Raw genomic sequence first — 72,089 nt, 5'->3', positions numbered from 1 at the left:
TCTCCAGTAGATGGAGGAGTTCTTTAGCAGATGAAAGAGGAAGGAATGCTTGGGAAAAAAAAAAAAAAAAAAAAACAGACATCCACTACAAAGTGAAATCCCTGTGAATTTATATTGAAATACCTTTGAAGAAAAATGCTAATGGACTTTTTAAAAGAGGGTTTTAAAACTCACTATCCCAATATTGTCCTTTATAGAAAAAAATAATTCTGGTCCAGGGTCCAATCCACACTGCATTTAGTTTTCAGGTCTCCTTAGTCTCTTTTAACCTAGAACAGTTCAGTAGAATGATGTTGATTTTTATAAATTTTTGAGAAGTTGTCAACCAGTTTTCTTCACTATAAAGTTACTACATACCTCTTTTAAATTAGTCATTTTGTGAGGAGATATTTTGAGACTGTGGAAATATTCTATTTTTTATCAAACTTTCACCCACTGTTTTAACATCTATTAATGATTATGCCTGAGTCAGTTATTACCATGATGTTTGCCTAATGGTGATTTTTCTAGCTTTATTATTATTTCTGCATTTATCAATTTACCTTCTACTACGATAAGGAACACCGTTTCCTTGTCCCCAACTTGTTTATACATTTGTTCATTTCTACTAGTATTATCAGCATTGACTCGTGGATTCTTATTTTACTCAACTGGTTATAAACCATTACTATCTTGTATTTTGATGTTCAAATTTCATGAAACACACTTTGTGCAGCAAAATTCTAACCAGCTTCATTTTAGCAAATTCTGTACTACATTTGTAATGAATGTTTTTGTTTTTCATGTTTACTAGAGCTCTCTGAGGGGGGGGACTTTGTTTTATTCATCTCTGTATTTCCAATGTCTAACAGAATACTTGGATTGCAGTAGTGATCAAACACTTTTTGGGTGGATAAAGGGCTGCAATAGCTCTGATGTGATTTAATTTTATTTTAAATGTTTATTAAAGTAAGTACAATAATCAGAAGAGTGCAAAAAGTAAGTGTACAGCTTGATTAATTATTACAAAGTGAAGATCTGTGTAAACACTACCTTGTCAAGAAAAAGACCATTGTCAACATTCCAGAAACTCACCTCATGCCCTACCCAATCAGTAACCCATCCTTTCTCTTCAAACATAACCACTGTCTTAACTTCTACACTATGAATTATTTTTACTTGGTTTTGTATTTTATGTAGTAAACCACCCAGAACTTTTTGGTGTGACTTTTTTTGCCCAGTATTATGCATGTGAGATTCATCCCTACTTTTGAGTGTTAGGAGTGTCTCCATTTACTTTTTTCTTGTATAGTGTTGAACCATATGAATACCTACAATTTAGGGACATTTGAATGCCTCTGGTTTTTCACTAGCATATAACATTGATCTGAACATTCTAATATATATCTCTTAGTGCCTATGAGCATACATTGGTGCTGGATATATGTCATGTGTGGAAAGCCTGGATCATATTGCGTGTGTGTGTTTGTGTGTGTGTGTGTGTGTGTGTGTGTGTATTCAGCATTAAGTAGAAAATGCCAGACAGTGATTGTGCAATTTGTCAACAAGTTATAAGAGTGCCCGTTGCTCTGTGTTCTCATCATGTTTAGAATTGACAGTACCTATTTTGTTAATGTAGTTGGTAGTATATATAGATATATAGTTGTAACCCATTGTAATTTTATTCTCCATTTACTTGATGACAAATAAGGTAGAATATCTCTTCATATGTTTATTGGCCTTTTATGAAATACCTTTAGTAAAATGCTTATTCAAGTCTTTTCCACCTCTTTAATTGGTTTTTATTTTTCTTATTTATTTATAGGGATTATTCATATAGTTTTTACATAATTTGGATATGAGTTCTTTATTATTATATGTATAGCAAATGTCTTCTAGATAGTTGTTTCTTTCTACATTCTCTTTATGCTACCCAATATCATACTTTTTAAATTATTGTATCAATAGCTTTATCAGTCATGCTATGTAGTAGAACAACTCCACGTCTTGTGATTTGGGTGGAGTTTTGTTTTTTGTTTTTTTTTTTTTTTTTTTTGCGGTACGCGAGCCTCTCACTGCTGTGGCCTCTCCCATTGCGGAACACAGGCTCCGGACGCACAGGCTCAGTGGCCATGGCTCATGGGCCCAGCCGCTCCGCAGCATGTGGGATCTTCCCAGACCGGGGCACGAACCCGTTTCCCCTGCATCAGCAGGCGGACTCTCAACCACTGCGCCACCAGGGAAGCCCTGGCTTGGAGTTTTAACCAATAGCATTTTTAGAACATCAAATCTAGTGTTTTTATTTAGTTTATTTTTTAATTCAGTATTTTATTTTATTTATTTTTGTTTTTTGTTTCATCATTTTCAGTAAATATAATCCTAGGTCTTTGACTTTTTTTCCTGCTATTGCAAATGGTATATTTTTATCTGTGGCTTTAGCTTTTCTTTGTACATTATCAATTTGCAAACAGTAACAGTTTTATTTCTTCCTTTCCATTATTTATACCTTTTATTTATGTTCTTGTTTATTTTACTCTCTAGAACATCCAGTCCATTGCTAAATAAATGTGGTGATAATGGACACCCTCATCTTGTTACTTAACTCAGAAAACATTCAGTATTTCATCATGAATAATATTTTTAGGATACCATTTATTAGGTTAAGTAGTTTCTGTATATTCCTAGTCTAGAAAGGTTTCTTTGTTTTTTTAAATCAGAACGGGTGTTGAATTTTATCTAAATTTTTTACTGTGTCTATTGAAATGATGCATGTTTCTCTCCTTTACTCTGTTAAAACATTACACTGACTGATTTTGAAATGTTAAAAAGAATTCCTGAAATCAGTCCAAACTCATCATTATGTTTTTCATTACATATATGGCTGAACTCAGTTTGATAATAATGTGTTGAGAATGTTTGTGCCCATGGTTCCTTAGCAATATCGTGCATAATTCTCTTCTAATAACATTCTCATCAGTATTTAACATTAATGTTATGATGACTTCATAATATAAATTGAGAGTGTTATTTTTCTTTTCTTATTCTCTGAAAGAGTGTGTAAGATGGCTATTATTTCTCCTTTACTTGTTTGGAAGTATTAATCAGTAAAACCATCTGTTCCTGAAGATTTCCTTGTAGGAGGATTTTAATTATGGATTCTACTTCATTAATAATGATAGATATGTTCAAATTTTTTATAATATATCTTGTGTCAGACTGGTGTGATAATTATATTTTTCTAAAATTTGTTTATGTCATGTAAATTTTTAAATGTATGGTTCCAGTTATTCTAACAGCTTCATAATTTTAAAAATACCTTTATTATCTCTAATGGCATCCCTTTTTATTGCCCTAATCAGTCTTGATAGTGGGAAATTACTTTTAATAGTTATTTTAAATAAGAGTTTTGGTTTGTTGAACTTTCCTATTGTATATTTATTTTCTATTTCAAAAATTTCTGCCTTTATCTTTATTATTTTCTTTATTTTACTTTCCTTGGACTTAATTTGCTGTTTCTTTTAAAACATCTTAAGAATGAAGATTAGTCCTTGCTTGTCAGTCTTTTTTATTTTCTAAAATATGTCTTCACAACTATACCTTTCCCTCTTTGTGATTTTAGCTGTATCCCTCAAGATTTCCTATTTAGAGTTTTCATTATCATTTAATTCAAAATATTTTCTTATTTGCATTATTAGTTATTTTTTGACCCGTGGGTTATTTAGAGTATACTAATCAATTTCCATAAACATGCAGGTTTTATAGATATATTTTTCTTATTAATTTCTAACTTAAAGCACTGTGGTCTGAAAAAATTATTCTGGATAATTCCAGTCCTTTGAAATTTTTATAGACTTGTTTTGATTCAAAGAATATTTGATTTTTAAAAATATTTTCTGTGTTTAACAAATGTGTAATTTTCAGCTGATACACAGAGTGTAGTGTTTGTGTATGTGTATACACAAAGTGTATGTGTGTGTGTTGTGTTTCATATACACAAAGAGTGTATGTGTGTATAAAATGTTTATTAGAGCAACTAGTGAATCATGTTTTCAACTATTCTATATTCTTATTGATTATTTTTATTTTCTCTGTTTATTCTTTTGTACACAAGATGATATAGTATTAAATTATATCTGATGATTATGACTTTATTTATGTTGCTTTCTACATTTTGAGGCTACATTGTTAAGAAACGATACAGTTTTATAATTTCTGCCTCATCCTGCTGAAGTGTATCCTTTTTCTCTAGTAATGCTTTCTTGACTAAAGGGTCATGCTTTCTGATATTAATATAGCTTTTTTTAATGTTTGCATATGAAAAGCTTTTTGTCTTTTCTTTTCAGGATTTATCTATTTTTATATTGTATATGTGTCTCCTGTCAGCAACATAAAGTTTAAATTGAGTTCAGAGTGACAAACTTATTTGCTTAATTGGAGTTTGTATTAGTGTGCTAGGGCTTCTGAGACAAAATACCTGATAAGTACCAAAACTGGTGGCTTCAACAGCAGAAATTAGTTGTCTTCCAGTTTTGGAGGCTACAAGTCTGAGATCAAGGTGGTGACAGGGTTGCTTCTTTCTGAGGGTTGTGAGATAATCTATTCTAAGCCTCTCAATTAGCTTCTGGTGGTTTCTGGCAATCTTTGTTGTACCTTAGCTTGCAGAAGCATCCCTGGTCTCTCTCTTCATCTTCATTTGGTGTTATCTCTGTGAGTCTGCTTCCAAATTTCCCCTTTTTATACAGGCACAAGTTATATTGGATTGAGCCCATCCTACTCCAGTATGACCTCATTTTAACTGATTATATCTACAATGATCCTATTTCCAAGTAAGGTCACATTCTGAGGTGTGGGGGTTAGGACTTCAACATATGAATTCTGGGGGAACCCAATTCAACCCCTAACAGAGTGTTTATTCTATTTAAATTTGATGTAAATACTGATAGATTTTGGTTTAAATATACCATATTACTATTTTTTCTCTTTCTTTGGTATATTCATTACTTCTTTTTTTTTTCCTTTCTGCTCTAGTCTTTTTTTTGGTTGATTATTTTCCCCTTGAGATAATCAAAAGCTTTTTATATGATTCCTTTTTTTTCCCCTCTATTAGCTTCTCTGTTGTATCTTATTTTATTTCCTTCTACAGCATGTAGTCTTCATTTATTATAGGAAAACTAAATAAGTTATTTTGCCACTTTTCAAGCAGTAAACCATACAACATTTGGAATTTTTTCTGTTTCAACTTTTCCATTAATGATTAAAAAAAAATTTTTTGTGTGCCAAAAAATTTTAGAACAGCATTATTGATTCACGTGAATGCCCTACAATTTAGCCACTTAAAGTGCTCCCTAACAACATACATAAGACACTTGGTTCATATAGTAACACAATCTAATATTATTTATCTAATAATAAGACCTAGGTAATATTCTAGAATCATTAATTGGGATTGTTCATAGATCTTTTAAGAGACAACTTGGATAGTTGTCTATGTTAGTGTTCTTAGAGATTAAGATAACAATATGTTAAAATAAGGTACATTCACAGTTTATCACTTAAATGCAACCTCTTAATGATTTCATAATTTTAAATTATGTGATATGCTCCATAAGGGAGATTTTCTGTTTCATACTGATCTTTCCATATATTGTAATTAATAATATCACGATAGAAATAGCAATAAAATGGAAAACTTTCCCCCCTTTTCTTTTATTATAATAAGAAACCCTGCATGAGGTTATCAGGGCGGGTTGAAGAAAAGAGGCAGCTAAGCAATAATAGTTGGTACCATGGGAGTCTAATAAACCTGCTTATGCAGTTTATTTATATCTCCTGGAAATCCCTGGGCTAAATAAGTTCATGTATACCATAAACTGGGGTGAAAAGTATTTCCCACCAGAGAGCCAAGAGTAGAGCATTACAATAACCTGGACTTTGTCCTCAGCCATATTTTCCCTGAGCCTGCAAAAGATGAGGAACTCCTTCAAAGGTGCTATCTTTCTGGTCTGCTAGAGCATAAGAAAGCCTACTAATTCAATCTGTAATTGTCAGACTTTCCAGGAAGATGTAAAGAGAAAAAATGGAGGATGAATCTACCTCCTTACACTATACACAAAAATCACAGACCTAAATGTAAGACCTAAAACTATCCAACGTTTAGATGAAAACATAGAGTTAAAAGTCTATGTGACCTTCCATTAGGAAGATATTTGGAATTGTAGCTATACTTTTTAATAGCCCTGTGACTCTTGATGATTTACCTGAAATTTTGTCTCTTAGTTTTACAGTGATTATAATAATACCAACATTATGAAATTTCCATATTTTAACCTACTCACATCTTATTTTTTACTCCTTTCCATTTCTTTCTCCAGAGTTCCAACTAAGTTTTTATCAGGATAAGGGGTCAAGTCTTGTAATATTAACCCATGCAGGCATGGGTGCTTACTATATACATCATCCCAGAAAAGTCTCAGATAATAACAAACCTGATATTAGCATTTATTAGATGTTTTATCCCTGTTTGTTCAATGATGTATTGACTGAATTCTCTCATATAGACCCTTTATTTTTGTTAGCTCTCCCCTTCCCTTCCCCACTTCCTCCCTTTCTCTCTCCATCCACCCCCACCCCCAGAGGCTTCTTGGAAGTGCTGTCTTACAGTACTCAGGTGTATTACTTTGGTGCCTTCTTTGTCTCTGATACATAACCTTTTTATACCTCTCATGCCATAATTGCTCAGAGAACTTTTTTGGGAACTAAGTCTTCCAGAGATCTAGACAGAAAGTGTAGGACAGCTCTTCTCAACTTGTGAAAACTAGAAGTGTTTTACTACAATTTTCTCTTTAAATTCACCTTGGAGGTACTGTTTCTATGTACACATTTGTCATTGTGCTCTTTCTTTAAGCCAGAATATTTTCATCATCCTCCAGTATGAGAAAAAAAGAAAGACAGAAAGCAAAAACTAAAAAGCAATGACAAATTAGGTATGATAGGGTGAATTAAAAAAATTTTTATCAAGACATAGAGCTTTGAAAACTCAAGGTAAAAATTAACTTTTCCTTATTTCTCTTTACATTTTCTCTATTTTCTGTCTACCCGTTTATCAGTAGATGACAAGGTTCTAAATAAGTGGACAGGGGAAGGAATGGGCAAGGGAATATATAAAGGGATTAAAGTATTGCAGGACAAAAATAAAAATATTCGTTGGCTCGTATTTTATATCATCATGCTCCCTCAAGCTTAGCACAGTTCTTGGCATAAAGAAAGCAATCAGCAAATGGTAGCAAGAGCAATAATAGTTCTAATTTTAGTAGTAATAATAGTAGTTGTAGTCATTCACTTATATAACAAAACCAGAATAAGTTCTTAGCCCTTCTGGCTTCTCCCTGGTTTCTCCAAAGAGCACATAAAATAAGTTCCTGTTCTCCAGGTGCTCACCATCTGGGGCATGAATGGAGTACACCATGCTAGAATGTATCTTTAGAGTACATCCTCCACTCCTATGCCATTCCTATTGCCAAGTGGTACCTACTTGGCCTAAAAGAGAAAATGTACTTAAATAAAGACTATTTTTAATCATAAGACATTTTGGCTACTTTTTAATATTTAACCATTTTAACACATTTTTGGTGGAATAGATTATACTAAAAAGTGCATAAAACATACATGTGCAGTACAATGAGTAATTAATTATAAGATAAATGCCCATGTGGTCTGTTCTTCTGTCAGTCTGCTCCTATTTTAGACCAGATCCCCTCCATCTCCTCACAAATAAACGTAATCCAGACTTTTATGTTAATCGCTTACTTGCTTTTCTTTATGGTTCTATCCCCTTTTGAGTATGTCCCTGGTTTTTCAAATTTATGTAGAGTCTATTGTGTTTATTCATGTGTATCTTTCTTCTTTTGTCAACATTATGCTCATGAACAATATGTAGTTCCCGGCAGCAGTAGTCATTTGTTTTCATTGTTTTATAATATCCCCTTGTTTAAATACTTCAATGTATATTTCCATTTCGCTATGGATGGACAACAGGGTTTTTTCCAGTTTGGGGTTATTACACATACCACTAATGAACACATTTTTCTGCATGCCTCCTGAACACATGTGCAGCCCCCTGATCTATTAGGAAGTCTCTATATTCATGATCAGAAAAATCTCTCAGGATGGAACATTTTTTGAGACGTAAACTTATCTCTGTGGGACCTTACATTTCTTAAAATTCAATCTGGTATACTTCACTGCCTTGTTAATTTTATGGAGATTTTTTAAAGCTTTTCATGAGTATTTCATTCAGCTTTTTAAATTATACTCAGTAAAAGGGACCATATAATTTAGCCCAACATTATTAGAATCAGAATTCTATCAAGCATTATTTACAGTTTTAGTTTAGTTTTTTTAATAATTGTGATCATACTGCATATCCAATTTGTATCCCACTCTTTATTATTACTTTTTACATCTTTATTGGAATATAATTGCTTTATAGTGGTGTGTTAGTTTCTGCTTTCTAACAAAGTGAATCAGCTATACGTATCCCCATATCTCCTCCCCCTCGTGTCTCCCTCCCACCCTCCCTATCCCACCCCTCTAGGTGGTCACAAAGCACCGAGCTAATCTCCCTGTGCTATGCGGCTGCTTCCCACTAGCTATCTATGTTACATTTGGTAGTATATATAAGTAAATGCCACTCTCTCACTTCATCTCAGCTTACCCTTCCCCCTCCCTGTGCCCTCAAGTCCATTCTCTACGCCTGTGTCTTTATTCCTGTCCTGCCCTTAGGTTCTTCAGAACCATTTTTTTTTTTTAGATTCCATATATATATGTGTCAGCATATGATATTTGTTTTTCTCTTTCTTTTTTTTAAATTTTATTTTTATTTTATTTTTTTTGCTTTATAACAAATTGAATCAGTTATACATATACATATTCCCATATCCCCTCCCTTTTGCATCTCCCTCCCACCCTCCCTATCCCACCCCTCCAGGCGGTCACAAAGCACCGAGCTGATCTCCCTGTGCTATGCGGCTGCTTCCCACTAGCTTCACTCTGTATGACAGTCTCTAGGTCCATCCAACTCACTACAAATAACTCAATTTCTTTCCTTTTTATGGCTGAGTAATATTCCACTGTATATATGTGCCACCTATTCTTTATCAGTTCATCTGTCGATGGACACTTAAGTTGCTTCCATGTCCTGGCTTTTGTAAATAGAGCTGCAATGAACATTGTGGTCCATGACTCTTTTTGAATTATGGTTTCCTCAGGGTATATGCCCAATAGTGGGATTACTGGGTTGTACGGTAGTTCTATTTTTAGTTTTTTAAAGAACCTCCATTCTGTTCTCCATAGTGGCTCTATCAATTTACAGTCTTGATTACTGTAGCTCTGTAGTATATTTGAAGTCAGGGAGCCTGATTCCTCCAGCTCCATTTTTCGTTCTCAAGATTGCTTTGGCTATTCAGGGTGATTTCTGTTTCCATACAAATTGTGAATTTTTTTTTCTAGTTCTGTGAAAAATGCCAGTGGTAGTTTGATAGGGATTGCATTGAATCTGTAGATTGCTTTCGGTAGTAGAGTCATTTTCACAATGTTGATTCTTCCAATCCAAGAACATGGTATATCTCTCCATCTATTTGTATCATCTTTAATTTCTGTCATCAGTGTCTTATAATTTTCTACATGCAGGTCTTTTGTCTCCTTGGGTAGGACTTTTGTCTCCTTAGGTAGTTTATTCCTAGATATTTTATTCTTTTTGTTGCAATGGTAAATGGGAGTGTTTTCTTAATTTCACTTTCAGATTTTTCATCATTAGTGTATAAGAATGCCAGAGATTTCTGTGCATTAATTTTGTATCCTGCTACTTTACCAAATTCATTGATTAGCTCTAGTAGTTTTCTGGTAGCATCTTTAGGATTCTCTATGTGTAGTATCATGTCATCTGCAAACAGTGACAGCTGTACTTCTTCTTTTCCGATCTGGAGTCCTTTTATTTATTTTTCTTCTCTGATTTCTGTGGCTAAAACTTCCAAAACTATGTTGAATAATAGTGCTGAGAGTGAGCAACCTTGTCTTGTTCCTGATCTTAGTGGAAATGGTTTCAGTTTTTCACCATTGAGGACAATGTTGGCTGTGGGTTTGTCATATATGGCCTTTATTACCTTGAAAGTTCCCTCTATGCCTACTTTCTGCAGGGTTTTTATCATAAATCGGTGTTGAATTTTGTCAAAAGCTTTCTCTGCATCTATTGAGATGATCATATGGTTTTTCTCCTTCAATTTGTTAATATGGTGTATCAGGTTGATTGCTTTGCATATATTGAAGAATTCTTGCATTCCTGGAATAAACCCCACTTGATCATGGTGTATGATCCTTTTAATGTGCTGTTGGATTCTGTTTGCTGGTATTTTGTTGAGGATTTTTGCATCTATGTTCATCAGTGATATTGGCCTGTAGTTTTCTTTCTTTGTGACATCTTTGTCTGGTTTTAGTATCAAGGTGATAGTAGCCTCATAGAATGAGCTTTGGAGTGTTCCTCCCTCTGCTATATTTTGGAAGAGTTTGAGGAGGAATGGTGTTAGCTCTTCTCTAAATGTTTGATAGAATTCGCCTGTGAGCCATTTGGTCCTGGGCTTTTGTTTCTTGGAATATTTTAAATCACAGTTTCAATTTCACTGCTTGTGATTGGTGTGTTTATATTTTCTATTTCTCCTGGTTCAGTCTCAGAAGGTTGTGCTTTTCTAAGAATTTGTCAATTTCTTCCAGGTTGTCCATTTTATTGGCATATAGTGCTTAGAGTAATCTCTCATGATCCTTTGTATTTCTGCAGTCTCAGTTCTTACTTCTTTATCATTTCTAAATCTATTGATTTAAGTCTTCAACCTTTTTTTCTTGATGGCTCTGGCTAATGGTTTATCAATTTTGTTTATATTATCAAAGAAACAGCTTTTAGTTTCATTGTTCTCTGCTATTGTTTCCTTCATTTCTTTTTCATTTATTTCTGATCTGATCTTTATGATTTCTTTTGTTCTGCTGACTTTGGGGTTTTTTTGTTCTTTCTCTACTTGCTTTAGGTGTAAGGTTAGCTTCTTTATTTTAGATGTTACTTGTTTCTTGAGGTTCAATTTTATTGCTATAAACTTCCCTCTTAGAACTGCTTTTGATGCATCCCATAGATTTTGTGTCATCGTGTTTTCATTGTCATTTGTTTCTAGGTATTTTTTTATTTCCCCTTTGAGTTCTTCAATGACCTCTTGGTTATTTAGCAGTATATTGTTTAGCCTCCATGTGTTTGTATTTTTACACTTTTTTTCTGGTAATTTATATCTAGTCTCATAGCATTGTGGTTGGAAAAGATACTTGATACAGTTTCAGTTTCCTTAAATTAACCAAGGCTTGATTTGTGACCCAAGATATGATCTATCCTGGAGAATGTTCCATGAGCACTTGAGAAGAGAGTGTATTCTGTTGTTTTTGGATGGAATGTCCTATAATTATCAATTAAGTCCATCTTGTTTAATGTATCATTTAAAGCTTGTGTTTCCTTATTTATGTTCATTTTGGATGATCTGTCCATGGGTGAAAGTGGTGTGTTAAAGTCCCCTACTATGATTGTGTTACTGTTTATTTCCCCTTTTATGGCTGTTAGCATTTGCCTTATATATTGAGTTGCTCCTTTGTTGGGTGCATAAATATTTACAATTGTTATATCTTCTTCTTGGATTGATCTGTGATCATTATGTAGTGTCCATCTTTGTCTATTTTTATAGTCTTTATTTTAAAGTCTATTTTTTCTGATATGAGAATTACTACTCCAGGTTTCTTTTGATTTCCGTTTGCATGGAATATCTTTTTCCATCCCCTCACTTTCCATCTGTAGGTGTCCCTAAGTCTGAAGTGGGTCTCTTGTGGACAGTATATATATGGTCTTGGGTTTTGTATCCATTCAGCCTGTCTGTGTCTTGGTGGGAGCGTTTAATCCATTTACATTTGAGGTAATTATCGATATGTATGTTCCTATTCCCATTTTCTTAGTTGTTTTGGGTTTGTTATTGTAGGTCTTTTCCTTCTCTTGTGTTTCCTGCCTAGAGAAGTTCCTTTAGCATTTGTTGTAAAGCTGGTTTGGTGGTGCTGAATTCTCTTAGCTTTTGCTTGTCTGTACAGGTTTCAATTTCTCCATCAAATCTGAATGAGATCCTTGCTGGGTAGAGTAATCTTGGTTGTAGGTTTTTCCCTTTCATCACTTTAAATATTTCTTGCCACTCCCTTCTGGCTTGCAGACTTTCTGCTGAAATATCAGCTGTTCACCTTGTGGGGATTCCCTTGTTTGTTATTTGTTGCTTTTCCCTTGCTGCTTTTAGTATTTTTTCTTTGTATTTAATTTTTGATAGTTTGATTAATATCTGTCTTAGTATGTTTCTCCTTGGGTTTATCCTGTATGGGACTCTGTGCTTCCTGGACTTGATTAACTATTTCCTTTCCCATATTAGGGAAGTTTTCAACTATAAGCTCTTTCAAATATTTTTTCAGACATTTTCTTTTTCTCTTCTTCTTCTGGGACCCCTATAATTCAAATATTGGTGCATTTAATGTTGTCCCAGAGGTCTCTAAGACTGTCCTCAATTCTTTTCATTCTTTTTTCTTTATTCTGCTCTGCAGTAGTTATTTCCACTATTTTATCTTCCACATCACTTATCCGTTATTCTGCCTCAGTTATTCTTCTATTGATTCCCTCTAGAGAATTTTTAATTTCATTTATTGTGTGGTTCATCATTGTTTTTTTGCTCTTTAGTTCTTCTACGTCCTTGTTAAATGTTTCTTGTATTTTCTCCATTCTATTTCCACGATTTTGGATCATCTTTACTATCATTATTCTGAATTCTTTTTCAGGTTGACTCCTTATTTTCTCTTCAATTGTTTGGTCTGATGGGTTTTTACCTTGCTCCTTCCTCTGCTGCATGTTTCTCTGTCTTCTCATTTTGCTTAACTTACTGTGTTTGGGGTCTTCTTTCACAGGCTACAGGTTTCTAGTTCCCATTGTTTTTGGTGTCTTACCCCAGTGGCTAAGGTTGGTTCAGGGGGTTGTGTAGGCTTCGTGGTGGAGGAGACAGGTGCCTGTGTCTAGTGGATGAAGCTGCATCTTGTCTTTATGATGGGCAGGATCATATCCAGTGGTGTGTTTTGGGGTGTCTGTGACCTTATTATGATTTTAGGCAGCCTCTCTGCTAATGGCTGGTGTTGTGTTCCTCTCTTGCTAGTAGTTTGGCATAGGTTGTCCAGCACTGTAGCTTGCTCATTGTTGAGTGGAGCTGGGTCTTAATGTTGAGATGGAGATCTCTGGGAGAGCTTTTGCTGTTTGATATTATGTGGAGCTGGGAGGTCTCTGGTGGACCAATGTCCTGAACTCAGCTCTCCCACCTCAGAGGCACAGGCCTGACACCCATCCATAGCACCAAGACCCTGTCAGCCACACAGCTCAGAAGAAAAGGAAGGAAAGAAAGGAAGGAAAGGAAGGAAAGAAAGAAAGAGAAAGAACGAAGGAAAGAAAGAAAGAAGGAAAGAAAGGAAGAAAGGAAGGAGGGAGGGAGGAAGGAAAGAAAGAACGAGAGAGAGAAAGAAAGGAAAATAAATAAACTTATTAAAATAAATAAATGTAATTATTAAAAATAAAAAAATTAAAGAGTAATAAAAAAAGATGAAAGAAAGAAAGAAAGAACAGCCAAACCAAAAAACAAATCCACCAATGATAATAAGCTCTAAAAAGTATGTGAAAAAAAAAACTGACAAATAGATCCCTAGGACAAATAGTAAAAGCAAAGCTATACAAAGTCACACAAAGAAGCATACACCTACACACTCACAAAAAGAGAAAAAGAAAAAAACTATCTCTCTCTCTCTCTCTCTCTCTATATATATATATATTTAAAAAAGGAAGAGAACAACCAAATCAATAAATCTACCAATGATAATAAACTCAATACTAAACTAAGAAAAACATAAAACCAGAAACCAGTCAGTCACATACTTAGCAAACCCCAAGTCTACAGTTGCTCCCAAAGTCCACCACCTCAATTTTGGGATGATTCCTTGTCTATTCAGGTATTCCACAGATGCAGGGTCCATCAAGTTGATTGTGGAGGTTTAGTCCACTGTTCCTGAGGCTGCTGGGAGAGATTCCCTTTCTCTTCTTTGTTCACACAGCTTCTGGAGTTTGGCTTTGGATTGGCCTGGACTCTGCTTGTAGGTTGCCTGAGGGCGTCTGTTCCTGCCCAGACAAGATGGCATTAAAGGAGTAGCTGATTAGGGGCTCTGGCTCACTCAGGCCAGGGGGAGGGAGGGGTACGGATGCCGGGCGAGGCTTCAGTGGCAGAGGCTGCGGCAGCAGAGGCCCACGTGACGTTGTACCAGCCTGAGGCGCACCGTGTGTTCTCCCGGGAAAGTTGTCCCTGGATCACGGGACCCTGGCAGCGGCGGGCTGCACAGGTTCCCGGGAGGGGAGGTGTGGATAGTGAACATGTGCTTGCACCAGGCGTCTTGGTGGCTGCAGCAGCTGCCTTAGTGTCTCATGCCCATCTCTGGAGCTCCTTTAGGCAGTGCTCTGAATCCCCTCTCTTCGCGCACCCCGAAACAATGGTCTCTTGCCTCTTAGACTTTTCCGCGGACTCCCTCCCGGCTAGCCGTGGTGCACTAGCCCCCTTCAGGCTGTGTTCACGCCGCCAGTCCTCTCCCTGCGCTCCGACCGAAGCCCGAACCTCAGCTCCAAGCCCCGCCCGCCCCTGCGGGTGAGCAGACAAGCCTCTCGGGCTGGTGAGTGCCGGTCAGCACCGATCCTCTGTGCAGGAATCTCTCCACTTTGCCCTCTGCACCCCTGTTGCTGTGCTCTCCTCCGTGGCCCCGAAGCGCCCCCCCCCGCCACCCGCAGTCTCCGCCAGCGAAGGGGCTTCCTAGTGTGTGGAAACCTTTCCTCCTTCACAGCTCCCTCCCACTGGTGCAGGTCCCGTCCCTATTCTTTTGTCTCTGTTTTTTAATTTTTTCTTTTGCCCTACCCAGGTACCTGGGGTGTTTCTTGCCTTTTGGGAGGTCTGAGGCCTTCTGCCAGTGTTCAGTAGGTGTTCTGTAGGAGTTGTTCCACATTTAGATGTATTTCTGATGTATCTGTGGGGAGGAAGGTGATCTCCATGACTTACTCCTCCGCCATCTTGAAGGTCTCCTCCCACTCTTTAATCTAAATACTTTGTATTAATTTTCTGTTGCTGTGATGTTATCTTAAAAATTTGGTGGTTTAAAACAGTACACATTTATTATCTCAGAGATTCCATAGGTTAATCTGGGCACATCTTGGCTGGATCCTCTGTTTAAGGTCTCATAAGGCTACAGGAAAATTGTTGGCTGTGTTGAGTTTTCATCTGGAGGCTTAACTAGGGAAGAACCACTTCCAGGTGTCCTCAGGTTGTTGGTAAAATGCATTTCCTCACTGCTGTAGAATCCTGACAGTTTGCTTCTTCAAAGCCAGCAATGGATAGACAGTCTCTTCGACTTGAGGCATCTAACTTCAAAGAAAGCTTGGACCTTCTTTTAAAGGACTCACATGATAGGTCCTGGCCCCAGAATAATCCTTCTTTTTATTAACTTTAAGTCAAATAATTAATATATGGAAAGTCCCTTTACCTTTGCCTCATTCTGTTGGTTGGAAGCAAGTTGCAAGTTTTAACTGCACTCAGTGGGAGGATTAAACAGGAGTGCATACGCCTAGGAGAGGTAATAATGAGAACATCTTAGAATTCTACCTACCACATATTGTAACACATATTTTCCTGTTATTTTTAACTATCTACTGTAAAGATGTTTCATGACTGTATTACATTCAAACATGAAGTATATTATAATTCACTTGAACACTAGATTATTGGAATATATTTATGTTTTGCATGCATAGTTTTTAAGGGTTCAAAATCTCTAATCATATCTGAACAATATTTGGGCCTCAGTTTTCTCAGCTATAAATCAGTGGTCCTTAGAAACTGGAAAAAATGAAGGGTAGGCACATTATTAAATAACTACTTGGCGTCTAGCTCAGGCAAACGCTAAAGGCAAATATTAGACACTAGATTCATCTCATTTAAAAAAATGCTATGTCAAAATCTTTGGCAGGTGACACATGAAAATAATCATGAAACAGTAAAATAATAAAATAACAGTGGATAAATGCTCCCAAATATACACGATAGCATGCTGTCAAGAAATTTAAAATAATGCATTTCCATTGTCTGCAAACCAGCCATATCACTCATAATCTTCAGAGATGGCATGCTCACAGATTTAAACACCAGTATCTTGTTCATTTCAAAATATATCCAGCCTGGATTTAAACAGCACAAATCCCTTCAAAAATAGATGATCTTAAACCAAACTCATTATCTCTCATCACATCCCAACCATTTTTCTTTCCTGTGTTCTATATTTTAGTTAATGTCACCCTATCCACTCTTACTCAAGCCAAGATTGAGGAAGTAAGCCAATACTAGCACTTACTACAAACATTTAGTCAATGACCAAGACAGAAATCTATTTTTACATTACATTCTCATATTCAGAGAGTATCTGTAGTTGACCCAATGCCTAATTTTTATAAAATTTTCTTTGGTTAGCTTGAAATAATTAATGAACTTTCATAACTAACTTACTATCAAGCAGTGCCTCAGGGATTGAATAAACAGTATCTACCCACTGATATATGGCAGATGTGTGCTAAATGTGTTTAGTCACTTTGATCATCATAAAATATTTGTTTTTAGTAATTCTGTGGGGTTTGTTATAGCCCAGAGCAATACCTGTCAAAAATCTCTCAATTTAATAGACAATTTTTACCATTATATGACTCATTGCTAACACATATGAATTAATATTAAAAGAATCCAAGTTAGTTTTAACATTTTGTTATTTTACAGGAAATATGTACTTACTACATACAATGTTTTAAAATATTTGAAATATCTATAGATATATAGACTTGAATGCATGTTTCTCTCTAGGCATTTTTAGAATATTTATACCTGGTGCTTTAATGTTTTTAAAATTATACTGTAACCAGTTGAGATTAGTTTATCTGTGAGTAGAAGAGACTTTTCAAAACCGTAGTTTAAACATGCTAGAAGGTAACCCAGGGTGGTAGAGGAATGTCATGATAATCAAGAAGTCTTCCTCCATCATCCTGACTCCTGACTCCCATCTTCAAGGTCACCTCAATGTCTAAGTTGGCTGCTAGAGTTCCAGACATCCTATTAAAATTATAGTTCAGAAGAAGGACAAGTAAGTGTACATCTCATTTCAGTCATTTCCTTTCAAGGTACCTTCTCTGAAGTTCTTGTCAACATTTTAACTTATACCTCATGGGAAATAAGTGACTCGCATGATTATATTTCCCTGCAAAAGAAGCTGGAAAATAAACTGTTCATCCAGGGAAACAATATACCAGGGAAAATTGGGATTCTGTTATGAAAGAAGGGAAGAATGGATATTGAAAGGGGAACTAGTACTTACACACATGCATATACATGTACAGATAACCATACAGACTTGGGTGTACGTGTGTGTGTGTGTGTGTGTGTGTGTGTGTGTGTATATGATTGCTTATCCTGTTTTTTCTCTAAGCACCTGTCTAAATTCTACTTCTTTGTGATTCTTAAACAAACATTTAATGGCTTGATTAAAAAGTAACTGAACTGATGTATTATAATTTGCCATAAAGTTGATTATAGGCTTTTCAATATTATTATTGTTGTTATCGCTTGCTATGCTGCTGCCATGATGACTGCTGCTGCTGCTTCTACTCATGAAACAGCTATCATAAGCCAGTGGTTTTGTTAACTAGTTTACATATATGTTAGGTGAATAAATTTGATTCTTACACTTGTCTTCAGGCATGGGCTAGCAAGGGTAGCATAGGTAACACAAGCCCCAAATGCAGGAGCATTTACAAATCATGCAAATTTTACTTAAGGTTTTATTTGGGAGTATTAGAAGAGACTGCATGGCCCCAAATACAATAAAACATCCTATAATGCTCCTAATTCATCATTTCCCACATAATTCAAGGCTGCTGAATTAATCAGTTCTCTCCCTTGTCAAAGCCTGCCAATACTGGACTTTTCCCTTATTCTTCCATTCTATATTTTATCTATTTCCCTAGCCTCCAGGACCTTTTTCATTTTAGATGGCATAAAATTCTAAATATCTACCACCTCTAGCAATGTGTGAGAATATCTCTTCATTGTATCCTCACCAGCACTGATATTATAATCTAAAAAACCATCATTGTTTTACAAAACAGTATTTTTGTTCACATTTCAATTACTAAAAACTTTGAAAACTTTCTCAGACACTTGCTAAGTAGCTGGATTTCCAAATTATTCCTTCACCCAATATTTATTGAGAGCCCATTTTATGCCAACCCTTCCCCTAGGTGTTGAGGATACAATGGTGAACCAAAGAGAAAAATCACTGCCCTCATGGAACTTGCATTTTATTTGGTGAGTCACAAAATAGACAAAGATAAGCAAAATGTGTAGACGGTGAGATGATGGTCATTGTTATGGAGGAAAATAAAGTAGGGATTTAAGAAAGAGGGCTTATAATTTAAATAGGATGGGCCCACTCTGAAGGTGACATTTAAGACTGGAAGGAATTGATGGTTGAAACTACACATACTCTTAAAGATAGATGGTGAGATCCAGAGAAAAGGAAAGAGAATGCAACATCTTGAGCAAAAGTTTGGCCAGTGTGTTTGAGAAAGAGCAAAGTGGCCAATCTGGTAAGAGGTAAGTGAACCAGGGCCAGAGTAGTTCTGAAATCAGAGAAGCAATAGTAACCACACCATGTAGGGATTGGTGTCCAGTATAAAAACCTGAGCATTTTCTCCAAGTGAGATGGGATGCCAATGCAAAGTACTATAGTAGGAACAAAGCAGATTTGAGAGAGAAAGTTAGGAGCTCAGTTGCAGACATGTCAATTTTGAGATTTTTTAAAGATTAAGGTGGAGTGGACATGTTGGCAGTTCAATATAGAAAGAGAGCAGGAAAGGTCCAGGCTTCTGTGAATCATCTCTTTGTATCTCTTTGCTATATTTATATTTTTTTTATGTAACTGGACATGGACTTTTTAGGTAGTAATATTATTATAATATAATATATTATATTATATATTATATATATATTATATTATAGATAATATATATATTATATATATTATTATATATAATATAATATATTATTATATTATTATAGATTATATTATTATATTACTGTTTAAAATATGCATAACATCAAATTGAAATGATCATTATGTTGTAAAGGGCCAAACAATGTTAATACAAAAAATAGGAGAATCCAAAAAGACTGAGTAGGGTGGGTGTGTTTGAGAGAAATGGGAGGGAGGGAGGGAGGAATAGAGAAGAAGAAAGAATGAGAAAGGGGGAGGAGAGAGAGAGTGAGAAAACACATAATGCTTTCAGTGACATAAAAGCTTCCATATGGTGTCAGTCTGTCAAAACATTTCTGTAGGAGTACTGCCGGAACTTTCCACCCACACACATATTTAGTAGATAAACCCTCAGTAAATTCATTACTTCCTCTGTATGTGTATGCCTTTCTTTCCTCTCCCATTTTTTTCAGCTTTTCAACTAGATTTTCCATTGGTGATAACTTGGCTGCCTCGATGCCCACAATAATATCAAGACAAAGTCTAAACCATATTTTTTTCCTGAAGAATTATCCAGATTTCTAGAGGCCTGAATTGCATCAAACAGCACCTCTGTGCTGATCCTTCTGTCTGCATTGCTCCACAACTGTGCCTCTTTAATTGCTATGGTAACAGCACAATAGCACCAATATAACCACAGAGACTAGTTACAAGAAATGTTAGACACCATGGGCAAACTGAAACATAATGGATAGCATGACATCTCAAAGACTCAGAGAGTCACCTTTCAGAATTCCAAAGAAGAATGGATAAAGCACTAAATCATTTACTAGATTTGAAACACAGATTAATGACATTCAAATTTGTATTATAACACTCTTGATGTTCTTTCAAGTTGTCATAAAAGCAAGGTGAATTCTGAGAAGGGAGCTGCCGTATTCTTGGAAATTGGAAGAAAACAGAGGTCATCTACAACTCTGCAATGACAGGATAGTTGATTTCATTGCATTTCACATTTGTGATAATATTCTGTATCCTAGACCTTTCTCCCCTGTGTCCATTGAAACCTGATTACCTGCAATAAGATGCAACAGAAAGAGAAACGAGCATATTCAATCCAGATTGGAGTCTTCAATGACTAATGTTTTCAGACCTTCACTGAGATTCAGTTTTCTCATCATTCAATACCAAGTCAGATGTGGAACATTTTTACCCTGATGTTTTCCACAAGACATTGATATGGGGGGAAGCACACTTCTTCAGCTTTGAAGTTGATGGGGAGCAGCAATGTGATACCCCAGCTAACAAGATACTCTTTATCTGAGAACTTCCTTTTCTGAAAGCCAAATGCCTTTCACCGTTTTACATACTCTTCTCCTTTTGTGTGCTTCCATCTGTTGTCTCTCCTCTCTTCTGTTCCACACAGAGAACTTTTATTTTGTCAAACATGGAATTTGGCTATCCCTTGTTATTTTTTAAATTGAAGTATAGTTCATGTACAATATTACATAAGTTACAGGTGTACAACATAGTGATTCACAATTTTAAAGTTTATATTCCATTTTTAGTTACTCCAAAATACTGTCTATATTCCCTGTGCTATATAATACATCCTTGTAGCTTATTTATTTTATACATAATATTGATAGTTTGTACCTCTTAATCCCATAGACTTCTATTGCCCCTCCCCTCTCCCTACTGGTAACCACTAGTGTGTTCTCTATACCTGTCAGTCTACTTCTTTATTGTTGCATTCACTAGTTTGTTTTATTTTTAGATTCCACATATAAGTGATATCATGCAGTATTTGTCTTTCTCTGTCTGACTTATTGCACTTAGCATAATACGCCCCCCAAGTCCATCTTTGTTGTTGCAAATTGCAAAATTTCATTCTTTTGTATGTCTGGGTAGTATTCTAGTGTGTGTGTGTGTGTGTGTGTGTATCACATCTTCTTTATCCATTCGTCTTTTGATGAACACTTAGGTTGCTTCCATATTTTGGCAATTGTAAATAATGTTGCTATGAACATTGGGGGTGCATGTATCTTTTTGAATTAGTGTTTTCCTAATTAAACTTAAAAGGTTTTGCACAGCAAAGGAAACTATCTACAAAACAAAAAGGCAACCTACTGAATGGGAGAAAATAATTTGCAAATGAAATGACTGATAAGAGTTTAATACCCAAAATATATAAACAGCTCATACAACTCAACATCAAAAAAACAAACAACCTTATTAAAAATGGGCAGAAGACCTGAATAGACATTTTTCCAAAAAGGACATACAGATGGTCAACAGGCACATGGAAAGATGCTCAGCATCATTAACGATCAGAGAAATGCAAATCAAAATGACAGTGAGATATCACCTCACACTTGTCAGTATGACTGTCACCAAAAAGAACACAAATAACAAATGTTGGTGAGGATGTGGAGAAAAGAGAACCCTCTTACACTGTTGCTGGGAATGTAAATTGGTGCAGCCACTGTGGATAATAGTATGGAAGTTTCTCAGAAAACTGAAAATAGAGCTACCATATGACCCAGCGACACCACTCCTGGGTATATATCCTTTGTTTCACTGCCCCTTTAAAATCCATGCCTTGGGGTACTCACCATTCACACACAAGGTAGGTTATCAAATTTTCTGTGAAACAAATAACTATCCACTCCCCAGATAAATTATACCTGTACCTGTCCCTTATAGGCACTACTGTCTTAATTAGTGCAAGTTTTAAATACAAATTATTTTGCATTTTTATACACACATCCCCCCTTCCCCTTCCCACATACTTCCCAGTTATAGCTGAACATCCATAAGGAATGCTTACAATCAGTTCACTTTAGGAAACCACTTGTCACCTGTGCCAACTCACTCAACTCTAAACTACTGCTGTTCTGGCATTTTTGTAAACCTTCGCAGCCTCTTAGCTGGCCTGTTCTAGGCTGCTTTCTCTCCCCAGGCTTGTCTGCAAGAGAGAATACATTCTCCTTCAGAGTTACTGGTAGTATTTACTCTCAGGATTCATGAACAGTCAGGGACATTATAGAGTCTCTGCAGGCAGACTCCTAAATGGGCAAGAAAAGGGACAACTCAACCCACTTCACTGGGAGGATACTGAGACCTCATTATACACAGAAGTCACTCTCCTTTCTGATGTAGAATTTATATTCTTAAAAGAATACTTAGCATTACGGACTTAAGTATTTGGGTAACTTCAGTCATATCTGCACGCACCAAAGAAAAATGAATGACTGGGGCTTCTCTGGTGGTGCAGTGGTTGAGAGTCCTTCTGCTGATGCAGGGGACATGGGTTCGTGCCCCGGTCCGGGAAGATCCCACATGCCGTGGAGCAGCTGGGCCCGTGAGCCATGGCCACTGAGCCTGCGCGTCCGCAGCCTGTGCTCCGCAACGGGAGAGGCCACAACAGTGAGAGGCCCGCGTACCGCAAAAAAAAAAAAAAAAAGAATGACTAGTTAAATTTGTCATTTGGGTTGTCATCCAATATGCTCTTAAGTCTCCACCATAGTAATCTGCCAGCACCTTTTAAATGTAATTTGATTATGAAAGAGACCAGGAAGAAAAGTAAGTCACTTGAAGAACTTTAGGAATCATTGTTGGAATTAATAACCCTTTATGTCCAAGTGCTGCATAATCTGGAAAACACAATATAAGTAATATAAATAAACATCATTTTATCCTAGAAGGAGTATGGGTTTTGGAAGTAAACGTATCTCCATCTTAAAGCTACCTTTTTGTTTACTTTACTTGTTTACTTTTTGTTTACTAGAAGGAGTATGGGTTTTGGAAGTAAACGTATCTCCATCTTAAAGCTACCTTTTTGTTTACTTTCTGTATGACCTTGAGGGGATTACTTAACGTTTCTTAAATTTTTTTTCATCATATAAAATGGGAAGAAATATAACTGCTTTATATGGAGTTGTGCAAGGATTAAATGAGATTTGGTATGATAAGTACATTGCATAACAAGTCCATTTTAGCTTTCTAATGTAAGCTAACAAAATTAATATTAAAAAATTTTATAAAAGAAATAAAACATTTCTCTATGTAGCATTCACCTTAATTTTAAAAGCAGAGAAATGATGAAATATTTGCACATCTACTAGTTAAATAGAGCATGACAAACATTCCATTTAGTAATCTGGTTTAATTATCACTTATTAGCATCTCAATCTTGTTTCCTGATCTATAAAATAAAATGACCATTACTTCCTTCATGTTTACCTGTGCTCTGTGAATGGTAACTATTATTTTTTTTAAGTTGGTTTGTCTAAGTAACTGGCCTCTTGTCCATTAGTGTAAATAATAAGTGTTTATATACACATATGCCATGATGAGTTAAAAATACATATATGTATACATATACATGTTGAGAACAAAAATTACAGGATTTTTTTAACTCACAGACCCATTTGAATTGTGTAAATATAAATGTCAAAATGTATGGTAAATTAAAATATTTTACAGTCTGCCTTCTATTATACTAATTGTGAATGTGTTTGTCTAATCAGATCCCAGCCTTCTAAGCTTGTTAAATTCTAGCAAAGCACCTTGTAGATGATACAGAAGCTAAATAAATCTTGCTGAACTTAATTCAAAAAATGAGTGAATGGATGTATGAGTGAATCTTAAAAATTTATTATGTTCAATGTGCTTAGGAATTTTGCTAGCAAATATTATAATCAAAGACCAAAGGATTATTGTTCTAGGTTATATTTGGCATATATTTAGGGCTGAATTTAACAAGTTCAATTGCAATATCCTCAGTACATGTTTTAGCAGAGAATGGAGTTGTAATATTATCATTTATATTCCTTCTAGAATAAAAATTAGGGGGAAAACCTAAAATATTTGAAATGAGTATCAAATGTGTTTCATTATCTAAACTATATTGTGAAGTATCCTTTGCCATAATGTAACCATTTTGACACATCCTAAAACAACTCATCAGTGTCAGCAGGCATCAGCATCTGTTCTCAGGCATTAGCCTGGGCAGAGGGGCACTAATTGAATTAGTAGAGCTCTGCTGAAAGATGGCAAGGCAGCTCCTGAGGAGCCAGATAACTTTCCTTTAACTCAACATATAAATTGGTACCATACTGGTTTCTGCAGAGAATAGATTATATTCTCAGTTGGATGTAAGATCTAAATTTGCTTTTATATCCTGTTCTAGTTGCCAAATAAATACTGATTCTCTTGAGCATATGTTATGTAATAGCCATGGGCTGAAAGAAGGATGCAGTACTGGAAAATGATTTTCCAGTTTTTGTGTGATAGGCACTTCTTTGTAAATGTGCCACTTTGTGTCTGAGAGGAACTAGATTGAGAGAACATATAATATAGAGGTGTGTAAATATTATCTAAAGAGCTGCAACTGTATGACTATTTACTGAGTTACAGCCCCCCTCAAATATTATTATTAAAAAGGGATCTTTGTTGTTTGCATTTAACTATTTAGATAAAGCAACAGACGAATCATGTTTTAAAACAGTTTCACTTAACTAGATAAGAATGAGGATAGTGTCTATACTCAATATCTTGTAATAACCTATAATGGAAAAGAATCTTAAAAAGAATATATATATATATGTGTGTATATATATATACAAAAGAAAAATGAGGATACTGTGTTTGATGGTCTTTATGTTTTTTTTAATTTAATTTAATTTAATTTTTTATACAGCAGGTTCTTATTAATTATCTATTTTATACATATTAGTGTATATATGTCAATCCCAATCTCCCAATCATCCCATCCCCCCCTTCCCCCCTTGGTGTCCATATGTTAGTTCTCTACATCTGTGTCTCTATTTCTGCCTTGCAAACTGGTTCATCTGTACCATTTTGCTAGATTCCACATATATGCATTAATATATGATATTTGTTTTTCTCTTTCTGATTTACTTCAATCTGTATGACAGTCTCTAGGTCCATCCAGTGGTCTTTATAAATGTTTAAATTATTAATTCCAGCAAAACTGACAACTACTCCACTCTTCCAGTCACATTCATTTTCTTCAAGTGGCATTATATTAATCTAAAAAATATGTCAAGGATTAGTTTTTGAACTTGTAGGAAGTGAAACTCTGCTTCTTTATGTGATTCCTATCTCCTATTTTTTACAAACTTTGAAATTTCCACCTTGTCTAAGATAACATGGGAATGCTCATTGATCACAATTCATATGATTCTGTTATTACTTACAGGTCTCACTTAAAAAATAAACACAGAGTTAAGAAAGTGGTGCACATTTTATTCTAAACTTATTGCTACTTAGTAAATCACCTTATCAGCAGTGAGATGATATTACATCAGGCAGTGTGTATGTTACCTGAGGGAGTAAATCAGATTATGAAATAGGGTGCATAATTTGGCTTGGAACGTAAACACATCTTTGAAGATATATGACAGAGCTAAGAAAATATGTATTTCTAAAATATTTATGACTAAGTTCTGATTAACTACCAATAACTTGTCATTTTATAAATTCTTCTTCCTTTGAAACCAATGTTTGGAAATATAATAGAAAACCCATATTTCCTCTTTTAAGCTTAACCAACTCTGTTGAGGAAAACTTGCCATAAATAAAATGCACGAATTTCAAGTGTATAGCCAATGAATTCTGATGAATGTATACTACTATTTCAAATAAGATATAGAATATTTCCATGACCCTCCCCCCCAATCTTTTTGTACTCTTCCCCAGTCAATCTACCATCCTCCAACCAGGCAACCACAATCAATAGATTTTATTTCTATCACTATGCATTAGCTTTGCCTGTTCTAAATACACGTATACAGTTGACCCTTGAACAACAAGGATTTGAACTGTGTGGGTCCACTTATATACAGATTTTTTTTCAATAAATACTTACTACAGTACTACACAGTTCACAGTTGGTTGAATCCGAGGATGCAGAACCACAGATGTAGAGGAACTGCAGATACAGAAGGCCAAGTATAAGTTATACACAAATTTTTGACTATGCAAAGGGTCGGTGCCCTTAACCCCTGTGTTGTTTCAAGGGTCAGGTGTACTTGGAAGTTTACAGTATGTATTGTTTTATATCCAAAATTCTTCTGTTACAGGAAATGGTTTTGAGAGTTGTATTAGTTTGCTAGGGCTGCCATAACAAAGTACCACAAACAGGGTAGCTTTAACAGAAATTTACTGTCCCACAATTGTGGAAGCTAGAAGTCTGAAATCAAGGTATCTGTCATGCTTGGTTCCTTTTAAAGGCCGTGAGGGAGAATCTGTTCTATTCCTTTCTGTTTGATTCTAGCAGCCTTCGGAGTTGTTTGGATTGTAGATGATGTTCTTATTGTGCTTCACATTGTCTTCCCTCTGTGCATGTCTGTCTTTGTGTCCAAATTTTCTCTGTTTATAAGGACACAATCATATTGGGTTAGGGTCTACATGAATCACCTCACATTAACTTGATAATCTGCAAAAAACCTATCAAATAGGCTCACATTCATGAGTATTTGAGGCTAGGACTTCAAAATATTTTTTAATTGAGATATAATTGTCATATAACACTGTGTAAGTTTAAGGTGTAAAAATGTGTTGACTTGATACATTTATATATAGCAATATGATTGCCACTGTAGCATTAGCTAACACCCCTATCGTGTCATGTACTTCTCATTTCTTTTTTGCAGTGGGAATAATTAAGATCTAGTCTCTTAGCAACTTTGTTGTTTATAGTACAGTATGGTTGTCTGTAATCACTACATTGTGCATTAGAGCTCCAGAACTTATTTATCTACTAGTTGCAAGTTTGTACCCTCAAACAATATCTCCCCACTTCCTCCACCCCTCAGCCCCTGGTAACCACCGTTCTGCCCTCTATTTTTATGAGACAATTTCCCTAGGTACTTTGCATTTTCAGATAAGGAAAAAATTGAGGAAGAATTAAGGAAGGAAAGCAAAATTGAAATGAATCCTCCAGGCAATGTAGACTTTCAGGTTTGGAAGAATGAATAAGAAGCAGGAGAACAGAAAGGAAAAGTCACGCAGGGGTTTTAGCTTGAGAAAGAGGAAGGGAGGAGGGAGAAGGGGAGGGAAGAGAGAGAAAGGATAGTTCAGTCCCCTTCCTCCCATAGAGGTATTTCTGACTTTCAACCACAGAATGCCTGGCATGACACTGAAGAGATGAGAAAAGCTTGTAGGATAGCTCAGTTATAGCGCAAAGCAAAGAAATCCAGAGGTGAAATTAAAGATCAAGGAGTTCTCCTTGGCCACCAAAAAAAGCTGGAAACAGAGTTATAAAGCTCCAAAACCACTCTAGTGCTAAGATTCATGCCTTGCTGAATAGGAAACTCCCAACCATGCTCTCAAAGCATTTGAAACTGTGGTGAACTGAATCACAATAATACAATACTGTAAAATTCCTAGAAGATGACATAAGAGAAAACCCAAATGACCTCAGGTATGGTGGTGCTTTTTTACATACAACAGACTTGCAAAAGACAAATCTGATAAAGGACTGTTATCCAAAATATACAAAGAACTCTTAAAACTCAATAGTTTAAAAAATGATTAAAAATGGGTCAAAGACCTTCACAGACACCTCACCAAAAAAAACTATACAGATGGCAAATAAAATATGAAGAGATATCCCACATCATATGTCACCAGGGAAATGCAAATTAAAACAATGAAATGCTACTACATATCTATTAGAATGACCAAAATCTGCAACACTGACACCAAGTGCTGAAGAAGAAGTGATACAACAGGAACTCTCACACAGTCCTGGTGCAGCCACTCTGATGTATTTTTTAGAAAACTAAACATGTTTTACCATACAATCCAGCAATTGCATTCCTTGGTATTTACCCAAAGGAGTAAAAAATACATGTCCACACGAAAGCCTGTACATGGATGTGTATTGCAGCTTTATTCATAATTGCCCAAACTTGGGAACAACGAAGATGTCCTTCAGTAGGTGAGTAGATAGACTGTGGTATATCCAGACAATGGAATATTATTCTGTGCTAAAAAGAAATTAGCTACAAAGCCTTGAAAAGACATGGAGGAACCTTAAAAACATAATTAAATGGAAGAAGTCAATCTGAAAAAGCTACATACTGTATGATTCCAGCTCTATGACATTCTTGAAAAAACAGAACTATGGAGACAGTAAAAAGATCAGTGATTGCCAGGGAAGGGCTGGGGAGAGATGAATAGGCAGAGCACAGAGGATTTTTAGGGCAGTGAAAATACTCTCTATGATTCCAAAATGGTGAATATATGTCATTATATATTTATCCAAACCCAGAGAATGTATAATACCAAGAGTGAACCCTAATGTAAGCTATGAACTTTAGGTGATTATGATGTGCTGAAGTAGATTCATCCGCTGTAACAAATGGTAACACTTTGGTAAGGGGTGTAGATAATAGAGGAGGCTCTGCATGTGTGGGAGCAGTTGGTATATGGGAAATCTCTGTACCTTCCTCTCAATTTTGTTGTAAACCTAATACTGCTGTAAAACAATAAGGTATTTTTTTTTAAGTTTGTTAAAAGTTAGGCTGGTTTCTCCTCACCCCAATTTATGCAAGGTGAGTTCTTCTATTTACTTTTCTGTTGATGGGGGAAGAAGGGGGATCACCTCTGCATGTCCTCCCTTTCATCAAGGATTGTCATTATGTGGAATATAGTTCCATTAAATTTATTTGTATTTTCAGCATTATGATGTTGTTATTTTTAAAAATATATAATTTGTAGCTTATCCAGCATATTTAATTGTTAGGGTGTGAATGTTTTTTGTAATTGTTTATATCCACACCAGAGTATATTTATAAACATATTAAAACACAATGAAATATTTTATACCTACCCACAGATATACCATTTCTGTTGCTTTTTATGCATCTATAAAGATTCAAGTACTTCTGGTAATGAAAATTTCAGTTTGTTTCTCTCAAAATGTTTTTATTTTACTTTCATTGTTTATGAATATATAAATCCCCACCCAGTTTGGCAGGCCTTTCTTTTTCTGGAAGCTCTTTAAAGAGATTTCTCATTGTCTTCCATCTTGCTTTATTTCCAAAGAGAAGTCAGTAAGGAGTCAGACGTTATTTTTATTTTTATTTTGTTCACCATATCTTCTTGTAATGTGTCCTATTTTGGGGACTGCTCTTAAGATTATTTTTCCTCTTTCTTTGGTTATCTGCAATTTGATTGTGATGTGTTTTTGTGGGTTTTTCTTGTTTTGAGCTTGGATTTTTTTGGTTGTTTCTTAATCACAAATTTGAAAAAAAGAAGTTGCCTTTATTTCTTCAGATATATTTCTACATTACAGCTTTCTTCTAATACTCCAATTATATGTATGTTTGACTTTTTAATATTTTTCCACAAGTCACTGAGTTTTCACTTTTTTCCCCATCAGTGTTTCAGTATAGTTAGTATCTATTGTCCTGTCTCTATGTACAGAGATTACTGGCGTTCTTTCTTTTGATAACTCTCTCATTTCTGGTACTTTGCCACATAAAGTCAAGCCACCTGAGACTGCACTCCAATCTCAGTTCTCTTCAATTGAATAAGACTTTTCATGCTTTGCCTTGTTTTCCCTCCTTGTGCTGTGGTTTGGAAAGTGTCTCTAGGGCTCAATGATAGGGTTCATTTTTTCTTAATTCACTTTTTCTTTTTTTTTTTTTTTTTTTTTTGCGGTATGCGGGCCTCTCACTGTTGTGGCCTCTCCCGTTGCGGAGCACAGGCTCCGGACGCGCAGGCTCAGCGGCCATGGCTCACGGGCCCAGCCGCTCCGCGGCATATGGGATCCTCCCAGACCGGGGCACGAACCCACGTCCCCTGCATCGGCAGGCGGACTCTCAACCACTTGCGCCACCAGGGAGGCCCCTTAATTCACTTTTTCAAGGATCACAGTTCTCTGCTTCCTTTTCTCCAATGTCTGAAACAGATATTTGACATATTTTTGTACAGTTTCTTTTTTTGTTTGTTTTTTTAAATTTTGCTTATTACTGAAAGGCTAAGTACTAGTTATTCTGCCATGAACAGAAGAGTAAGACTATTTCATTTGCTGAGAATGACAGTTTTTATTCATTACAACCACAGTTAATATGACATAAAATAGGTATAAAATAAATCAAACCTATAAGAATAGGTTTTATTTAGAAAACTAGGTGCATCATTTCTAGAATAATTATGTATTTCATATTTTCATCAATTAAACATTTAAGTGATTTTCTGTAGCTGTTTTCCCTTTTGGTGTTTAAAATTATACATACTTTTTGAGAATTTTAATCACATACGCATTAGTATTTTTGTTTTTGATGATTATTTTCAAGAGCAAATACTTAAGATCAAGGTAGAAATGAAACTGTCAAGTTTTTTAAAAATAAATTTGAATAAATACAAGTGCACTAAATTTTTTCAGAAAAGGAAAATGGAATATGACATCTTGGACTCACTGTCAAGTATTTTGATGACTGCTTTCCATAAATTATCTTCAAAAATCCACATTATATCACATAAAACATTCTAATAGTTAAGGAGCTCAGAGCATTTGTGGTAAATTTTCAGCCTTTTTTATATTTGAGAACAAGATCCTGTATTTGCAGCTAGGATGTGGAGGTTGTACTATTTTCAAGATAGTTTGTAAAGATGAATCAAATTTAATTAACAATTAATTACTTTCAAGTATCTTGCCACAAGGTTAACAAATACAAATATTGTCTCTTTCTGTTTATGCTCAAGCTAGTAAATTGAAATACTTGCAAATATCTAAATATGTCTAAGCTTTTGAAGTTACAAGATGTCTTTTGGGGGTTTAGTGGAAATTTTCCTGAGCTCCCACCCTCCAGTCTGGGCTGAATGTCTCTTTTTTGTGAACCCAGGGAGTGCCCTGGACATATTTCAAAAATAGCACTTAATTGACAGAATTATAATAATCTGTTGACTTCTTTGTTTTCACCAGTTGATTTTAAATCTCATGGGGTCATGAATGGTATATATAATTTTTATCCTAGGGTCTACTACACAGACAATACAGAGTTAATATTTTATATTTGGTTAAATAAGCAAGTGAATAAATTGTTTCTGTATTCTAATTTGCATAAGAAAGATTATTTTAGTAGGAATATGAACTTTACTTAAATGATTGGATGCTAACACTATATTTTGTGTCTTCTCTTACAGGCTCTTAAAACTGATCTACAATGGAAAAATTTCTTTTTTATCTGTTTTTCATTGGCATAGCAGTGAAAGCTCAGATCTGTCCAAAGCGTTGTGTCTGTCAGATTTTGTCTCCTAATCTTGCAACCCTTTGTGCCAAGAAAGGGCTTTTGTTTGTGCCACCAAACATTGACAGAAGAACTGTGGAACTGCGTTTGGCAGACAATTTTGTTACAAACATTAAAAGGAAAGATTTTGCCAATATGACCAGCTTGGTGGACCTGACTCTATCCAGGAATACAATAAGTTTTATTACACCTCATGCTTTTGCTGACTTACGGAATCTGAGGGCATTGCATTTGAATAGCAACAGATTGACTAAAATTACAAATGATATGTTCAGTGGGCTTTCCAATCTCCATCATTTGATACTGAACAACAATCAGCTGACTTTAATTTCTTCTACAGCATTTGATGATGTCTTTGCCCTCGAGGAGCTGGATCTGTCCTATAATAATTTAGAAACAATACCATGGGATGCTGTTGAGAAGATGGTTAGCTTGCACACCCTCAGTTTGGATCACAACATGATTGATAACATTCCTAAGGGGACTTTCTCCCACTTGCACAAGATGACTCGGCTAGATGTAACATCAAATAAATTGCAGAAGCTACCACCTGACCCTCTCTTTCAGCGAGCTCAGGTCCTAGCAACCTCAGGAATCATAAGCCCATCTACTTTTGCATTAAGTTTTGGTGGAAACCCTTTGCATTGCAACTGTGAATTGCTGTGGTTGAGGCGTCTGTCCAGAGAAGATGACCTGGAGACCTGTGCTTCCCCAGCGCTTTTAACTGGCCGCTATTTTTGGTCAATTCCTGAGGAAGAGTTTTTGTGTGAGCCTCCTCTCATTACTCGTCATACACATGAGATGAGAGTCCTGGAGGGTCAGAGGGCAACCTTGAGGTGCAAAGCCAGGGGAGACCCCGAACCTGCAATTCACTGGATTTCTCCTGAAGGGAAGCTTATTTCAAATGCAACAAGATCTCTGGTGTATGATAATGGAACACTTGACATTCTTATAACAACTATTAAGGATACAGGTGCTTTCACCTGCATTGCTTCCAATCCTGCTGGGGAAGCAACACAAATGGTGGATCTTCATATAATTAAGCTCCCTCACTTACTAAACAGTACGAACCATATCCATGAGCCTGATCCTGGTTCTTCAGATATCTCAACTTCTACTAAGTCAGGTTCTAATGCAAGCACTAGTAATGGTGATACTAAAGTCAGTCAAGATAAAATTGTGGTGGCAGAAGCAACATCATCTACGGCACTGCTTAAATTTAATTTTCAAAGAAATATCCCGGGAATACGTATGTTTCAAATCCAGTACAATGGTACTTATGATGACACCCTTGTTTACAGGTAAGAAAAATTAAGCACATTTTTGTACTTGCTGTGCATCTTAGTGTAGGACTTGATAATCTACTACTGAGTTTTTTCAATCAGCAGTGCTACTCTGTGTTGTAATTAAAGTACTCCACTTTTTAAAGTATATAATGTAAGGCTTGTGAAAGGTGAATACATGTAGAGAAATATTTTGAATGCTGTTATTTTCAGAGAGTTCAAATTTATATTTAATATTATGCTTACTTACTTTTTTCCTCTCATCTAAGAGATGTGACTATCAGAGAACGATTGATTTATCTTAAAAATTCAAAAACATACCAGAACTTACACATCCACATGAGTATTCTTTCCTTCAAGGAAGTCACATTGGGAGGCTATGCTATTATCCCAATAATGCTGCCATTGCTCAAAGCATTTTTGGAATTATCTTTAGAACCTTCGTCATACTATTTTGAATATCCTCAGTGGTGGCAAATCTTCGTCTTTTGAGGGTGAATTTGAATTTTGGAAACAAGCAAAAGCCATTTGGAGCCAAGTCTTGTGAATAAGGTGGGTGATCAAGATGGGTATTGCCATTTTTGGTCAAAAATAGGATGTAACTATAAAATAATGAGACTGATTTTTTGAGTGATTGAGTTATGTGTGTGTGTGTTGCCTCATATACGCTGGTTCTTAAGACAGTTCCAAAGAGAAAGTTTATAAGTATTTTGAGCAGTGAAAGTATCAGTGGAGTTAAATATGTAATCTCTGGGTAAGGATATTGGTGGAGAATTTGCATCTGACTAAAGAATTTCTGGTATGTTTTTCTAAAGTTCAGCCTCATTGATTTATAGTCACATCTTGTCCAATTTTCAGTTGGAAATATAAATTTTTACTTCTCCATATAATTTCACTCATGATAGACTATTGCTACTCCTAGCAAATGATGTAAAATCATGGCTTTGAAATATACCTGTGTATACATGTGTATATATATATATATATATATATATATACACACACATATATATAATATATATATGAATATATATATATATATATTCATATATATATTTTGCCTTTCAGCTTTTCTGAAATAAGATCAAATCAGTTTTTATATACCCAGATGGATTCTTGAAGATAATCCGATTTTTACTCATGTACGGAAATGAGAGAAATTTTTTTTTAAAAAATAAGCATGGGCTGGTAGGAAAAAAAAAACTGACCTACCTAAACATGTGACCGATGCTGGGCAAGGTTCTGCTTGGCTGAGTTTTAATTTTCTCATCTTTAAAAGGAAGATATTAGAGTAAATGGTTTCTAATATCCCTCTCATCACTAAATGTATGGGGATGTAGACTGCGATGCGTGTATATTAGCATATCGTAGTTTGCTGTTGTCATACTCAGCTTTTCACTTAGGCTATGGATTATTTAACCCGTTGTCAAAGATGAGCATCCACCCCTACCCCTTACTTTCCTGTAGCTACTAGACATTCTATATGCTTTAAACATTAGCTCTGTGAAATAGGTCAGTTTCTATTTTCCAAATTCCAAGATTTTAATCCTTCCATGACAAGTAAATTCTCTATGACCCTGAGGAAATTGCTTGAATTCCTGACCTTAATGTTTGTCACGTGTAAAATGGTGATAATGACTACCTCATAAGTCATTGTGAAAATGAAATTATAATGCATATAAAGTGCTTAGTCATGCCTGGCATTTCTTATGCACTAACTAAATGGTAGTGATCTCAACCACAATACATACTCTAGCCTAAAAGTTTCTTGGTACACTTAGAACACATTATTTAGGTTGTATAATAGATTAGCATTGCCAAGTCTTGAAATTTCTACAACTCTTTCAGAGAAAAAAGAGAGTTTCAAGCCTTTATTCCAAATTAAATCTTAGTCATATATGGTTGCTACTGAGTAGAAAAAGGTAGTGGAGAATAGGAGCCACAGAAGACTTTAGTGATACAATGGATTCAGAGATATCTTAAACTCTTATCAAACTTTACAAACTATGTTGTGAAAGTAATTTCATCAGCCCACAATGGGGAGGATAGGGATTTATGCTCTGGTCAACAGCTTTGCCCTGTTCATGATTCTAGAATAATATTATGCATCAACCTCATTTATAGATAAAAACATACTGAGAACCAAGTGTTGAAGACATAAGAGAGGGTTGAGATCTGTAAATAAAGTACTTTAATCTTAGTAATTATCTTAGTTATTAAAGATAGAGCTAATGGGTACCATTCCATAGTAGCTTGTAACTGATTTGAAAAATAAATACTCTGAATTGCATTTCCGTTCTGGTTTCTAATGTGATTGTCAGTGTTTTCCCTTCCCTCAAATTGGCTTTTAGTCACAGAGGTGTTGTAAGTGCTAAATGGATTTGTTTAGTAGTCAGATAATGTCACAGTCACACCTTTCAAAAGTAATTTGTCATAAATGATTTTTTAGCAGTGGATTTTATTAGGAATTCTGCTTTGCCAAGCAATGTAATTAGTAAGCTTGTCAAGACATAGTGCAGGCACCATTAATATAATGCAGAATCCAATAATGACTTTTAGCCATTTTTAACTGGGTAAATATAAGATTAGATCATTTTCTCATATTTCATATGTTTTAAATGTGCTTATCTTAATGAGTACTGAAATGAAACAGAACTAAAGTCATAATGACTGTGTGTGTATTTGTTTTGTTTTGTTTTTAATATTAACACAAATTCCATTGTCCCTCAGAATGATACCTCCTACGAGCAAAACTTTTCTTGTCAATAACCTGGCTGCTGGAACTATGTATGACTTGTGTGTCTTGGCAATATATGATGATGGCATTACTTCCCTCACTGCCACAAGAGTCGTAGGTTGCATCCAGTTTACTACGGAAGAGGATTATGTGCGGTGTCATTTCATGCAGTCCCAGTTTTTGGGAGGCACCATGATTATTATTATTGGTGGAATCATTGTAGCTTCTGTGCTGGTTTTTATCATCATTCTAATGATCCGGTATAAGGTTTGTAACAATAATGGGCAACACAAGGTCACCAAGGTCAGCAACGTCTGCTCTCAAACTAATGGGGCTCAAATACAAGGCTGCAGTGTGACGCTGCCCCAGTCCATGTCCAAACAAGCTGTGGGACACGAAGAGAATGCCCAGTGTTTTAAAGTTGCCAATGACAATGTGATACAATGTTCAGAAACTTGTTCAAGTCAGGACTCCTCTACCACTACCTCTGCTTTGCCTCCTACCTGGACTTCAAGTACTTCTGTGTCCCAAAAGCAGAAAAGAAAGACTGGCACGAAGCCAAGTACCGAACCACAGAGTGAAGCTGTCACAAATGTTGAGTCCCAAAACACTAACAGGAACAACTCAACTGCCTTGCAGTTAGCTAGTCGACCTCCTGATTCTGGCACAGAGGGACCCACATCTAAAAGAGCACATTCAAAGCCAAGTAAGTTTCTCACTTTGCCTGCTGAGAGATCCAGAGCAAGGCACAGGTACTCCCTGAATGGAGAATTAAAGGAATGCTATTATTATATTAACTCACCGAACACACGCGGACTGTTTTCTAAAAGAAGCATGTCTATGAATGCGATGTTAATTCAGTCCAACAGTTCTGATGGGCATAGTGGAAAAGCAACTCTTTCAAATTCTGAGTGGATATTGGAAAGCACTGTGTAACCTATTATTTCTTTTTAATGAAAAAATTATTTTGAGAACTCACATAGGAAATTGGAATTTGAAATCCCAGTCTTATCTCTCTGATTCATGGCTAACAGAGCCATGGCGTATAAACCCTCTAGGGTATAGTTACTTCGTATATACATGGATATATATGAAGTAACTTCATATATATCCATGTATATATGAAGGTCATATATATAAAATTGTTTAGGGAAAAAGCATGACAGCAGTGCCTTCCCCATTCTAGGACCAGCTACCAGGTTCTGCAATAGCAGACCACAAAATGAAAGTTGTCATATGAAAAAAAAAAAAGTCTGGCATAAATAATGATATTTCCTCCAGTCTTACAAAGTACCACCTATGGATGATTGGTATTTTTCAATGAGTAGATTGTATATTTTCTTTCAATGACAGTGGTGTTTGTTTTTAGGCAAATATTTTAGAGAACAGCTCTGTGTTGTCATGTTGTTTAAAATAAAATAGTCAAGTATACCCAGACAGTGTTAAAATAAGTACCCTTCTAATCAACATTCTTGGTTCAGGTGCCTTAATGGGTCTAAGATATTTCTCATCTATGACACAGCTTTTTCAGTGGGAAGCAGAAGAAAATGCAATTGATTTTTCATTTGGCAAAAAAAGCCAATTCAGTTTTAAGTCACAGGCCAGTTTTAAGTCATATGCATCTGCCTGGGCTTATGAAGGTGTTTTCATTCATTCAGTAAAGATTTGGTGAATGAATGAGCTTTATATTTTTCTTAATGCAAGTTAAATAGGGAAACAAAAATACAAAACTGCCTTTATCAAAGGAATATTTATTTTTATCACCAAGTTAAATAAAAATCTTCTAATAGAGTTCTTATTACATTTATAAGCAATATAAAGTCATTGCTCATTAACCAGATAGTAGTTTCGTTTTTGCCTTCTGCTCTGTAATTCTGAATTTGAATGTTTCTCTCTGAGTAAATGTATTTATTATTTGAACCAAAACTTGTGATGAAATTTAATTAGAAATTATACAGCTTAGTGGGAATATGTCATTTAAAAAAGGATTTTTAATTTAGTCAGACAGTAATATTGCTCCTTGATAATATGACATTCTTGGACAGTCACTGAAATCAAGGTTTATAGAGAAATGTTCTATCTACTCGCTGAAATTTTTTACAATATTATATGGTAACTTAATGGTGTTTAATTAAAGATCAGTAAACAGGACTTTGGGGTTTTTTTGTTATTGTTTTGTTTTGTTTTTTTTTTTTTGAGAATAAGGTTCATGTGGGAACGTTGCACAAAAAGTTTTAGCCATAATATAATAAGATATGGACTTTATGTAAATTGCTCCCTGGGAGTAAGTTAAACACACAGTAAAAGTTTAGTAACTCTTTCAGATTACTTGAAATACCATTTAAAACACAGGTGAGGAGTGTCCGTCATTGGTTTAATTTCCTCTTGTTGGAAGCATTTATAAAATTTTCAGTTAATTTCAACTTGACCAAGGCACATATTATACATGATTTATCGTGATGACATTCAAAAGTGGATTAGATTAAAGCAGTTAGAGATTACTTTCTAAGCAACTCATGAAAAAATTTGTCTAATGGGCTTTCATTACCTTAGGTGTTTCCTAAATGTCTTCTCTGCCCTGCTTCTTTTTCTGAAGTTTGTCTTTCACATTTCTAAAATATAATCAGCCTTCCTGGGTCAGGTATATAGTTCTTGTGAAGAATAAATGAGAACACATGTGTGGTATTATTTTGTAAAATCAAAGCATTGCTCAAAGTGAAGAGTATTTTCAACACTATTTCTGTAATAATGCTCTAATCCCAACTAAACATTTTTCATTAACACCAGTTACTTAATTCTTCATGAAGTGCTGATTGACAAAAGCATATTATTTTTCACCTTCCTAGTTTTTACCTGCATAGTATTAAAATATCCTGAATATATAAAATATTTCAAGACTTAAAGAAATGAATCCCCAAACAGGGAATCTCTGGCACACTGAACATTGTGGTCAAGGGGGCGCTGAAATCACACAGAACAGGCAGCAGCTTAGTGTGTCTACTCCAAGCTACTGATTAACTTATGTTCTATTTTCCAGTTGCCTGGATTTTTTAAAATCAATTTCCTGCTTATGTTTCTAATGAAGCTTTAATTAAATATCTTTTATTTCTCATAAACATTTAGAACTCTTATAATATCTAATCATGTGAAATTTTATTCTGTTTGACTAAAGCCATTGAAACCATTTAAATTGTTATTGCTTTTACAAGACTCTTTTTAGGGTGAATTAAGCAAATGCTTGAACGCTTGTTCTACAGGTGTTAAGAAGGCCTGTGTTCCTATCTTTCAAAAAGTTTATATTTGAACAAAATATGTGAACAAAAATTGGCCTATCAAGAGGGTCAGATGTTATTTGGTGTTGTTGATAAGTATGTGAAAAATGTTTTGCTCAGAGCAGTTTCAGTGTGAAGTGGCTGAAAGATAAATCTTTGGGAAGGTTGGGGGTGATTAAAGGTGCCTGGTATAATATCCAAAATGCAGTAGTTACTCAGATGAATGAATGAGCAAATGGATAGATGAATAAATAAGTGAATGGAGCCAGGGAAGAAAGCTCAATATTAAGAATTTTGATTACTTAGCACAATGGAGATTTGTGATCCAGATATTTTATTACTATAAGCAAGAAATTCTGTCCCTCTTGTTGTTTTTCTTTCTGTCATTTCCTACATTCCTTATTTAACCAACTACGTACATGTGATCCAAAGCATATGATTTTGCTGTTTGTTGTTGCTGACTGTGTATAGGTTGTATATATTGTTTTTGCTTCCTTGTTCTTAATTATTCTTCTTTAATTTTTAGCCATTTTACACTATGGTTTCAGTTTGTTCACTAACAAACTGACAAATAATATATTTAAAGATATTTACTCCAAACTTTTTTAAAAAATGATATGTATTTCTGTGTTACTTTTTGTTTTGGATAATTGTCCCCCAATTTGAAAATGTCAAACTATTATTAAAGTAGGTCTTTTTAAAGAAAAGTATATATAATAGATAAGTTCCATAAAGGAATAGTGAAGCATCCGAAGTAGGCTCAAAATCCTAAGAAGAAATGAAGTTTGGTTTGATGAATATTATTTATTTTTAGTTTACAAATAGATTAGCACAGAGGTACATTAAATACAGTAATTTAAATTAGATACAATAACACCTTTGCTGAGAACAACACATTTTCTACATTTTTTTCTAACCATTAAATGTATTAGTTAAGTTGAGGTCACAGTAAGCTTTTTTATGCTTTTAGACAGTTGATTTTAGCTACTTTTCAGATATAGTTCACTAAAAAAGTTTTAGAATATAAGTTTTTGAGCTACTGTAAGCCACCTGTAGACATAACAAGCTTACTACCTGAATGATACCTACTTTCTCCACAAGAATTTAAAGAATTGTAAAAAATTATGTCTTCCATTGTCCACAGGAATCTTCTTTTTTTCATGAAGTATTTTCTGCTTTGCCTTAAAGCACTCAAAAAGTACTTCCAAACTAAAATTTAACTATTTTATTTGCTTATATTACTGTAAGGAAATTAATATTTATTTATGAAACTAAAAAATTATCACAAAGTTCACACCAATAGCCTTTTACTTCCTAAATTTTAGTATCTCCCCCTCTGTTTATTCGTAATAATAAAGTTAAAAACAATCATTAAAATGCCAGTAGTTTAAAAATTTCAAAAACATAAAGCATCTTCTTGTACAAGAATTGTGAAGGTAAATGGAGTGTTTCTTCCAAAGAAGACTGCAGATACGAGCCCATTTTCTTCTCGATGTGGCAGAATTCCAATTCCATTTTATAATGATAAGCAAGCAGTGTTCATTTTTTTTAGACAGAATGAAGACTATGTACCCTATTCCCCTTGCTCAGCCTTCCCTTGAGTCTCAGGAAGAGTCCAGTCTTTCCACTTCAACAACGTATGTAGATGCTTCTGTGTGTGAGTGTGTGTAATGTGTTTTGGGGAAAGGACTTCAGCCCAGAGGTGGATTGGATGGGAAAAGGATTTTTCTTATCTTCCTCCATTGGTAATAAAACACTAATAATAATAATAATAATAATAATAATAATAATGACAATTTACCTTATAATGTTTGTGAGTTCAGTGTTAGTTGAGGTAAATTTATGGATAAAAAATATCTCACTTTTAAAATTTCATAGAGGAAAGAGAAAATAACCAAAATTAACGAATGGAATTTTAAATATAATTGTTTCAGAGCTCTGTCTTTCAGCTTACTCAGTCCTTTCCCTCCCATGCTAGACAAATACATGCTGGGATTACAAATACAATTAGTTTTGTCAGGTTTGGGGTAGGTTGTTTGTTTGTTCGTTTTTTGCAACAGAAACCATCCTTCTTTTAGCAGTACAGGATAAAGAATGGTAAACGTATTACTGGGATGGAGTCATCCTAATCGTGGTGTTATCTGGAGGGGGACATAGAAAGTAACAGTTTGTAACTGGAAGTATATTAAAGTATGAAATTACCTCTTTAAGGTAATATTAATGCATCTGCAATTTCACCAAATATCATAAATATTCAATATAACAATAATCAGTGTACCACTGTCTTCTGATTTTTTCAGCTATTTCAAAGTCAAAATTTAGTATCTAAAGTTACCATCAACGTGAAGGGACTTATGGAATATACTATGTGGCCTCTACCATAATGTAATTTCCTAATTATTTTTTTTCTGTATAATGCGAACATGTCTTGTTATTGCTTTCATGTAAAACCTAATCTCCAGAGGTCATTGTAAATTAATATGAATATTTATGCTGGAGGTTTTATCAAAAAGTATTTTGTACTGTTCTCATCACACACACCTGTGAACACTTAGAATGACATTTTCCTGAGACATCTAATTTTTTCTTATAATTGTGTCCCTTCTTAATGACTAGAGTATTTGCTTTAAAATAGGACATTTGGGAGGAAATAGAATGTGTACAGGGCTATTTAATGATATTAAACATTTATAGCCAATTAGAATATACATATGAACATTTGAAGGCAGAATGTTTGCATTTAGAACATTACTATTTTATATAAGGATAAACTGGTATTCAGCAAAACATGCTATTATTATCTTGGGGGTTATTGAATAATGGTTTATATTATAAATTATTATTTTATACTTTGCGTGGTGAATATGGTAAAACTACATTTCCTGCTTTGGATTGTTTTTCCTTGATGTATCTTTCCGTATTAATCATATGCAACTCTGTGGTCGAAATGTTAACTTTGAGTAAGGAAAATGAATAGAAGCCGATTCTCTTATTGAACTCTTGCAGGAAAAGTGCACTCCATATTGATAACTACTCATTTTAGTAACTAGAACAATATTTTTTAAAATTCTGCAGTATTATGTATCAGGAAATAGCCATAGAGAACTATGAAGTATTATAAAGTCAATTGCAATTAACCCAAGAACTGGTAAGTTATTATAAAAAAATTTGCAGATAACTCTTTGTTAAGGTTAATCTTATCAAGGTTTCAGTGAGAAGTATTTTAAGGTCTGTTTCATAAAAAATGAATTGTTCATGACACTGAAAATTTTATTCCCAGATGCTTTGCCGACTAATGTTGACCAGACTGTCCAGGAAACACAGGTGAGATTCTTGTTACCTGTCACATGCTTCAGCACTTAAGTGGGTATATTCTTTTATAAATGAATTTTTAATTTTTGTTTTGCTAGTTTATGTAACTTGTTGAAATTTTCCATTAAAACTTACTCAATGCTCAGTGGTAAACAGTGAAGTTCAGTTTGGTTAAGTGAATTTCCACTTCCTAAATTTAGACATATTTCTGGTTAACCAAATATTTCTGATTCACATTGTAAGAATAAAGGGAATACTAGTGTGACTTTGGAGTCACATTTGTAGTCACACATGATATCATGTGTATTTTTACAAATATTTCCCAACATGAAGACAGTAGCTTGATAAGAATATATTCACTCCTATCCTTGAGCTCCACATCCTAATAGAAGCTGAGATAATAAATTAGGCCTCACTGAAAGTGGATGAACAGAAGTGTTTCATGTATATGAAATGAATGAAGCCACTATAAAATGGAGCAAAAGACAACACATGAAATGTTCATGGTATTCCTTTTGTCAGCAACCAATTACTCTTCTTGGTTTCCTTTCTTTTTTTTTTTTTTAAGTTTCAAATGAGTATTTGATTCCTGCATTTTAATTGGATCAGAAAGTGTGTTTCCAGAGCAGAATGACACTTTAGCAATCTGTTCAAACATCTGGATGCATCAGCCATTTGCTTAAGATTTGGCACAGAAAAAATATTCTACTTTTAAAGGTTCTTAGAAAAAGCCATTGATTTATTTGTTGATAGTAAAAATAAGGGTCTTTTTTTTAATTTAACCATTTCTTATTTACAAGATAACAATAACTTGGACCATCGTTCTGGGTTTCCCCTAAAGAATTCCATTCCCAAATCAAACAAAATGTTTTTCATCATTTCTTTACTGAATTTAGGGTCCCATTCCTATGCTGCAAAAAAAAAAAAAAAAACAGCTGGCTCACTGGAAACAATCAATAGCACAGAGTCGGGCACGTACTTGATGTTCATAGAATTGAACTGACCTGCATGAAGGTGCCTTTGTTCTCTACCACCTTCCCTTTCTTTCTCTCCCTCTCTCCCTTTCTTTCTTCTTCCTTTCTTCCCTCCCTCTCTCCCTCTGTCTTTGACTTGGAAACATTAATTTATCATATAACTTTGGACACCTGGATGTTCTGAAAGAGAATATTCTTAGAAAGGAATTAAAAAGTCAAGCTTCCCCTATCAGAAGCATGATCCAGAGTGGTTCTAAATGTTCTATCAAGATTTGGAAGCAGGAGAATCAATCAATTACCAATTAAAGCAACTCTCCAAGTATTCATATTTTCTGGGGCATGTTACATATTACTGTGTTTATTTCCTTAGTTTAGAGAAAAGTAATCTCCTTGGGAGTCTGTGTGCTACTTGAGATAGCAAAAGGTTTGCCAATGTGATAAGTACATAAGATTTCTAATAACGATTTTCTTTGTCCCAAAGTAATTAGTATTAGAGAACTTTGGAAAATATAGCTTAAAATAAAAAAAAAATAAATGTAAATATGTCATAACCCACCACCCAGATACGAATACTAATAATTTGGTGCATGATCTTTCAGTGATTTGTCATTTCTGTATGTAGTAAATTCATGTGTACATATGTATGTTTGTATTAGATTTCATAGTGAATGTGCATATGTAGAATATGTCACCTATTTTTAAAATTTTATGCTGAGTCTTTATTGAGTTCCTTTTTTGAATCATTATGTCATAATGTCATAACAACTTTCCCTCCATGTTTTGGCTATTTTTTTTTTCTTTCTACGAGCATTAGCTAGAAAAATAAATCCACAGGCAAAGAAGAATGTTAACAGAATTTAGTGGTAATACATCATTTACTCATTAGCCAATTTCTTGCTACATTTCTGTTATCAGATTTAAGTCACCATATGACTTCAGTGCAACTATTCTTGTTATTTGATAAATGATTTCTGCAATAGCAGGCTTATCATTTCTACAACTGTCAGCACAACCAAACAGTAATGTCCCTTTGAAGAGACTGTGACCTGTGTGCTAGTCTTCTGATGGCTTTTCACACTGTCAGCAGTACTTTACCTTGTGAATGAAGTGAGGTAGAGAGCTGGCAGAGGTTCCTTGTGCTCACAGCTTCTTATTTTTTTGGTGGGGAGGTGGTAGTGGGATAAGGAGGATTATACAATCTTAGTTTAAGTTTATATTCCCTGTAGGATGGTAACATACATGTCTTTTTCCACCCAGTGGCAAAATATATTTTCCAAACACTTGGACACTGCCCATTGCCTTATATGGAGATCAAAATGTTCCTTATGTATATAGACAATAAAATAAGCAAAAAAACTTAAAATGCATTTTTAATATATTAAAAAAAATGTTTCCTAGGTGACAGTAGTAGTTCTTTTAGACAAACTATTAATATATAAGTGAATAAAAAGTTAGTGTTGATTAGAAATAAACAGCAATATTAAAACAACTATGGGAAAACACAGTTTGGAAATCGTATGAACTAAGAGCTGAGCAGCAAAACAAATGTGTATATATGATTCAGATATGTTTCCAATGTTTTCTGTACAAACAAGAATGATCAATATAAAATATTTGGTTCTGTAGGGTTTCTTCCACCTATGATATTACCTTCAAGTAAATTAAGAGTAATAGAATAGACATTGTAGAAAATATTTAACTATTTTTATAATAATTAAAGCATACTTTTTGACATATTTATTTGAACATTACCGAAAATCAGAAAAAAATATATAGAACGCTAGTGTCAGCAATGACCTTTAGAAATCATTTCCTTCTTTTTAGATATCCTAACTATATAAGATAAAAAAATCTCTCATAGGTCTTAATTACATTCAGAGTAAGAGCAATAACAGTTTACCAAATCCATTCAATGTCGGGGTATTTTTTTGTTCCTCTAATGTTGACGTAGCTTTAATTTCTCCTTTAATTTGTAGTACCGTTGATAAGATTGTGCAGTGTTTTGCATGGTACCCTTTCACTGTCAAATGAGGACCATTGACAAAACATGCTGAACCTACCCCAAATTCATTATTTTTAGTTCTTATAACATTTTAGCATAGTTATTATAGTCTATCTTGTTTTTTTCTTTGTGATGCTCTTGTAATTTTGTGTTCCATATTTAGATCTTTATGGAATCATTATGCTTGTTTTTTGATAAGTAAAAAGTGTTATTTTGAATCTTACATATAAAATTTTTATTCAACTTCATATTACATCATCGTTTCAATAATGGCAGATTCAGGGCAGACAAATTCACACCACTGTTCCCAAAACCGATTGCTATTTCCTAATCTTCAAAATAACCACTTTTTTATAAACCATAATCCCACAGTTTGTTAATGTTATTATATAATGTGAAATTGAACCAAAAACTCTTTAAACTATGCCAGCTTATAGAATCATTAACTTGATATTAAAAGAAAGTTTGTTATTCTGGAAGGATTTTTTATTTCCAAAGTCAAACTAATTATAATGTCCACTATATTTTTCTTCTAGGTATATTTAGTCTTTTCTATATTACTACTTCCTGAAATGAAATTTGGTGTAGTACAATCACTTTTTTAATCAAAGGGAACATATTACTGGATACACAAAAATAAATAAAAATCTTGTTTATCACCAATTTCACCAAAATAAGCTGTGCTGTGAATCCAATAGCGAGGAATTTAGCTATTTCCAATCATAGTTTAAAGTGATTTTTGTAATGTTTTCCTTAGAATGAATATTCCAGGTAAAGTATGCTAGTGATGTCTATATTTCAGTAGTTTCCAAGTAATTATTTTTTAAAAATCAGATACACATCTATTATCTATTAACAATCTTCAAACATCCAGTAATTCTTTGTTCAGTCATTCTCAAAAATTATCGTTTGTCTCAAAAATAACTTCACTTATTCTGATTAACTATTTTGAAATATTTTCTTAAGTAAAATATCTCTGTAGCATTTTGCCTACCTTTACCACACAAAGTTATCCAAATTTGTCCTATATCAACACTTTGATATAGAATATTTGAAGTTAAGAAGCTATTTTCATCATTCGTTTGTTCCATGCATTTTATAACTCTCAACTTGTAAACATGTAGTTGTTCTTGAATGGAAAGGAGAAAAATTACTTCTATTTCATATTAGGAAATTGTATATTTCTCAAAAATTATTTTCCATCTTATTGAAGTATAGAATTTATACACATATTTGAAAGTCATGAGTACTGAGAACCCATGTTAGAGAAAAAACATTTTCACAGTTTGTTATTTAAATATTTTAAAATTGCTTTTTATACGATTTTCTTTCAAAATCATGTTAACTATGAAATGACTTTGCTTGTGAGTTATTGTCAGTTTTCACATTTATTTGTTCTGTGGGTGAAGAACTAATTAATGTAGATGAATTTATTGTCTTCACTATCAGTAAATATATAATTAAACTTTATAAAACCTTAATATGATACAAAGCTTCCAAAAGAATTTATTAAAAAAGTAGAGATCACATAGGTTTTAGATATGATGAACAAATTTGATCTAAAATGTTCATATTTAAAAAGCCAATGTGAATATTTGTTAAAGACTGAATAGCATGCATTAATGAATAAAGTAACTTTTTTTCTCTTAATTTGAGAATATAAATGTGCAAGGAAAAATGCCATTCCTCAATTTGGCTCTGACTTGCATAACTATTTAGTCTTAAAACATTTAGATTCCTTTCTAAAATAAGATTTTTTAAATATATTCAATAATTTGAAATTACCAGGGAACATTTTAAGTGCTGACGTGCATGTCTAAATAGTATCCAGAAATATATCTAGTATTTTGTAGCAATAAGCTCCTGCCTGGATGCTTACAGCTCAGTAATTTCTAGATTGCTAGCCCAGTGATCTTATTAGCTGTGTTGTTTTCTTTCTTCTTTTTTTTCTTTTTCTTTTTCTTTCATTTCAGAGGCCGGAGTTAATCTGAAGAGCACCACTTCTCTCTCTCCTGAAAAAACTTGCCACTGATATTTTTACCAGACAAAATTTAAAAATGTTTCAATTCACAAAGGCTAATTGTTGAACTGGTGTCCTAGAAGAAATTGTCCACAGGAGCTGAAGCAGAAGTCTCTGATGCCGCGGAACTGGCTCTATCAGACCATGGTTAATCCCCTTTTAAAACCAATTTTTTTTTTCTTCTGACCTACAAGTATTTTTTTTTTAAAGAAGGAAAGAAAAAAGCCTACATTGGCATCTAGTTCTGTATCAATCCATGTTACATTGCCATCCATGATTTAAGACTGTAGAATCTTGAATAATCTATATCACTTTAACAAATAAATGTTTTACTATGACAGAATTTGCACATTGCCTGATTTGTGGAAACCTCAGTTGCTTCAAGTGTGAATGGTGAAGTGATGATTGTAGGAGCTAATAATATTATTTTACATCTATATAGTACAAAAACCTTAGGGGGTCACAAATTGCTTTATAATATTGGAACTAGTTCTTCCATGACTGAAGTGCACCCACTTCTATGGGAGAGCAGTACAACTATTTAAACAGCTTTACAGCAATTTTATGCTTCAGTGTAAGACCAAAAGGGATGAGGGATCTCTTCTTCCAGTGGAATTTCAGAAAGTATCAAGGTAGGCATATTGTAATTAATCCAAATTGATTCATTGTTTTTCTGGAGAGCAAGGGCAAAGAGGTTTAAATAATTTTAGGCCTTATGTTTCATTATAAGTGCCCATTTCTCCAATTTTCCATTGGAGATAAAAATATATGTAATTCCAGAATAAACAAAGAAGAACATACATCTTATTTAGTACCAGCATGAATAAGAGTAAGATATTTTTGATGGCTAATATATGTTAATACAGTCATATTAAAGCAGTAGTACTCAAACCTAGCAGGCCTGAGTTCAAACCCAGGGATGAGTGAATTTAACCAATTCGCACTCTACTCTTCCATATTCTCAAAGGATTAATATTATTGTAAAATTTGAAAATGCATATAAATGTATCACTGTACTTGGTGTAAGCAATAAATTCGATTAAAAATATTTTAGTAGCATTGCTATTAGCAATTGAATTCCGATTCTCTCAAACTTGAGAGATTTTATTTCTGTTCCTTGACAGTTCTGGTAGTTGTCTATCATAAGCAATATGTAGTTTAAATTTTTAAAAATTTAGTTAAAACTAAAAAATCCAGAAAACTGCCTTTGAGAAATGTAGGTTAATCTGTTAACCATTTTACATCTCTTAGACTGTTAAAAATATCCAACCGTCCAGAGAGGTTACAGAATGTCAGCCATTAGATGGCACTTGGAATCTGTGCTCAGGAGCCGAACTACACTAGACATAATTAAAACCTGTGGGTACACACACACACACACACACACACACACACACACACACACTCACTCTTACTCCCAGACACACACAATGCACAATTGAAACAGAAGTAACACGTTTGAGTTGAAATGTAGTCAGTTTGTGACCTTGGGCAACTGACTTCATTCTCTGTTTCTTGACTCAAATGCCCAGAGCAATCCTGTTTATACGTGTGTTATGTGTATATATGCATGGATAACTGTTTAAGGTGACAAAAAGGAGACAAATTGGACAATAAACATTGCCTCTGTGAATCTGTTCCTGTCGTACACAAATTTTCTCCTGAAATATAAAGTGTCAGGAACACAAATGGCTTTCCTAGAGTTCAGGGCAGAGTTTAACTTTTTAAGTTCTCTCTTGGGAAAACCTGCAACCTTTTCTTCAAGGACATTCTCCTGTTTATCCTTACCTTCCACTTGCCCCAATCTCCACCCCATCTGGCCCAATTATTGCTTTTCTTGATGATGGTAAGAACATAGTCTGACCCCTTCATCTTTTTAGGATATTCATGCTATTGTGTTCTAAGGAACAGGGTTTTTAGTGTGTTAGAACTAAAATTGTACTTAATCACTTCAAGTCTTCACTCTGCATCACCTATACCTAAATCTAAAACTTCATTTATGCACAACTCAAACAACACTCATAGTGTACATATTTTCTCTTTTTTTCAGATATTGTTGAGGAATACTTAGGCACAGTCTCTGAACCTGTAAGTGTGCAATAATCAGTTGTTTTTATGGATAGATATTTACTTCTTATACTATGAGGTTAAGAGAACACAATTGTGTACCCATAACTAAATAGGATTAATGATCATTCACAAGTAAAAGTTTTGCAAAAATGTGACAAAATAATATTTTTAGAATAAGTGGAAACAGTTTCTTTTAGCTGAGCATATTATAAAGGAGTGAAGAAATGTATGGTAAAAAGTCTCACTGTAAGGTTCTTGGCCATGCACTGAAAACCACTACCATTTTTTCTCTTACTCTACATTCCTCAGTAATTTTGGAAGTAAACTAACTGGCAATATATAATATAGTTAGTATGAATATTTGTCAGTTCAATTTGTGACACCTTACACATAATGTAAAGCATAACAAGCACACACACAAGAAAATCAAAATTGTTTAGAATGCAATATAAACACAGCTTGTGAAGCATGAAAGTTGAGTGAAAACCATAATTAAAATTTTGAAAATCTACAATCATGAATTTTGAAATCCGTAATCTGTATAATTGAAGATTAGTAATAAAATACCATGACTGGTTGAAAGGAATAACTTATACATGGAAGGAAAACTCAAATAATTTTAATTTCCTATTTTATTTGCAATTTAATAACTCTCAGATTAGTTTGTACAAGTTTTTGTTAAAAATACATACTATCCTGTTTCATATATATGGAATGATTTGTGACACATTCTTGGTGTTTTTTGTCCAAAATATATTCAGATTATTTCTTCCTATATTCTGCTTTCTGTGTGTTAAGAGCTTACTCCATTTTTATTTATTTACTTTTTTATTCCCAAAATATATATATCTGACATCTCATGGGTCTACTTATGAAATGGGTGTGTGTTGTGTGTGAGTGTGTGTATCAAAGCATATGCAATAATTTAAAAGTGCAAGTGACAGAGAATGTACTATGTCCAACCAAAGTAAAAGTCCCTAGCATATGATTATTTTGTTTGGTATACAAGTATAATATCCAGGGAAACTCTACACTAGATTTTTTATGTGGAAAATATATGTAACATGAAATTTGTTATTTAGAGTGTAAAATTCACTGGCATTAGTTACATCCACAGTGCTGTCCAATCATCACCACTATCTATTTTTAAAACGTTTCTATCACCCCAAATACAAAATCTGTACCCATTAATCAATAATACCTATTCTCCCTCCCACCAACCCCTGGTAAACTCTAATCAGCTTTCTCTGCCTATGAATTTGCCTATGCTAGATATGTCACGTAAGTGGAATCTTACAATGTTTGTCTTTTTCTGTCTGTCTTATTCCACTTATCATAATGTTTCTAAGGTCATCTATGCTGAAGCATATATCAGAACTTCATTTCTTTTTAAGGTTGAATAATATTTAATCCTATATATAGCACATTTTTTATTCATTCATCTTTTGATGGACACTTGTGGTGTTTTTACCTCATGGGCACTGGGCATAATACTACAAAGAACATTGGTACACAGGTATATATTTGAGTATCAGTTTTCAATTCTTTTTGCTATATACCTAGGAGTGGGTAATAATTTTATGTTGAGTTTTTTGAGACTTGCCAAACTGTTTTCCACTGTGGCTACACCATTTTACATTCACTACACTAATGTGCAAGTGTGCAAGCGTTCCAATTTCTCCACATTTGTAATTTTCAGTTTTTTAATAATTATCCTAGTAGGTGTAAATTATCTCATTATGGTAGTGATTTGCATTTCCCTAATCACTAATGATATTGAGCTTCTTTTCATATGCTTATTGACTATTTGTATAGCTACTTTGGAGAAATGTCAACTCAAGTCCTTTGCAAATTTTTAAATTGGATTGTCTTTTGTTATTGAGTTGAAACCATCCTTTACATATGCTAGATATTAAACGCTTCTCAGTTATATCATTTGGAACTATTTTCTCCCATTCAGTAAGTTGTCTTTTCACTTCCTTGGTATTATCATTTGATGAATAATTTTTTAAAATTATTGATTTTAATTTTAATTATTTTAATAATTTTAATTAATAATTTTAATAATTTTAAAATGATTTTTAAAAATCATTTAATTTTTATGGAGTCCATTTATGTATTTTTTGTGTGTGTGTTTGTGCTTTTGGTGTCATATCTAAGAATTCATTAACCAATCAATGGTCATAAAGACTTGCCCCTATGTATTTCTCTAAGAGTGTTATAATTTTTAGCTCTTATATATTGATGATGGATCCATTTTGAGTAAATTTTTGTATATGATTTGAGGTAAAGCTCCAATTTTAGATGTGGAAATCCAGTTGTCCCAACACCATTTGTTGAAAAACTATTCTTTTTTTCATTGAATGGACTTGGCAGGGTTGTCAAAAATCAACTGACCATAGATGTATGCATTTATTTCTAGACTCTATATTCTACTCCATTGGTCTATATGTCTGTCTTTATGCCAGTACCACAATGTTTTGATTACTGTTGCTTTTTAACTTTTCAAACCAGAAGTGTGAGTCCTCCAGCTTTGTTCTATTTTTTCAAGATGGTTTATGTATTGTGACCCCCTTCCAAATGAATATGAGGATTGGCTTTTCCATTTCCACAAAGCAGCAGTTGGAATTTTAATAGAGATTGCATTGAACATGTAGATCACATTGGGTAGTTTTGACATTGTAACAATATCAAGTCTTTCAATCCATGGACAAGGGCTGTCTTTAATTTCTTTCCACAATGTTTTGTGCTTTTCAGTGTACAAGTCTTTCACTTCCTTGGATAAATTCATTCCTAGGTATTTAATTTTTTTAGCTGCTCTTGTAAATGGAATTTCTTTCTTAATTATCTTTTTGGATATATTATCATAGCTGGTATTAAAAAACAGCTGATTTCTCGGTGTTAATCTTGTACCTTGTAACTAGGTGGAATTAGTTTATTAGCTATAGTAACTTTCTTGTGAATTCTTTGGGATTTCTACATATAGAATCATGCCACATGTGAATAGAGATACAGTTGGTCCTCCATATCCACTGTTTCTGAATCTGGATTCAACCAGTCATGAATCAAAAATATTTTTAAACATAAATAAAATAAAATTCTAGAAATTTCCAAGAGCAGAAGTTAAATTTGCCATTTGCTAGCAACTATTTATTTAGCAGTTACATTATATTTACAACTCTTTACTAGCATTTACATTGTATTATAAGTGATCTAGAGATAATTTAAAGTAAATGGGAGGATATGCTAAGGTTGTACGCAAACCCTACACTATTTTATGTAAGGGGCTTGAGCATCCTTGGATTTTGGTATCCAGAGGGGGTTCTGGAACCAATGCCCCACGGATACCAAGGGACAACTATAGTTTATTTCTTCTTTTCTATTAGAATACTTTAAATTTTATTTTCCTGTCTAATTGCTCTGGCTAGAAATTCCAGTAAAATATTGAATGGCAGTGGTGAAAATGGCATTGTTATGTTATTTTTGACCTTAGAGGAAAGCTTTCAGTCTTTCAAGAGGAATATGACATAGATTGTGGATTTTTCAAAACTGGCTTTTATCCTGTTTCTAGGAAGTTCCCTCCTGTTTCTAGTTTTCTGGTGTTTTTAATGAGGAAAGAGTGTTGTGTTTTTTCCAAATGATTTTCTGTTTCTCAGAGTTGAGGTGATCATGTGGTTTTGGGAGTTTTCTTTGTTTGTTTTGTTCTTGTTATTTGTACCTTTATTCTATTAATGTGGTGTATTACAATGATTGATTTTCTTATCTTTAGTCACCTTAGCATTCCTGGGGTAAATCCTACATGGTCTTGATGTATAATCTTTTTAATATGCTGTTGCATTTGTTTTGCTAGTCTTTTGTGAAGGTTTTTTGCATCTCTATACACAATGTATATTGGTGTATAGTTCTATGTCCTTGTGATGTTTTTTATCTGTCTTTGGTATCCTGTGTTTGGTAGAATTCACTAGTGAAGCCATCTATCTGGTGCTGGAGTTTCTTTGTTGGGAGATTTTGGATTATTGATTCAACTTTTTATCAGTATAGGTCTGTTTAGCTTTTCTTTTCCTCTTGAGTAAGTTTAGGTAATTTGTGTGTTTCTAAGAATTTGTCAGTTTCACCTAGGCCATATAATTTGTTGATGTTCCTAGTATTCTCCTATAGTTCTTTCTGTTTCTGTAAGATCAGTTCTGTCCATTATTCAAAGTGACTTATTAAAGTCTCCAAATATTGTTATAGAACTGTCTCTTCAGTTCTGCCAGCTTCATATATTTTGGGACATTGTTTGCTGGTATATATAAGTTACAATTGTTATACTCTCTTTTTTTTTTTTTTTTTTTTTTTTTTGCGGTACGTGGGCCTCTCACTGTTGTGGCCTCTCCCATTGCGGAGCACAGGCTCCGGACACGCAGGCTCAGCGGCCATGGCTCACGGGTCCAGCCGCTCTGCGGTATGTGGGATCTTCCCGGACCGGGGCACAAACCCGTGTCCCCTGCATCGGCAGGCGGACTCTCAACCACTGCGCCACCAGGGAAGCCCTGTTATACTCTCTTGATGACATGATTGGTCTTAGAATATTTTCAGTATCACATATCTGATTATCATAATTGTTAGCTGAATGAACTTATTTTAAGTTCACTAGGCTCATTTGATAAATGTAAACTTGTCACATCTATTTCACTTGCTTCCAGCCTAAACTATCATTGGCTTCTCTTCTTATGATATTTACTAATTCTAATCTTTCATTTCTGTCCTCCTAATTGGAATCCAGTTTTAAGGGTAATATCCATAACACACCTGAGTCTTATCAACTAACACATATGCCAGTCTCTCTGTTAATATTGGTAGTATGTTAATAACATACTACCAAACTCTCAGAGGCTGCTCCCACAAACCAGCATTTCCAAATGCCACCTAATCAAATCACCAGCGAAGAATTTTTTCTCTCTATGGGTTACTAAAGCAAGTCATAAACAACTCTCTAGCTGCCCTTATGATCTGAGTACCAGCATAAAAATTAAAAGAGACAACAAATGAAATAAATCAATAGTGCTTTCCAAAAGAATTTGCTATTTATATGCATAAATTCCTCACAACATGCAGTAGCATAACATTTGTGAATACATGTAAAAGTCAACAATAAATACTTTATATTATGGTAGCACAAATGCAGGTTGATTGTGGTTCATGATGTCTGCTTGAAAGAGTTGTTTTAAGCTGTCTTTTTGTTGTTGTTCCTGTTAAAGAAAGAAGCATCAGAGGTACCTATAAAGATATGGCATAATATAGCATTTTATGATCCTTAGGGAGTATGACATGTACAAATGTTAAAATAAGAAAACAATAAAGTATGTCCAAATTATTTTTCTGGCTTGAGTTAAGAAAATAAAATTGGTGCATTAAGATTCATAACTTATCATATTTAACAATTTATATATGAAAATGTAATTGGATGTGATTGGAAACTTCTTTTTATTTGAATTCTTGAGTGAAGTGGCTTAGGAACTGTTCACAGGGAATCTCCCATCTGTTTTATCAAAGGGAAAATTTCAAATGCTTTGACTCGCTTTATTAAACTTGTTCAATTCTGCAACCATTTTTTCAACATTTATTTTGTCCAGGGTCTGTTACTATTCACAGGGGATACAGAAATAGATGGCTCAATGGCCTTCCAAATGTTCATATTTAGGTGGTAAGTTAATGTGTAGACAACTTGTGTTAGTCCGTTCAAGCTGCTCTAAAAGAATACCACAGACAAGGTGACTTGGATGATTGCATTCTGGTTAAGGTCTTCTTCCTGGTTTACAGTTGATTCCTTGTCACTCTGTCCTAATGCGGTGGAAGGAGCTAGGATCTCTCTGTAACCTTTTTTCTCAGGTACTAACCCCATTCATGAGGGCCTCACCCTCATGATCTGAACATCACCCAGAGGCCCACCACATCCCAATACTATTATCTTGGGCATTACAATTTCAACATATTAATTTGAGGTGGACATGGGACACAAACATTGAGACTATAGCACACATATGTTTACATAGGAATTTATATTGTTAGGAATTTAGGACAACTGTGTGGGAGCAGAGTACAGACCAACATCAACTCAAACCAGTTTCACCAACCTCATGTCCCCTTGTGTTATTTATAGAAATGTATATCTTCCTCTCTAGATGTGAAATTCCTGAGATCAGCTACTATGTCGTATTCAGTTTTGGATCTCTTACAATGGTCAGTATAGTGCTTTGAATATACAAAACAACTCATATATGTTTGCTATATAAATATATTGCAACAACAGCTTTTTTTTTTACAACTTTATTGGAGTATAATTGCTTCACAATGGTGTATTAGTTTCTGCTTTATAACAAAGTGAATCAGTTATACAGGGAGATCAGCAACAACAGCTTTATACAGAACAAAGGAATGGCAGATTTGGATTCAGCTATAAGGATGCATGAAAGCCTTCTGTGATGAGATTAGGGTAATAGCTAACAAACAGAAGTAATAATAAGATACAAAATGTACCAATAGAACCTACATTTATCTGTTAAATAAACATAATATTTGTTAGAATTATGTGCTTCTAAATCTTTTGGGTGATTGAGATAGAGTAGAGATTAGGTGACCTTTGAACACCTATATGTTCATATTAAATCAATCTATTAAGTATCATAGGAAATTTTGTTCCTGGGCTAAGAGAGTTAATTAGAGTGAATAGAAGTATAAACAGCAATTTCTAAAATAAGACATAATATATGCACTATAAGCATAATAGATATACTGTGAGAAACAACAGAATTAAATAATTATAAACGATTACATATTTCTGAGTTTGGTATCTGAGAGTATGGTGATGAACACTGAGAGTGATGGAAAGGTGAGTGGCATAAAGTGTCACTTCCATTTTAACATGTGTGATATTGTGACTTATAATAAGAAATATGTATTTGGTCTTCTTCCCAGTTTCTGGCACAGAACTCCTAAATCCCTTAGAATTTCCTAAGTGATGAGAATGAAAGGGTGTCTTTTGTTAAATTAATGAGTAAATTGTGGCCAGCAGCTAATGACTGAGGGCTGGTTGCCAGTAGAACCACTTCTGTGATCCTCCGGCTCCCACACCTGGCTTTCTGGCAGGTGAGATGTGCTGGAGGTTGAATTGTTTGCCAGTGGCTGATGATTTAATCACTTGATGCCTCTCTAATGAGGGAGGCCTCCATAAAACCCAGAAGGAGTGGTTTGGGCAGGTTTCTGGGTTGGTGAACACGCAGAGATGTGGGGAGAGAGGCACGTTGGGAGAGAGCATGGAAACTCTACGCCCTTTCCCCACACCTTGTGCTATGCATCTGGCCATTCCTGAGTTATATCCTTTAATAATAAATCACTAATCTAGTGATTAAAGAGTTTTCTGAGTTCTGTGAGCTGCTCCAGCAAATTAATGGAACCCAAGGACGGAGTCGTGGGAACCTCTGATCTGCAGCAGGTTGGTCAGAAATACAGATAATAGGGCTTCCCTGGTGACTCAGTGGTTGGGAGTCCACCTGCCGATGCAGGGGACGCGGGTTCGTGCCCCAGTCTGGGAGGATCCCACATGCCACGGAGTGGCTAGGCCCGTGAGCCATGGCTGCTGAGCCTGCACGTCCGGAGCCTGTGCTCCGCAGCGGGAGAGGCCGCAGCAGTGAGAGGCCCGTGTACCGCAAAAAAAAAAAAAAAAAAAAAAAAGAAAAGAAAGAAAAAGAAATACAGGTAATAACCTGGTTTGGGTTCGGCATCCTGAGGTAGAAGGGGGCATTTGAAACTCCAGTTTGAGCTGGTTAGTCAGAAGTTCAGGTGACAACACTGGGGACTGGCGTCTAAAGTTGAAGGGGAGGCTGCAGTCTTGTAGGACTAAACCCTTAACCTGTGGAATCTGATGCTATCTGCATGTAGATAAACTTCAGAATTGAGTTGAATTGTAGGGCACCCAGTTGGTCTGGATAGATTGCTTGATTGTGTGGAGGAAACACCCACCTACCCCTTGCCCCATTGGAATTGGTAACCAGAACCTATTTTAACATGTAAAACATGATGATGATAGCAATAAGGATTTGGAGCTTTGATACCGGCGATATGTATGTAACTATATACTGTATAAAATAAATCGGGTGCTTAACCACCCTGCTCTTGCTCTTCTTTAGAATAAATGTCTTGTTTTCTCTTCTGAACTCACTAAAATCTTCACATAATATACCTATCTGTCATCCTCTCTATGATTAATTTACTCAATTTTTTCCCTAGATCTAGTTAAAAATTGCCTACCACTTCCTTTTCTATGGTGGTTACACTGACTGAACTAAAGAGTTTGAATAAAGTGAATTAATCCACACATCCTTGTTATTTTGAGTAGCTAAAACGGGCTGTATACATTTCCACATATTTCAATTTTCTGTAGGCTTTTCATAATTTTTTTACTTACTGTTTTTGCTTTATTAAATCAGGAAAGAAATAAACTGCCATTGTAAAACATAAATAAATCTAAACTCATCTTACTTTAAGTGCCTCAAGAATAGGAATTTTTTCCAATAATTTTCTGCCATTGCCCTTTTAGTGTTCTGCTTCTTTCTTCTATTGACCCCCTGTAAATGATTGAATAAATAGCAGTGAACTAGAATGATAATTTTAGTTTGTTTATTTTTATTTTTAAGATATAATATCCAATAGTATGGGCAATTAAATGTTGCAAGGATTATTATTTGGATGCAGATACACTATCATTTATTTCTCTGATCTTGTAATCAAAAAATCATTTAACTTCTTTACATGGTAAATTAAATCTCTAATGACTAAACACCAACACTATAATTCTACTTTGGGCAGATTATTTGAAACAATGTAATTGGATTACTCTAAGTTCTACTTGTAGGCCCAGTTATTCTTTTACTCTCTCTTCTGTTATTCAAGAATGAATATTAAAGGGTAGACAAACCCTTTTTTTGAAAGAGCATTTTCATTTTTTTTTTTAATGACACTGAGCTGTGTCTTACAACCTTTGTTCCTCAGACTTTAGTGGATGTCAGAATTATATCATAAATAAGTCTATTTCTGGCTTCCTGCTTCAGGAAATCTGTGTGGAACCAGAGTATCTTAATGGTTGGCATCCTCCACCCATCACTTATAAGTGATTTTAAAGCAGGTGATCAGAGATCAAGGTTCTGAGAAGCACTGGCCTGTAGGAGTCACAGATAACAGCATTTGGTCTTCATGATGAGTGATTTAAAAAGTTATCTTTACTATTTGGATTGATTAATGTTATATAGATGCAAGTTGAATATTTTTCTTCAAAAGTATATCAGTAACTTAAAATGAAATATTTATCTTCAAATAACAGGGAAACATTTTATTAAAGCTCACAATTCTTTGTGATGCCATATCAATGTCCTATGTTAATTCACAATTTGGAGGCCTTTTCTACACTACAAAAATTGTCTTCTACAGTGACCGTCCTTTTCTACGCATGCATTTTCAACTGATTATAAAAGAGCAGCTCACTCTTTTATGCTAAACTGTCAGGGGATTGGTTGCAATGTTTTGTTATATAAATTTAATATTCTGATAAATTAAACTCCCAATGCCAAAAGAATATATTAAATTGTTTTATCTCTAAAGGCATTTGTTACAGTGCCTGCATCATTATTCTGAGCATTAGCTCACAGGAGAGGAATATGGAGTTAGCATTAAAATTTACCAAAGACAAGTATCAAGTTAGTCACACTTATTGCATTGCTTAGAATTTCAAATTTGCTCAGATCCCAAAATATGACCAAAATTGTGATTAATATAAGACTTTGATGCAAGGAAGAGATCAAATCAACTTTAGAAATTCAGAAAATAGTCTAACGATAGTAATGCCATCTAGTTTATTAAAATGGTCAAATATTCTAACACTTTCTTTTAAATTAATGAAGTAATATGAAGTTTCTATATCAATAGTAATTCTATTATGTACCTTTTAACACTATATTTTTATAAGTATAAAATCTACTCTAAAAGGTTATATTCTAAAAGCAACATCTGGATGTTAGATCATCATGTTTTTAATGCATCAGGTATACTGAATTTATATATTTAATTAGCATCAGTGGTAGTCTATACAGGAGCATTTCTTTCCAAAGAGCCTTTGAGGTTGGAGGCAAGATCAAATAGTGAATAATTAATGTCTAGTTATTTTAAGGAAATAAATAAGGCAAACTTATCTTTACCTAGTGTGTTAGATATTTGAATTCTGAGAAATATCCTATTTGTACCATCGCTAACATTTTGTTCTTTTTAATCTTTTTGTTTTTACTTCTATTCTGCTTCTGCTTCTGTTCCATAATGTAAATTTTAATGTAATATTCAACAGTTTTATTTTTTACCCTAAGGTCTGTGAAATTTTCTTTAAATTGTTCTATTTACTCTGTTATTTATAACATATTAAACTATATTTTCTTATTTTTATTTCAAGATATATAAATTGGACTTAATCACATGCTATTTAGCTCTTTGTCTCTTCTCTCATTTAGTTATATGGTTCTTTCTTGGTGTTGATGCTTTTGTAACTCTATTAGTGTTACAATCTTTAATTAATTGTTTTGCCATATAATTCTTCTAATTTAACAATAGCCAAAAACGTAGGCATAAGAGAAATATTAAACGTGCTAAACATAGTAGATGATAAAATAACACAAAGATATGCAAACAGTATAAACAGTAAATGAAAGTAGAATTTTGACTGTCTTATTAAAAATAAACTAGTTAAGAAGAGAAGCCCTAGGCAAGGAGAGCAGGTAGGGAATTGGATCTATGAACTTATGTATGTAAATATAGAGACAAGGGCAGTGGGTGTGGATAAGAAGAGGAGCTATGTTAAAGAAAATAAGAGAAGAATGGATCTATAGGATGGATTTGCTTATTTTATGTGGAATCTAAGGGCAAATATAGATTAGAAAAGTGTCAAATGTTCTTAAATGGGAAAATGGTAACTAAGATAAAGAGCATGATAAGGAAAATATATTTTTAGGCCCAAAACAAATTTCAGTAAATTAGCCACATGACACCTAAATTTTGATAAGAGATAGTCATTTTGAGTAGTCTAGAGATTAAGCCAGGCATGTAAGAACATACACAAAGAGGTTTAGTTTCCAAAAAGCAACAATATAATAGTACAGGATACCTTGATGTAGAGACAATAAATGAAGGGCATGCTAAAAATGAAAACATGATGAATTTCCCAGGTATCTCTGTGTCTTCTAGAGCTTATTCTTATGCTCAGATAACAGTAGATATTTTCTACTTGTAATTTTTGTTTAATCTTACATTTCCTTTCCTGAACTTGCCAAAGTGTGGTGTCCTAGAATGAAAAATATTGAAGGTGTGCTGAAACAGATTCCCTAATTTAAAAGCCTCAGAGTGGTATCATCAGGCTATTTTCAAAGCTAATTATATTTGACTATTGGTTATTTCACTGATTTCCTAGAAGGTAAAAAAAAAAAAACCAAATAATCATTTACATAGCAAGGAATATACTTCAAGACTTCTGACTCTCAGACATAAACCACTAGACCATACGCTGATGACCTTTTTATGGTACCATAGAAATAATTTATAAAGTTTTAAAAACCATAGTTTGTTTGGAGCCAGGAATCAAGTATATTAGAGAAGTAGCTATTTCATCCAGTAAGTGTGAAATGATTTTAGTTGGAAGTGTGGTGTAGTAGCACTTAGCATGACTTATAAATGTATTCAGCATTAAATTACAGTTGGAACCTTTGTCTTCAAAAATAGAATGTTTCAGTAGATCAACTATACTTCAATTAAAAAAATAGAACATTAATTTTATAGACATGGAAATCCTAGGTTCACTACGAGGAGATGACACAGCACTATCTTTCCTAGTTCGGTTGGAAAGCTTTATTCAGAATGAGATAGCTGACATATATAAATTTCTGTAATCCCTAATATTATACTTTGGTATTATTTTATTTGCTTCATTTGGTAATAATACATTTATATTCTTATAAGTATCGTGAGTTGAGCCTTATTCTCATTGGTACACATAGACTCATAGGTAGAAATGTTGAGTAAGCAAGTGTATCTCAAATGCCTTCTTGTCACCTTTGGATAATCTCTTAAATCTGACTAGGCGCCACCTCTGTAAGATTCTTGTCAATGCTCCCTGGCAGCTCAAAAAATTCTCTGTGGGAGGGCATAAAAGGCTACAATCTGTTTAAAGCACAAACACGAGGCTGTGTTTTTCAAAATACTTTATTTAAAATTGAAACTATTGTAAATGTCTGTATCCAAGAATGGGGATGGAATCGTCTTTTGTTGTCACTGCCATCTGTTCAGAAGACTACGCCCATTCAGGAGATAGGAGCTAGAGGCCTTACATGTGCCCTGCACCAACAAGTAAGAACTTTTCTTTTGGAACATAAAACTGCCTGGAAAATTTGGTAAAAGTTTTAGGCAAATTTTCATGACCCTAGAGAGACTGTTTTTGATTAGATCTAATACCAATTGTAGGTAGATTAGATCCCAGTGGTAGGCTAAATTGAACTTAACCTATTCATTAGTCACCAGATATACAGCAATCAGCTCAGGCAAACAGCTGTTATGTTAATTTAAAAGTATTAAACTGCTTACAATTAGCCACAGACTAAATGGATGGGGTAAGTAGATATGCATGTACAGGATTCTTTCTGGACACTCTTGGAGAAGGTTTTTCAGATTGAATAAACTTCAATTCAAAATCTAAATCAAAAGTATCACCACCATAAAATCGTCTGAAATTATCTGAGTTCAAAATTGTGAACTTAAAAGGGGAAAGGAAACACTTAATGCTTAATAACTTAATTATTTTATTTCTAAATGAAGCACACATTTTCCCCCATTTGGAGAGCTTGTGACCACAGAAAGTGGTCATTTTCAAAAGAGGGCAAATAAGTTACTAAATTAAGCATAGTGATTAATAACCTGTATAAATGTATGCATGACACAAAGTAGGAACTCTAAATATTTTTTGAATGAATAAATAAAATTAATATGTCTTTCAAATACTCAAAAATAAACCATCAACATTATAAGGAAATAGCATTTTTTGTAGTTTTGGTTGTTTTTGTTTGTTCTGCTTTGTTTTTGTTTTTAATTGGTCTCACTGCACAGCATGTGGGATCTTAGTTCCCTGACCAGGGATCAAACCCGCACCCCCTGCAGTGGAAGCGAAGTGTCTTAACCACTGGACCACCAGGGAAGTCCCTGTAGTTTTTAAGTCATCAAAATAAATTCTCTCTCTAAATATCTACCTTACACTAATTAGGCATTTATCTAAAGATAAATTTGGAGAAACAGTAGTTAGAATGCTTTTAATTAATCAAATGATATAATATCAGATAATCTGATTTTATTTAAGGAAATTGACCAGGTTCTTTGTCGAATTAACTAGTTAATTTATGCAATGGAAATCATCATCATTGTATTTATAAATATAGACCCTGCATACTTGGTAATAATTTCACTTAATTGTATGAAAATCCAGGTGCAAACATAAGAATGTACCAAATCTGTTTCTTAAACACAGGCATTCTCTTTTCCTAAAGTTGGTTTTTTACATTAACACTACTCTAAATCAGCAAAACAGAATTACTCTGAAAAAATACAGTCTATAACAAGGAAAAGAGATAACATCATCCAAATGTAAATACTACATTATCAAAATGAGACAGTGCTACTGTTTCTGGCTGAAGGAAGCATCCCACCCCACCTATGTCCACCTGGAGCCTTTGCTAACCTGTGTCACCTGAAGGCCACCTTTACCCTGCAGGACTTCCAGGGCAACAGCCTAAGCGCCACCTTAAGGCCCTGTTGGCCTCTGGAAGGAAGTTCACCGGAGCCCCTACAGCTCCAAAATAGACCTTCTCTCCAGTTTTATCCCCTCCTTTTCTGACACCATGCGAAGCACAGAATAAACTATCACCCTAAAAGAAAAAAATATATATTTATAATTTCCCTCTCTGCACAAAGTACATTTCTTTTTACTGTATCTCCTGTAGTACCTGGTTTACCTCAACTCATGAATCAGTGAATCATAAGTATTTCCCCCTTTTATCAAATACTCTTTGAAAATATAAAAAATATTACATAGAATCAATTTTTAATAAATGCATTAGAGTTAAACTATACCCCTATATATTTCATTAAAGTGTTTTCTCTTTTTCTGTGTGGTATAAACAGAGCTATGAGTTTTTACAACTCCTATCAGTAGCCAAAGAATATTGCCATTTTGAATTTCTTGACACATATGACCAAAATGGCACTCAGAAGTGTTGGACTAAGTTATCTTAGCAGTAAGGCCTATCTTACCAAACCTTCACGGACATGGAGAATTATCGTTAAGGAAAAGATTTTTGATCAATTTCTAGTCTTGAAAATACACTGTAATTATATGGATAGATCCTCGAGTAATAATGAATTTAGTCATTATTACATGTTTATTCGTTCTTATACCTGTTCCACATTTTTATTGGGACATTCATTATTTTTTCATTGATTTGTAGGGACTATTGGACAAAATATCAAAAATTCATTATCATGGATATTGACATATTTCCTAAGCTTGTCATTTGCCTTATACTATCATATGGTATTTTGCAAATAGCAGAGTTGTAATTTATATGTAGTTGAATATATCAATTACTGTCTGGATAGTTTTTGTTTCTTTTTATGCTTAGAGACTTCTATCTTCATAATAAATATTCAACAATGTTTTCTTTAACTTGCTAAATTATTTAGATATTTACATTTAACTTTTGCTCCATCTGAAATATGTATTTGTTTCACCATAAATGCTAGAAGAGTATACTTTTAGTTTTTCAAATTAAAAAATTTCTTTTTTTGCACCATTTATTGAATAATTTCTCCATTCTTCACTGTTTTTTTTTAATTAGGCTTCAGAAACCAAATACTGTATATACATACTGACATACATACACACACATTCAATTCCATTGTATCAATTTGACTAATGCCATATCAATTTTTCTGTTCTTGAGATACATTATTTAACTTTATACTACATATTTAAATGCAAGTTCATATAGAAAGCTTATTTATTCATTTATCTGCTAAAATTAACTTGTATTTTTCTTAATGAATCAATAAAAGAATTGAGGGAGAAATGTCTTTATATATTTGAGTCAAACAATCCAGAAACATAATGTGATTTCTTCCAGTCTTTTGTCTTTGAGTTAAGATTTATAATTTGTTCTTATGATTCTGTACATTTCTTATTAAATTTAAGGGTAACCTTCAAAATTGAAGATGCTATTATTTTTGTTATTGTTTTGTATTCCCTGTAACTTGATTGGTCAACTTGAACTACAAGGTAATTTTTGCAGATATCCCTAGCCATTGCATGGAATAGAATGGTGGAGCAATATTGCACAACTTTCAAGATACTGTCTCTGGAATCCAATGTGTCTGAATTTGCAAACATATCACTTGCTGCCTGTGTGAACTTGGGTGAGATAAGTTCTTTTTACCTCTGTTTCCTTGTCTAATACATGGAGTTATTAACAGAAAATGTTTCCTTTGTTTCTTGTGAAATATAAATAAGTTAATAATACTAAAATATTTATAACAGTGCCAAACAATTGAAAGTGCTCAATTGTAAAATCCCTATTTTTTTAACATCTTTATTGGAGTATAATTGCTTTACAATGGTGTGTTAGTTTCTGCTTTATAACAAAGTGAATCAGCTATACATATACATATATCCCCATATGTCTTCCCTCTTGCATCTCCCTCCCACCTTCCCTAACTCACCCCTCTAGATGGTCACAAAGCACTGAGCTGATCTCCATGTGCTATATGGCTACTTCCCACTAGCTATCTATTTTACATTTGATAGTATATATAAGTCCATGCCACTCTCTCACTTCATCCCAGCTTACCCTTCCCCCTCCCTGTGTCCTCAAGTCCATGCTCTACATCTGCGTCTTTAGTCCTGTCCTGCCCCTAGGTTCTTCAGAACCTTTTTTTTTTTTTTTGATTCCATATATATGTGTTAGCATATGGTATTTATTTTTCTCTTTCTGACTTACTTCACTGTGTAAGTGCTCAACTGTTAAGATGTTAGCTTTATTAGTAGCAGTATATTTTACTGCTAAAATATAATGAGACTATCGTTATAATAGATAAGTTAGTACAACGACGAAATGAAGCGGTGATACACTCAATGTGTTTGGGATGAGTAGAATTAATTAACAAGTCATTGAGACACCAGATACAGTGAGTCACCCAGAATTTTATCACTCCTGTCAAGACAAGCAAGAACATCATTTGATTGTGGAGAAAAGATCTATGACTGCTAAAGGAGTATAAACTCTAGTGACAATTAATTTTTTTTTTTTTTTTTTTTTTTTGCGGTGCACGGGTCTCTCACTGCCGTGGCCTCTACCGCCGCGGAGCACAGGCTCCGGACGCTCAGGCTCTGGACGCGCAGGCCCAGCGGCCATGGCCCATGAGCCCAGCCGCCCCACGACATGTGGGATCCTCCTGGACCTGGGCACGAACCCGCGTCCCCTGCATTGGCAGGCGGACTCCCAACCACTGCGCCACTAGGGAAGCCCTGACAATTAATATTTTAGTAAGGTTAAAAAAGTTTATTCATTAAGATTATAATGACTTTCTCACTATTAATATGTTTCTATGCTATTTTTTAATGTAAATTACATGAGTTCTAAATATCACATCAATTTAGTAAAACCAATGTTTTAAGTGTCATCATAGGTTTTATTTTATTGAAAAATATCATTTGGAGTAATGACACAAACAGCTAAATTTTGAAGTGAAGTAAACTGGCATTTATCATTTTAATCATAAATAATGTAATAATAAAATTATTCAATCCTGGTTCTGGAAGAATAGTGGATTAAGACATTTACACATATTTTAGCTAAAAATGCCCGACTTGCTGAATCAAATATAGCAATTAATATAGTAAATCAAAGAAATATCAGGAACAGTTAGAAACTGCTAATTTGGTAGAAATAAAAAATAAAGTAAAGTTAAAATGTGGTAAGCCCAGGAACTGTTGTTGAAACTGCAGTTTCAAACTGTCATAGCAGAGGTGGTAGAGTGATCATCAGACCATGTTGTATAAGGGCTCGGGTGTTTACATACACAAGCACAGGGTAAAAGACTTTTGGTCAGAACCAAACAGGAAGCAGGACATGAAACTGCATAATCTAGAACCCTTAAAAGATTGTAATATCAAGAAAGGAAAAACCAGAAAATATCTGCCTATTGTTACAGGCAAAAGACAAAAAGTTGTTTCTCCTTGGCTTGTGGGAAAGTGGGTGGGGGATAGAGATGTGGGTATCTCCCTTAAGAAACAAAAACTGAGTTTCAGAATCTTTGTGGTTGAAGAATCTCCAGGATAAGGAAACAACATTAAAAGTGGTCCCAGGATGGTATTGTCAGGGAAGCTCTTGGCTGAAGCATGCACAGAAACTTCAGGGAAAGACAAAATGAGTCCAGAGAAGGATTCAAAAATAAGTGAATAAATAAATCAAGTCATATCCTTACACATTTAGTAAAACTACAAAACAATAATAAGAAAAAAGTATTAAAAGAATAAGATACACTACCAAACGTAGGGTAGATAGCTAGTGGGAAGCAGCCGCATAGCACAGGGAGATCAGCTCAGGGCTTTGTGACCACGTGGAGGGGTGGGATAGGGAGGGTGGGAGGGAGGGAGATGAAAGAGGGAAGAGATATGGGAACATATGTATATGTATAACTGATTCACTTTGTTATAAAGCAGAAACTAACACATCATTGTAAAGCAATTGCACTCCAATAAAGATGTAAAAAAAAAAAAAGAAACACCAGATTTTCAACAAAGGAACAATTATTGGACTTAATTTTAGGAATCTTTACCTCAAATGTACGCCAAAGAAATAGAATGATATCATCAAAATAACCAGTAAAAATGTGTCAACTTAAATTTCTATATCTCATTTAGTTAACATATAAGCTCTATATAAGGTAAAAACATTTTTTTAGAAAAACAATGTTTTGTCAGTCATATACCCATAGAAAAGTGAAAATGAATCCAAATGAAAGAAAGGAATGCTTGAAATGATATTGTGCAAATTACTTGTTAAGTATATGAGTAAATCTGAGCAATCAAAAACTGTAAAAAACAAGTAATCATAATAACTACCAATTTGGGAGTAAATGGAGATAAATAAAATAGGACTGAGTTGATTAAAAATAAACGTCTCTAACTTTGTTATTCAGAAGGAAGGTAGTAGAGATGGTGATTCAATTAAGAAATTTCCAAAGTCAAAGATAGCTGTGAAAATATAAACATACTTATTGCAAAAATAAATACACAAAGTTTAATTGCCAAGCAGTAGAGGAAATAATAGAAAATGAAACAAACATTGTAAATTAAATAGGCAAAAAGGGAAATAAGAGAAAATGTATATCAAATTCAAAGTTCAAAATAAGATGCTAGAAATTCATCTATATAAGTATATATAATAATACATGCTATTTATAATATATAATCATAATATGCAGCAATGTATATTAGGCATAATATACATTGGAGATAATAGAGTATAAAATATTGACTACAGAAAACTATATATACAGACATTTTTTGTATATGTGTGTATAAACCATTGTATATTTATATGTGTATGCAAATTGGTGACAAAGAGAAGAATTACTTAGATAGTTTCTGTGATTCCACAGAAAGATAAAACTGCTCCGAACTTGTATATCACTAAAATTAAATATCGACATTATAAAACAAACATTTCAACACCGGCAAGTGGAAACTGGAAATTTCACAGTCAGATTTGAGTAATAGATGCCATTCACAACAAATAGAGAAAATTGACAAAACTGAGCAAGAATACAAAATATTTCAGTAACATAATTAACAAATCTGATGTAGAGGACATATGTAGAAACTTGGACTAAAAATTAGGAAAACAATTTTTTAACCATACATGGAATATTTAGAAACATTGACAATGTATTAAAACACAAATGAGGTCTCAGCACAGACTAAATGAATGAGCTTAACAGAATATGATCTTTTATCTCAATGGTATTATTAGAACTCAATAATGAAAAGGTAAGACAACACTTTACTTTTAGAAATTTAAAAATATAACCCAAAATAATTTATAGAAGAAAATTCATAATAATTAGACACATGAATACATATACCATTTCAGTATTTCTAGGATGCAACTAGATTTGTGTATTAGTAAGTAAGGAACACTGAATATTAATGTATATAGTTTAAAAAGTTGCAAAAAGAACATGATAAATTGATAGAAAAGCATGGAAGGAAATTAATACATGAAAATCAAAGCTGGTTTTTTAATAAATGGAATTCAATAGGAAAGTCTCTGGGATAATTGATCAAAAAAGAGGAAGGAAGTTACAAATAATATATAGAATAGTAGAAATTTAAAGTACAAAGTAATATTATAAATCAGTTGTATGATACTGAGTTGAAACTAACATAATGTTATATGCCAATTATATCTCAATTCAAAAAAAGAAAAAAAAGTTGAAATCTTAAAGAGAGTTGCCACAGAAAAGTGCAGTTATGTAAATTGACTTGATAGGGAAAAATAAAAACAATAATGACCTTTAAGTATTTATACACGTGAACTACACACGATTTTTTAAAAGGATTCTACCAAATTTTCCAGAAATAGGTAATATACATGATATAAATTGTTCCAAATAATGGAAGAGGGAACTCTTTTACTCATAAGTTAAGAATAATATGAATAACAAAGTCAGACAAGTAGAAGAAAAAACTGTATGAGAATAAAACTATAGACCAATTTCAACTATGAATACTGATATCACAAAAACCTAAACATAAATCAGCCTTAAAATAAAACCTCATGTACAAACACACAGATACCCACCCCTTCTTTTTATAATAAGTAATGTGCTGGAAGTTCCAACCAGTGTACAAAGCCAAGAAAAATATAGAGAGACAAAACCACACTTTCATTATTAACAATTATATTGTCATCTAGAAAACAACTCATGTTATGGGTACATATTTTCTTTATTCTTTAAAAATAGATATATTTATTTACACATTTATTTGGCTGTGCCAGGTCTTCAGCTTGCAGTACACGGGATCTTTGTTGTGGCATGTGAGATCTTTAGTTGCAGCATGCGGGATCTTTATTTGCAGCATGCAGGATCTTTTAGTTGTGGCATGCAGGCTTTTAGTTGTGGCATGTGGGATCTAGTTCCCTGACCAGGGATAGAAACTGGGCTCCCTGCATTGGGAGAGCAGAGTTTGAACTGCTGCACTACCAGAGAGGTCCCTTTTTTTTTTAATTTAATTTTTATGTTGGAATTTAGTTGACTTACAATGTTGTGTTAGTTTTAGGTGTACAGCAAGTGATTCAGTTATACATATATACATATCCATTCTTTTTCAGTTTCTTCTCCCATATAGGTTATTATAGAATATTGAATATAGTTCACTGTGTTATACAGTAGGTCCTTGTTGATTATCTATTTTATATATGGTAGTGTGTATATGTTAATCTCAAACTCCTAATTTATCCCTACCCCCAACCTTTCCCCTTTGGTAACCATAAGTTTGTTTTCAGAAGTCTGTGAGTCTGTTTCTATACTGTAAATAAGTTAATTTGTATCATTTTTTGATTCTACATATAATGATATCATATGATATTTGTCTTTCTCTATCTGACTTATTTCATTTAGTATAATAACAATGTTCAGGAAGTTTGCTGCTTATAAGAAAAATATTACAAAAAGCAAAAATGATCAAATATATTCAGTAGGATCCATACTGTCATGATTTGGGTCCTCGTGTTATAAAAATCCCAAGAAAGAATTGTTGTTCTTTAATCTTTAAGTAAATTGTGATTCATTTAAATATCATTCTTTATATTTTCTATTATTATTTATGACACTGTTAGTCCTGTTTAGATTGTGATATTCTTGTTTTTCAAACAAAATATTCCATGTTTTTTTTCCCACATCTTTATTGGAGTATAAATGCTTTACAATGTTGTGTTAGTTTCTGCTGTACAGCATAATGAATCAGCTATATGTATACATATATCCCCATATCCCCTCCGTCGTGAGCATCCCTCCCACCCTCCCTATCCCATCCTTCTAGGTTGTCACAAAATATCAAGTTGATCTCCTTGTGCTATGCAGCAGCTTCCCACTAGCCATCCATTTTACAATTGTTAGTGTATATATGTCAATGCTACTCTCTCACTTCATCCCAGCTTCCCCTCCCCCACCCCATGCCCTCAAGTCCTGCCCTGCCACTAGGTTCATCAGCACCGCTTTTTTAAATTCCATATATATGTGTTAGCATATGGTATTTTTCTCTTTCTAACTTACTTCACTCTGTATGACAGATTATAGGTCCATCCACCTCACTACAAATAACTCAATTTAGTTCCTTTTAGTGGCTAAGTAATATTCCATTGTATATATGTGCCACATCTTCTTTATCCATTCTTCTGTCGATGGACATCTAGGTTGCTTCCATGTCCTGGTTATTGTTAATTGTACTGCAATGTCATGAAAAATAAAAACTCAAACTAAATTAGAGTGCATATTTTTACAGTAAACCATGAGAATTGATAGCATTTGTTATTGATTCTGTTAAATTCATTTACACTTGTAAACTTTGTTAAAAAATGTCATAACTCTATTTACTAAGCATGCCAAGAATAATCTTGAGCTAGGATTTATTTCTTAATTTGGGTTAATCTTAAGATTCTTACATTGTTTCCCTCTTAAAAGTCAATTTGAAAACACTGAAATCTTATCAGTTTCTTTATTAAAGTGTTTTATAAAACACACATAACATAAAATTTACCATATTAACAATTTTTAAGTGTACAGTACAGTTGTGTTAACTATATGCACATCCTTAAACAACAAAATCTTACCAGTTTTAAACATCACTTTTTTGCAGCAGTTGCTAACCTACTGTGCCATAAGTGAGTTTAATTATATTTCTAATAGAACTTGTCAACTGGATTCCTAGTATTTTTTGTAGATATAGTCTTCAAGTCTGTTTTATCCTCTTCAGGGTTAAAGGTTTATGACTATAATGAAATCACCTTAAGTTCTTCAGTGAATATGCCACTTTGCTTACATCATTTTTTAAACAGTCTTCTCCATTTGACTGGAGGACTACTTGACTTTATTTTCCCAGTAAAACTGGTAAACTGCAAAATATATGTATGAAAAATACATTATTTAAAATACCTCATTTAAATATGTCCACAGGCACAACAGTCCCACCAAAGAAATTCATCATATCAGTAATTGATCAATAAAAATTAAAAACATATTCAGAAATACAATTGTATTGGTTATAAAACATAACATATTTAGGTTAGTGAGACTATTCTCTTCCATAAATAGTTTTATGTTAATATTTATACTTTTATATCAGCAATAAAAATTAAAAATAGTATAACATTAAAAATTTTTCCTGCCAGGTCATTTGATGTTCATTGGTTCTCATAAGAGTGACTGTTATACTATGCAAAAATGAGTCTTAATTTTATTATTTAACATATAAAATCCTTCCAAAATACCTCTGTTCTAGGAGATTCTAAAAAGTCATTGGCCTTCTGGCTACAGATACATGTACTCACAGCTATGAAAACTAAAATCTAAAGTAGTCTCTTAATTTCGATATTTTTGAAGTTGTGGTGAATGCACAGGGGCTTATGCAATGTGTTTATCTATTCTTATTGGATTAATGTTTGCTGTTATAACCAGGGCCCACTTCATGTACTATATAGACAATCTGACTCATATTGTTTGGGAATGCAGCTTCTTCAACTAGGAAGACAAGATACTGGGCATTGGAGAGTGTTGAGCTTAAAT

The 72,089-nt window shown here is 34.0% G+C and overlaps 1 protein-coding gene across 1 annotated transcript; it reads left to right on the top strand.

Moving 5' to 3' along the window:
- The first annotated feature begins 31,379 nt into the window (after positions 1–31,379).
- On the top strand, positions 31,380–47,057 carry LRFN5 (leucine rich repeat and fibronectin type III domain containing 5). Its single transcript, XM_060098144.1, has 4 exons — positions 31,380–32,764; positions 35,477–36,189; positions 42,036–42,079; positions 47,017–47,057. The coding sequence occupies exons 1-4, from the start codon at positions 31,380–31,382 to the stop codon at positions 47,032–47,034; spliced, it is 2,160 nt and encodes a 719-aa protein (XP_059954127.1). The 3' UTR covers positions 47,035–47,057.
- Positions 47,058–72,089: the final 25,032 nt, after the last annotated feature.

The sequence above is a fragment of the Mesoplodon densirostris genome, chromosome 4, assembly GCF_025265405.1.
Source record: "Mesoplodon densirostris isolate mMesDen1 chromosome 4, mMesDen1 primary haplotype, whole genome shotgun sequence".
NCBI lineage: Eukaryota > Metazoa > Chordata > Mammalia > Artiodactyla > Ziphiidae > Mesoplodon > Mesoplodon densirostris.
The sequence above is the reverse complement of the archived record's forward strand: the minus strand, read 5'-3'. Positions and strand labels throughout refer to the sequence as shown.

Coding starts and splice junctions, on each gene's coding strand:
- LRFN5 (XM_060098144.1), top strand. CDS start 31,380: ATGGAAAAATTTCTTTTTTATCTGTTTTTCATTGGCATAGCAGTGAAA. Junction 32,765..35,476: donor GATGACACCCTTGTTTACAG/GTAAGAAAAATT, acceptor ATTGTCCCTCAG/AATGATACCTCCTACGAGCA. Junction 36,190..42,035: donor AAGAGCACATTCAAAGCCAA/GTAAGTTTCTCA, acceptor TTTTATTCCCAG/ATGCTTTGCCGACTAATGTT.